The sequence below is a fragment of the Falco biarmicus genome, chromosome 1, assembly GCF_023638135.1.
Source record: "Falco biarmicus isolate bFalBia1 chromosome 1, bFalBia1.pri, whole genome shotgun sequence".
Taxonomy (NCBI): Eukaryota; Metazoa; Chordata; class Aves; order Falconiformes; family Falconidae; genus Falco; species Falco biarmicus.
The window spans coordinates 14,297,111-14,368,543 of NC_079288.1; the positions used below are offsets into that span (position 1 = coordinate 14,297,111).

The 71,433-nt window shown below is 44.8% G+C and overlaps 1 protein-coding gene across 2 annotated transcripts; it reads right to left on the reverse strand.

The window, feature by feature from the left end:
* Positions 1-5,379: 5,379 nt before the first annotated feature.
* WSCD1 (WSC domain containing 1) lies at positions 5,380-38,060 on the reverse strand. 2 transcript variants are annotated; one of them, XM_056326508.1, is made up of 10 exons: positions 38,002-38,060; positions 37,718-37,762; positions 28,049-28,745; positions 23,005-23,119; positions 21,068-21,252; positions 17,761-17,882; positions 11,625-11,790; positions 9,953-10,117; positions 9,046-9,246; positions 5,380-7,120 (listed from the first exon to the last, which is right to left on the reverse strand). In XM_056326508.1, exons 3-10 carry the CDS (start codon positions 28,473-28,475, stop codon positions 6,768-6,770), a joined length of 1,734 nt encoding a protein of 577 aa, XP_056182483.1. In that variant the 5' UTR covers positions 28,476-28,745; positions 37,718-37,762; positions 38,002-38,060; the 3' UTR covers positions 5,380-6,767. The 2 variants fall into 2 exon arrangements, with proteins under 2 accessions (XP_056182483.1, XP_056182484.1); XM_056326509.1 differs by lacking the exon at positions 37,718-37,762 and having other exon boundaries at positions 38,002-38,059.
* Positions 38,061-71,433: the final 33,373 nt, after the last annotated feature.

The window sequence follows — 71,433 nt, forward strand, 5'->3', positions numbered from 1 at the left end:
AGGAACTGCTCCAGCTACGCAGTATTTCTTCTAACCCACCCCACTGATGCAGAACTGACCTTGAAAGATCTCTCCAGTATGGTCCACGTGAAAAAAATATTCTCTTTTTCAGTAATTGTAAGAGCTTGCAATTACATAGCATCTCCTGTCTGCAAACCTCAGTGCTTAACATTTGGCACTGCTGAGGGGCAGCAGCAGCAATAATCAGGTGGGCATCCAGATGTTATTCACTGCACTGGGGCACGACCTAAAGGAGTTCTAGCCAAGGCTTTGGTGAGCCTTGAACCTTAGAAGAATCCTGCCTGGTGTCCCCAAGGTGGGCAGGTTGGTGGCTGTGGACCACCCTCCCCTGAACAAGGAGGGGACGGGGAATGAGCAGGCTCCAAAACCAGAGAAGAGACACAGCTCTGTGGTAAAGGGGGAGGGTGGGGGGGAGGGGAAGTGGGGAAGACCAGTTTGGTGAAATGAGATTGCATTAATTAGAATTGATTTCATTTAAAAACCTTTGGGCCTATCACACCATCTTAACTGTTGCATAAAACATTTCATTTAAAAAATGCACTTTAATCATATCTTTCTTCATTTATGGGAGTGCTTGACACCATTTCATGTGACTAAAAGCAGCCATTGTTCTCTTTGCTGCTCTTTCACATTGCTTGGTCAAAAATATACATCCATTAACCATGACCGTGCCCCATGTGTCGAAGTGGTATACTTTCTGATACATTTCTTGCATTTTCTTGGATATGCATGTGAGTTGCTGTATTTTTAAGAAAAATACCATTATGGTGCCACTTGAGATGCCTGCAGATTGAAACCACTACAGTGTTTGGGTGGTAGGCTGAGTACTGCAACACAAAAAACTGCAGACCTGAGGGCCATGAATTGGAAATAAATAGATGCTGTAAGGAACAAGAACACATGCTGAGAGAGATATGTTTGCTGGTCTGAGTGTGAAGAAGGATTAAAAAATGCCTTCCCATGAGATGTTGTGGTTCAAAGGGGAATTGCTGATTTACAGTCCATTATAATTTGTACATCTGGAAATTTGTTAGAGTAATTAAATGCTAATATAAAAAGGAGATTCAAAGGGATAGCTTCCTTAAAGATTACTCCCAAATACCCAGGGTCAAAAGTAAATTATAAGTAATGCAGATGAGAAGTTGGAGCTTTCTGGCTGAATAAATGTCACAACTGAGAAAAGCAGTAACTCAACTTTCTATATTTGAACATCTCATTACATTCTAGGCCACTGAAAGACACATTAGGTTCCAGAGAGGTGACGCATAAGGTCTCATGCTGATAATCCATCCTTTAATTATTTTATGGAGGTTAATGTTGCTGTAGTAGAGTAGTAGCTTGGTCTTAGCAGTGAAGAATAGGTTTTAGTAGAAATGAGTTTAATGGACAATTAATAAAGCAGTGCGAATGGCTGAATTACATATAAGGCTGGTGATGACGTTCATGCTTTTTTTAGTATTGCTTTAAAGGCTTTATTTTGCACTTGGTTTCCAGGAAGCAAAACCATTTTCTCTCCTATTATGTCCTCTGTTCCTAGTGAGGTTTACCTCTTCCCCCCGGCCTTAACAGTGCCCATGCGCTTGAGGAGTAAGTAGGTCTCTAATTGAGATTACCAACCCAGTCTTTTTCTGTAGAGATGTTGTCTCCCACCTACATGTAGAAGTTTTGCAGGACTTCAACTTTGACAGGGGGAGAGGGGCTAACTGTTCTTGTCTTCAAGCTAAGTCTGGCAAAACTTGGTTTTGGTTTTGTGCCATTACAGCGTGTGTCTGTAGTAAGCATATGTGTGTACAGCAGTTCATGGTTTGTAGAGAGTGTGTCCACCTGCATTGCTGTTGCCTGTTGGCTTCGGGGGTGTTGGCTTGAGCAACCAGGCTTTTTCGTATTGGAGCACCTGGGGAACATTGCTCATTGACACAACGGACCTTGCCTGGGTTGCAGAGTGGTGGGGAGGGTGTCTGCAAATGTTTTAACCTGTAGGTCCTGTCAATGGCTGTTCTGGGAGGAGGGGAGAAATGCAAAGCATTGGCAACCTTTTTCCTTAAGCAGGCTGAACTTGGTAGTGTGGCTGGAGGTTGGCTTTGAGCTCTTGAGTCAGCAGGAGAGCGATCGGGATCGAACAGGAGAGTGGTCAGGGTGACCTGAATTCAGATGTGCAGCAGGGCAAAACATAACTTCAGTTTAATGGAGAATCTTGTTTCCAACTTGTTTATTCTCACAGTTGTTCCCTTTGAAAAATTCAGGCGTTAAACTCTACTTGTTTTTCAAATGTAGCATCTCTTAGTTGCCTGTTTATGACTCATCATAGCCTTAACTTCCTGAAGAAAACTGAAAGCTTGAGGGAACTGCATGCGTGTTTCTATTTCTAATATGCTACTACTGAATACAAAATAAGGAGGAAAATGTACGCGGAGTGAACATCAACATGACTTTTAATGGCATGATAGATTATTTTTTTTGACTAAAACATCCTGGTTAATTAAAGCTCAGTGTGATAAGCAAAGCACTTTTTGCATGTAGGAAAACCTGCCTTGCAGGGAAATCGCTTGGGGTTTCTTTTAGTAGTTTTCTTCATCTACCCCTAGGTTTCATTAAAATGGATGCAGGGGGAGAAATAATTCAATAAAACCTACTATTCACCAATAGCTTCTATGGTGTGGCAGTCCCAAATGCAACTTAATTTGCCCAGTTTTAGTAGATTTATTGCCAGTGTTGCTCCCTGACCTGACATGAAGCAGAGGAGTCCCAGTAAAATGGTCCAGAATCTGTACTGGATAGAGCAATCTGCTTCTTTAGAGCCTTCTGTCCTCTTGATCCTGGTGGCAGGTTTTGGACTCTGACCATTGCTTCACCTGCCCTGGTACATGGAGAGGTTTACCCGGGCAGCTTGCACCATTTGAGGGTCTGAAATGTTATGTTACTGTAGGATATTCTCTAGTTAGAGATAATGCCATGGAGAGCGGGAAGGGTGAGTGATCTCTGAACCAAGTTCTAGGGAAAATGGGACAAATACAGCTACTTGAGTCAAGTTCTGTGGGCCTTAATCTTCCAGAAGTTTTCTGTGGTCAGAGGGAGGTGATCTTCCAGGAGAGGAAACCAGATGGAAGCTTTCCTTTCTGACCTGGACTGCACTAGCCACCTGTGGTGGCTCACTCTTCCTTCTTTTGTGCATCTACCAGAGTGCGTGCACTCAGCAGTGACCTAAGTGGAATCTGCATGCTGTTTTTGAAAGAAATGCATATTTTCATATTCAATGAATGGATGTAATATCTGTGCACAATTCTTATGGTGCAGTGCGGTGTGCCAGCATCAGTGTCTGCTGTGCAAACCTGCTGCAGCGCTTAGGTCAGCTGTGGCAGAGAGCTTTGTCTTTCCAAATGCCATTGAATTGCTGACTTAGGATATAAGGCTAAAGCAACACAGATTATTTGCCTTTGCAAGAGGGAGCTTGAGAGAAGCTATGATCAATGTCTGTGAGCACATCTGGAGGCAAATAAGAAGGGCTTCTTAAGCTAAGAGACAGTGCTGGCAAAGAAAAAAAGCACAAAGGAAGGCAGTGTGAGCTACATGTATGTTCAGGCTGCCTGTTTGGAGGCAGTTACTAATGATTAGAGGAAAAAGATTCTGCGACCTTCTTCCTAGGAGAGCAAGGGGTAAAAATACTGCAACTGTTTTTAAGATAAAGTCCATGTATTTGTGTGAATAACTTGCATGCATGGTGCAGGGATGGTTTGCAGTGGTCTGAGAAGTCCTTGTCTATTCCTATGGTCTTGAATGAGCCCTGGCAGAACGTATAGCAGGCTGATATATACATGTTGTGTTTGTATACATATAGATGTATGATGTATATAAGTGTCTATATATTTTATATACAACAGATGTATAAGTAAAGAGTCAGTCCCATATCTCATATATTAAGAATTAGCTACAATTTTTTTTTTAAATGAGATGATTGGTGGCATACACAGAGCTAATGAATATTCGTAATTTTTGCCAGTTCTAATTGTAGCCACCTAGAGTTTTCATTACAGAACATGCATATAATTAAATAGCCTTCTTGAGAGTTCACAAACTGCCCTTACTCTCACCACTTACAGGTTTGGAATGATAAAATAGTTTTTAAATGATCCTATAAAGGTATACCAGGCTAGAAAGGCAATACAATAAAACATCATCCTCATAATCTTAACATTTTGTGTTGGACCCAAATTCTGGTTTGTCGTTTCATGCGATTCAGTGAGACTGAGAGCAACTTCTTTTTGTGAAATATTTGTGCACCTTGCAGAGGCTCAAATTTTGCAGGACGTGACACACATTCAACAGCAACTGTACCCAAATGGACTATTGAAGCATTTTAATGCCTAATTTCACAAAGAATCTGCTCTTTACTAAGTCACAGGAAGGATGATGATAGCCCTTTTTTGTAGCATCCTAATTTATCCACTTTATGCATCTGTTTCTGTACCTATGTGGTTGTATACATGTGCATTTATATACTATCGGTGGTGTTTGCTACATCTGTCTAGCACAATATTACCTGGTTTTGAGGCTAGTAGGGGACCTGTGGAGAGAGTATTAAAAGCAGACTAATGGGTACTGCAAGGTAGCAGTCCCAGGCAGAACAAGCCTGGGTGTCTGGCTTCTCCCCAGCAGGCGGTCTAATGGCTGTGTCTGCGCCTGTGACTCCTGGATCCCCAGCCCAGGCTGTTGGGAACCCGTGCTCCTGCGGGGACACATGGCCGTGTGTGTGTGAGCTGTGCTTCCGTGTCCCAAGAAGGGCTGTGCAGGCACCACGGAGTCTGTGGCACATGTCCTCATGCACACTGTGATGCCCACACATGCTCCCAGCAAACAGGAAGGCTCCAGCTCATTAAAACTGGGATCTGCTTATTCGAAGGCAAGGTACAGTGTAGTGTGTGTATTGTTTTAGAAATATGACTGGGTTTGTTATTTAAAGCAAGTAGCTTTTTTAAATTCTTCCCACTTAATTTTATCTGGACTTGCAGCATCCTAACTCAGTTGCTTTTCTCCAAGCTGTGCCACTTAATGTAAGCAAAATGAGATTTCAGCTTTCTTTGTGTGCCAGCTCAGTCGACCGCAATCCTGCACCTGTGGCCCCCGGGGCCTTTGCTGCCAGGGAAGGAACTTGGGACTGGAGATGGGTGCATGAGAGGCCCTCACCAGCCAGGTGGTCCTGAGCACAGAGACGAGCCGCGCATGGAGCACAGACAGGGAGAGATTCAGGCCAAAATGTGCTCAATGTCCTGTATTTGTTTTAAAGCACCAATGATACACACGCAGAGGAAGTCCAGCTCCATTTATATAAACTTCTTGTTTTATTAAAACTAGGATTTTCACTCAAGTTTTTAAGGAATCCTTTATTTCTCATGGACAAAAGCATCTGGCAACAGGGCAGCCCCTTTGGCTGTGCAGTTTAACCATCTCTGGCAGCCCCTGCCTGCAGGCAGGACCAGGAGGCCAGCTGCCCCCACCACAGCATGCTCCCTCTGCACCACGCATGTGGGATGAAACAAACCACAGGGAACTGCAGTGAGTTAAAGGTAAAACACGCATCGCTGCTAGGGGTGGCTCCAGAGAGCAGCAATAAGTAACTTTTTTCAGGTTGGATTGCCTCTGTCTTCCTCCAGGGATCGAGGTGAGGTGGGGTCCTGCTTGTGCTGGGGCTTGTGCCCTTTGCCCTTGCTCCCTGGATGGCCTGGGCTCATGCCAGTGCTGCCTGGCCGTGGCCACTTCCAGCACCAAGTGTACCAAGCGCGGTGATGTTTGGCCCCAGTGTCTCTCTGGCCCCATTGTGACTCTCTGGGCACAGAGATGGAGGTGCAGAAACCTGTGCTGAGCCCCTGGCATGGGCAGCAGCCCCTCCTCTTCCACACCCCAACGGCCAGGCCTTGGGTTTGCTTGGTACTGGTGACACCCAGGGACTTCCACCTCTGGCTATGCTGAATTTCTGTTTTCTTCTATGGGTCCCCAGCTGTGCACCTTGCTCTGGGGGGGATGCTATGGCCACCCACCTCCCTGTGAAACTTGTGTTGGCCCCAGGCTGTGCTGTTCCTGCAGGGAAGGCTGGGGTCGGTCCTGAAGTGCCTCTCTGCCTGGTATCCGGGGTGCCTTTGCCCACCGGTGCTTTTCTGCCCTGGCATCTCTGACAGCGCTGTGGCAGGTGGCCTGACTAGCAAACTGGGGAGAAGGAAACTAGTGGGCTATGCTAAGAAGAAAGCAACTGATTTTCGTAAACACTCAGACAAAAATTGATCAGTGTTAAGACCTTTTTTTTTTGTTGTTTTCTTTCCCTCTCCCTTTACGTACATCCATTTACAACACAGCTGCTATGAAAACCAAAGCAACCCCTGCAGGTCTGTGATGGCAGTGGGGGCGAGAAGTCAGGATGCCCGCTGCAGAAGCAGGGGTGCTTCGCTGGGAAGTTCTGAGCCGCTTGTGCAGGGAGGGGTACACACAGGTAGACACTAACAGCTTTTTGCCTTGGTTTATAACCCAATTTCCATCCTTCATTGCTTGCCTTCTGGAGCACTTAGTGCCCTGAAGAACACCCAAGAGTGGAGAGAATTTGCAATGCTCAGCAGACTCCACAAGTGTCTTTGCTTTAACTGCTATAAAGCTCTGGTAAAGCTCTGGTCTGTCTTTTTTTTTATGGTTTGGTTTGTTTTTGTTTTTTTTTAAGAAAAAAAATATTTTATTTTTAAACACAGCAGAGTGCTACCAGGCTATCATCTTGGCACGTACTCTCTGGGCAGCCCTGTGAAATTTCTTCCCCTCAGGGCTTCATCCACTGTCAGGATGTATCTGTTGATAAGATCTTTCATTTCCTGGGTGAATGGCTCAAAATCCTTTTGCTTCGCACCAGATCGCTTGAAATTCCCATCCCTGTTGTTCTCAACGCAGAGCAGTCGGTCCTCTGTCACTGTCATGTTCAGAAACTCCACCATTTCCTTCAGCTTGGGGATGAGGCTCTGCTTCAGGTCCTCGTAGTGGATGATGAGCAGGCGCTTCCCATACTTGAGCCAGTCCAGGACGTGGGAGGCCCACCAGGATGCATAGCTGTTCACGAAATCCGGCCACTCTAGATGACCAGAAAACCAGGAAAATGAGATAATGTTAACCACGCTGCATTTCAACAGTTACCCAAATGTTACCTTGTGCAACAAGACTGGCATGGCTGGTCACAGCCTGATGTTGCTGTGCTCTGGAGAAGTGCAGCATGGCCGGCTGCTGGGGTATGGCAGCTCAGCTTTGCAGCTTCTGCCCTGCAGACAGATGATACTGAACCCCCACTGCCCTCAGCCAGCTGGATGGCACAGGCTTCATGGCCCTTAACAGGGCTGGGAGTGCCACTCTGCTGCCGAGGGAGCCTCGGGGATGGACAGGGCATGGCAGCAGCCAGGTGGGCAGAGCTCCAACTTTGCATCTTTACTGTCCCTTGTTCACAGGAGTTGAGCTCTCTGCATGTGTGCGGCTGGGGCACGATGAAACACCCCAGAGGAAGAGCTTGACTGAAAGCTGGTGGTGGGGCATGAGCAGGGAAGACAGCAGGTCCCGCTCAGATGGTGGCTTAAGCAATGCTTTGCCATGTAACTTCAAGCAGATTCTTTCACTTCCATGGTTTTCCTACCCTATTATAACTCTATTTCAGATATAGACTGAGAAAGATAGGCTTATCTTTTAATATGTATGTAGGCAAATAATATATAATAATTCTATAGTAGTACATTAGATTTTTTGTAAAATGCAGCATCAAGACACTGATCTTGGCTGCAGCCCAAGGTATTCCTGACTTCCAAATCTGTCAAACAACCTATCTTTCTGCATGCTTACAAGTCTGCTTATGGGGAGACTGGATAAGGAAATAAGATTAATAGGGAAGATTCTTCTGTTCCTGGTACATGTAAGGAATTTAAGGTCACCTGCTAGGATAACTGGGACAAAATTTACTGAATTATTTTCCTACCTTTGCCTTGGGCATTAATGACACTTCAATTTGTATTTGCTGTCTGTGACAATTTAATTTTCTGAGGGTCAGGATAGTCCCAGCTAAAGCTTTTGGGCTGGACAAAGAGCATTTGTGGTTGAAAGGTAGCAGTTTGTAGTCTGCAGTACAGGAAAGCCATTCCCTCCAGACTCTTTTTCTTTAAGGGCTATTTTGTCTGTTTTTTGATGAATAGGTCTTGAGTTGTAGCTGTTGAAAGATGATACATGAACTTTGCCAAGAAATGTGCTGTGACAGAGGACAATTCCCCCCAGCCTCCCCCAGCTCTGTGCTGCGTGGTTTGCCAAGCCACAGCAGTAATGCCCAAAACATGCACGTGGAGAAATGCAAGCTGAATCTCTTCTGCTGCAGAGTCTGAATGCAGCAGTGTATTCAGCTGGGAAATTGTAGCCACACCATCCAGCTTGCCAGTCAAATGCATGAAGCGTGGCAGGTATATTTGGAGGCCTTTTCATGTGTTCAAGGAACACTGAATCTCAAGTCCCCTTATTGCTATTATCCTTATTTATCTGCAGTGCAGTAGCACCTGTGCAGGGCTGTAAAATTTCCTTCAGGAAATGTCATGCTCCATTGAATCCTCCAAATCTTAAATTGGATTTCTCACAGTTATTAAATGCTGCAGGGGCAAATTATCTTCACCTCACATAGCTTGGCAAATGAGCTGTACACAGGGGTGTTGTACCTGGACATGTTTTCTCTGCCAAACAGTACAATGGCAGGAATGTTGCTGCGTGTCTGTGGCCACAGCACTGGTGTTGCGCTACCCTCCTTTCCATGGTGGTGGATGTATGGCAGAACCACAACTACTCCCAAAGAGCAGGTCTGAAAGCTTTTGGGACTGACATTGGCTGCAGTGGAACTCGGGTCCCACTGAATTTGTTTGCAGTGCCCACTGGGGTCCCAGTGCATTCCGCCCTTGCCAGCATCCTGAGATGATGAGTTTCAAACACTGTCCAAAGCAGCAGTGAGCACCCCTAGCCCATGCCAGGTTGGCACATTACCTTTGCTCTTCCAGTTGCGGTCAGTGGCGTACCCCAGGTGCCCAGCGTATTTCCTGTTGAACTCCGCCATCAGTGACTTGTACGGGTTTCTTATCAACAGGATCGCCGAGTCAAACATTTCAATCTCTGTCTTGCCGCTTTCATGTGTTTTCACACAGATGGTCCTTCTGCTTCTCCAGTGATCTTTTTCTCCTTTAAAACCTGTTTTACAAGACAGAATTGTTGGCTTTTTTACTTGATTTCATATGTCTGTGCCTTTTCACACTCTCAATAATTCCCTACAGTGGCGTAGAACTGTTGTGAAAGTACCAGTCACTTAAACCCATGACTGGAGTCCCAGCTGCTGAGCTGGGCTTGTGCTGGAACCCAGGCTTTCCTCCACTGGGGAGGACTTTGTCAGCCCATCACTGCAAAAGGGTGTTTTTTCACAGGGCTGATGCTTGGTGCTTGCTAAATATCATAACCCTTCAGGATAATGTCCTCCCAGAATAATTAGTAACACTTAAAAATTTAACCCTAGTGTTTCATGTGCTGAGGCTCAAGGTTTAGTCAACTTTTTTTTAGTCAACTGGTCTTTTGGACCAGTCTTTTAGATGGGACCTGCACATGTGCATGTGAACCGCAGCACCAATGCAGATGACATGCAAATTTTGCAAATGGAGAGCCTGGCTGTTGTCTGCCTGTCAGTAGCTGCCTGACAGTAGCACTGCAGGCTCAGTGCAGCACTGGAGCAGTCCCTACTGCTGTCTGTGCTGCGTGAGACTACTCATTCCAGGCACGTGTTTAAATTTTACCAAAAGTGCTGACAGCGACAGCCTTTGCTGGCTCCAAGCAGAAGGGTGCCAGAGCAAGTAAGGATGCATGCCTCAGAAGGGCTTTGCATGTCCCATCCCTCTGAATACAATACCTTTGTTGTAGAGGGCTCCATCAAAGTAATAGCTTCCCGTGTAGTATCCTGTGGCATGCTCTATCAAATGGCGAGCCCATGTATTCCCAGCCCCAGGAAAGCTCGACAAAGCAACAAACACTTTGGATTTGGTGGTTAAGAATTTCCTGTCTGTGCAGCGGGTGTCTGCGAGTACAGAAGATATTTCATTGTTAGTATCGTGGCTTTTTAATAATTTCACTGACAGCTCTTGATTACGGGGTTTATTGCTTCTTTCTTCTCTCTATTATGAATATAGGATATCAATTTGAGTCCAGTTGTGAGTCAGCTACTTCCAAAAATTAATTCAGCCATAAGGGCCCAGAGACATTATTCTCAGAAGAGGTTTTTGCTGGTTTTGTGTTGGGAAATGCTTTTTTGATAGAGCTACAACAAACTATTGTACTTGCTGGCAAGTTGTGATAATAGCCCTTTGATGTCTGTTTGCTAACGGTTATTTGCCTGGCAGGTTGGCTCTTCAGTGAAACTGTAAAGGTGCCATTGCACCTGGAAATTGCGAGTTTTATAATGCAGGAGAAACCCCTCCTACTGAAAGGAGCTGGTGTTCAGTTAAACCTCTGTGCTGCCATTCCTCTCCAAAGAGCCCAAGGCAGTGATGAGCCTGTATTGCGTTAATCTCCCATGGGGACTAGATACCTGGTTTCCATACATAATTTTGTAAATCCTAACCTTATTTCTTAGTGTGCTAATAAAAGCAACGATAGGATGAGAACTAATCTTGACCCTCTGTGATAATTCAACAAGAAGCCAGGAAATAAATTATCAATTACTCTTCATTCTTCAAAGCAGCCTCTAGCTGAAGCCATGGCTAGGAAGTGCCAGCAGAGCCCAGTGAAGGCTGTCCTCTGCCACTGCTGATCCACACAGGTGTGGGAAGTACTAGCAATTTCATGAAAGCAAGCGTTCTTCTTGTGTGATCTTCTCATGTGCTGGTGTCTGCAGTCTACCTCTGAACTGGGAAATGAAGGGGAGAAAAAAGGGTATGGGGGGTGGGGAAGCCTGGCACCAGTCCAGAAAAAGCACTTAATTTTTTTAATTTTAAGCTTGCGAGAAATTTCGGTGAACTTAGTGCAAATCATTGCATGGATAAAGTTGCCAGTACCACATAAATGGTTTAGTGGATTGGAGCCTTACTCTCTGCTTTATTTTCCGGCTTTGAAACATATATGCAGATGAATATTTTAGAGGAAGATAGGTAGAGCAAAATTAAGAGTCTGCAGAGCTGTCTCGGTGGCTGTGTAACATGGGGGCTGGGTGTGCATTTAATGAGCAGGACTGGAACCAGAGCATGGGGTCCTTGTCCACAGCTGCCCAGGGTGCTGCATGGCTTGGGGTATGCCTTCCCAGGCTCTGCCTTGTTCTCTCAATCTGCAAAATAACTAAGTTTTTCAGGGTAGGGGAAAGCTGTGCTGCTTAAGGAGAGCCTGGAAAAATGAATATTTAAAAGTGAGGTTGCAGGTGGGGGGATTTAGGTAAGAGTGGTTTCCTAAATTCCTGCCTGTATTGTGATACCAGCCATTGTGGCTAAGACTGCTGTAAACTGGAACACCTCTACCCTCTGCAGAAAGGGCACAAGGGCTCTTTCTAGCATTGGTGGCTCTGGCCCTGGCATAATGAGGCCTGGAGCTTGTACCTTGCACTGGTGTCTGGTAAACTAGGCAGTATTTTCCCTCGGCAACACTGCTGGTGTTGTGCATGCCATTGCAGAGCAGCCCGTCTGCGCCGTTGTGCAAGGAGAAGCGCCCAGTGGGGTAGCCGCAGTAGCACTCCCGCCCTCGGATGACTGCCAAGGGGAACTCCTACGAAAGAGAGAAAATAGATCAGTGCGTAAATGCCATGGCATTAACAGCCTGTGGGGAATGCTGCTGCTATACAAAGAAAAATAAATCTTCGCAAGGCCACTGTCAAGATCAAAGCAGTGTTTGATATATCATTGTAAAGCTTATGCTTCTTATACTACTGTCTTTCATATTGCAATTTCTTAAAACTGGTTTTCAGACACAAACCTCGTAAAGCTTGAAAATTCACAATATTCTGTTTTTTTCATTATTCATAAAAAATACTTTTATAATATTCCTGCAGCACCTAGTACAAAATTCCACCTGCAAAATATCAGTGTAGAAAAAGTTGTTCTCATTTGCCCCCAAATAAGGATTTTGAATTGGATCATCTATTAAACTTCCATTTATATTCCCCCAAACTGAGAAGTCAGATCTTAAAATTTGTTAGTTTTTTTTTTTTTATTTTACCAGTTTGTGGAGAGGAAACTTGCTTTTAAACTTAAAAAATTGAAGGGAAGAGGGAAATCTAGGTCTGCTAACTGCTGCAATCATGTCTAAAAATAGAGAGAAAAAATGTCAAGCCATAAAAAAAAAAAGTATGTATCTTATTGTGACTTCTTTACAGTTTGCAAGAAATAAATGTGTAGAAGGACTGATGTAGAATTTGAGAGCTACTGTGTATATCTTTGAAAAAAAAAAAATTTAGAAATATGATATCAAGTAATTTTTGGCACATCTATTCAGAGGGGCTGTGCTGACTGTGAAGGAGGGCTGCTCCAGAAAAGGCAGAGGGGGCCTGCAGTGCCTGAGCACAGCCGTACCTGACGCTGGTGTAAGCAAAGGGCAGGCACAGCTCTGCCTGCATGCAGGGCTAGCTCTGCTGGTGCCTGGGCTCTGTCTTCAGGCACAGACACTTCTTGTTTTATGTAACTTGCTTTGAGATAGGGAAACTTCATCGGGAAATCCAGACTGACCACTGCAAGTGACAGGTATCTCAGCAGAGTGTAAAATGTGCAACTGCAGGAAAGTTATAGGTAGCATTAATTGCAAGGAAGTAACTCCCAAGGAAAATTTTTGGCTGTAAGAAACTTATTTAGAATGGATTTGATGAGAAGTAATTCAGGTTTTGGTGTACCAGTCTTACCCAAACAGGTAACAGGCTGCAAAGCAGCATTGCTGTGTGGCGGCAGAGCAGCGAGGCTGGGCTAATGTTCATGAGAATTAATAGAAGTTTGAGGGAAACGTGTTAATTATTTGCTGAAGAAATTTGCAGTTGCTAATGTGCTCAGAGGAAAAGTGTGCTTGCTACCTTGCTGAAACTGGCTCTAAAATTCAGTTTTTCTTCTTTACCGGGAGAGCTTGGGTTTCTGAAGTATTTGATGCCTCACCCAGTGGCCGGGGTGCGCTGGCATGTAGGGACTGGCTTGATGCAGCTACAGAATGGCTAAAAGCTATTCAGGGGTTATTTGAGCACATAGCATTCAATTCCACCTGTTCTGTAGCAACACTTTTTGCCTTTTGAAAGTCTTTTGGAGTCTGGGAGTGCATGGCAGGACTGCTGAGCAGCTTATCTCTCACTCTTCCCCACGTGTTCATCCTCTGATAAAGAGTCAAATACAACACATGTGCCATCTCTGGCCAAACAGCCAACATTTGCTTAGCAAATGAGATATGACATTGTCAAAAACTATTTACAGATTGGATCCAAGGGTGAAACAGTTCTGGTTTTGCCTGCAAACAGTAATTTTCCCCTTACAATGAAGCAGTGTTTCTCAGTTTAAGAAATTAGTAAGTGTCCCGGTGCTCAAATGCAGCCTAGAATAAAAATTTATGTTGTACCATGCACCAAGCGGCACCTGCAAGCAACGGACTTTTTCTGAAAGGCTGGAGGTTTTGCGAAGAGACCTAAGCAGGCACTTCTCGGTACTTCTGTGTCTGCAGAAGCGCTGGTCGTTGTGGTGCTGTTCTGCAGCCACCCCGCACATGGAGGAGGGTAATGGTGGTGTGCAGTGCCCAGCCTGTCGGTGGCAGGGCACTCGGGCTGACCCTCGCCTCTGCAGCCTTCCTGCTGCTTGGGTAGCCAGGGGCTGGAGGAGCGGGGAAACAGGGAGTGAGCTTCACAAGTGAAAGTTTCAAAGTTTCAGCGATGGCAACACATGCATCCAAAGAAGCATGACAGTAGTTCTGGGAATCACAGCAGGATCCCCAGCGTCAGCAAAGCGCTGTCATCGGTTGGCTGATTATTTGGACTGTCTACCTGATGCAGCGCACAAAGTGATTGCAAAGTAACATCATTCAGTCTTGCCTTCCCATCAGTATTTAATCAAAACTACAAACCATCCACTTTGCTCACCTGGGTATTTATGTATGCCCAAACTATGGTTATGGCTTTAAGCAACCATGTAACTTTTAAGTGCAGGACTAGTCCTCAAGTTCAATGCACATAGATCTGTGATGCTTCAATTAAACACAAGTGTATTGCCAGAGAAGTCTGCGGGTCTGTGAATAAGGATTTTTCTGGATGGAGCTTTAGAGCATGCATTGATAGGTTCAAGTGTCCATCATGCAAGCTGTAACTCAGAGATGATGTCAATGGCACTATTTACATAAGAATTTGTGAGATGGAGTCTCAACAGGTAGTTTAAATGCTGTAAGGAAAACGGACGTTCTCCAGTAGCAGCACAGATGATGTGATGATTCAGTCAGTGATTTTTACCAGATTGTATCCAAATAATTATGAATATGTTAAGAATAATACACTTATCTGGTTCTACTCTGATTACTCTGCTAAGTTCCTTTTCCAACTACCTGTACTAACTCTCCTGGTGCAATTAAACATTTTCTCACAATCTACCAAAAGGAAGAAAAGATGGGGGTTGACCATGGAAGGAAATTTCTCTCTCAAGTAAAAATGGTGAGTTTGGTTTATTTAAAAATGGGCATGTTCATTTTGCAGCAAACCTAGAAGTTGTTCTTCAAGTTTTTGTTGGACCAGATGTGCTGAGAGCAAAGAATAAATACCATAATGCCAATCATGCCTGTGCATAAAAATTGTGACTTGTTTTACACTGTGATCTGTTGAGGCCAGGGGACAGTTTCTCAGTGCACTGTTAAGCCCAGTGTGACCATGATTTGAAATACTGCTGTCTCACTGCTGCAATAAAAGCAGCGAGGCTGTGATTATCTGTGCCAGCTGAGGTTCTGGCCTACTTATCTTTGTTTTATTGTTTAACAAACAAACAAACAAAATATCTAAATGAAGCTGTGGAAAAACACTGTATGAATTCTACAGTGGAATTTGGATCAAAATGTCAGGACTGTCTTGTTTATGGGGAAGTAATAGCATGTAGCTACCTCTGGAATCCAAAATAGCACGTCTGCTTTTGAAGGTAGGAGATTGCTGTATTCTGTATATTGTTTTGTAAAGCAAAGAAAGAGCACCTTAGAGTTGGTAATGTTCAAGTGTGCAAACTTACTGGCGTGGCTTTTGGATGCATTGAGATACTGAGGTTCTCTCCTGAAGTCTTAAGTGTTCTTCCATATTTTATTCCTATCATCATGTATAACTGCATACAGCAGCTGAGTGGTAAAAGGACTGTTTATTAAAAAATATAAATTCAAGTAGAGATGGCTCATTTAGTATGCAGGTTGGCTTACAAAAAGGCATAAATGAAAATTATGGCTACTGGCCAAGGGACCTAGCACAGAAACACATTCATGGATCTATGTTATGGGGTGATAATGGGTTGCTATTAAGCCATGTCATCACCCTGTTAATTAAGAAAGAAATATATAATTAAGGGTATTTAGCAGGTTTCATCTGAAGTTGTTACCTCAATTTCATGTCTCAGATGCTTCTAAGGGCTAGAGCTTCCATTTCAGCTGCACAAATCAATTTGCAAGACTAACAAATAAATATGGTATGCCTCAATTAGCTTTTCTTTTAAGTCCCAAAGAATAAAAGACTTAGTCATGTGTTTAAGCATCCAACTAGCTCCATTTAAAAGCCCACTAGCTTTTTCAGGATACATAGGAATTGGTGGGATAATTCCTTTCAGCACAACAGGCTGGATTAGAACAACAGTGCTTTCCTGATTTCAGGGGGCTGGGTATGTTGCTATCAGCTAGGAAATAGTCCGTCTTTCTTTGAAAGGAAAGGAACCACAGTCAGGATAAACATTTCTGGTGTCATAATAGGACTTGTTTTGGTATCTATAGAGTTCAAGCACAAATCAATGTGTAACAATTTGACTTGTGGATATCCAACTGCTGCTGCTTAAGTGGAGGGAGACCTTGCCAGTCTTTGTAGGTGATACTCTCTAACAGTCACTTTCCAAAGAATACCCTAGTGCCTAGCAGAACTAAAGGCTGGGAGGGGTGATAAACATGGTGAACTGACACAGAAAGATCAAGATCTTTTCTTCCACCGTTAAACAATAGGTTAATGGCAGAGCTTGGAAAGAACTGGTGATGAAGTCCTGCTTTACTGAACATTTATGTGCATAGGGGATTGTGACAGTGTGTTTGTATGCACATTTGTAAAGTACCATATAGGGTATATGGGTGATTCACTGCAATTGGCTGCATAGAGTTAATTCCATGATGCATTCTTAAAACACTGATGAGCTGGTATAGAGGATATGTTGACTGGGAAAAGCTTTCCCACTTTACCTAGTAATTAAGAGGATTTGTTGTTTGTGCCTGAATAGTTTTAATCAATTTTGTGATGCTAGAAGACAAAGTAATTGAATGTTCAGTTTAGTGCATGAGACTGAATGTTGCTGCAGGCTAAATCTGACCAGGCAGTGAACCCTCCTCTGTACAAAAAAATAAGGCCCATTGGGGTGGGGTGGAAGGTAAAGGAATCAACTGCAGCAACAGCCACTGAAGAGTGTGCCCTGGGCCAAACATTCCCTCCCACGAGGATACCCAAGTCCATCAAAGTCAAACTCCTTCAGTTCTTACATCCATAGTCTTACTCTTTGATAAGTGTGGAGAACAAGCAAAGGTGATGCTTCAGGCCAAGAGTGTGCACAAAGGCAGCAAATGTTAGGATGCCCCTTCTTACCTTCTATTCAAAATCCAATAAGCACACAACTGACCATATTCATAGCTTTCTTGTAGTCTTATATATCAATATGAAGTTCTACAATTATTCCATTTTAAATTAAAATTAATTAGATTTAAATTACATAGGCTATAGTGAAAGTGTTATAAATTCTTCTGGTGTGGAAAGAGACACATTTGTATAAAAGTACCAGGAAAGTCTACCTGCTTTCAGTGTACTTATCTGCTAAATTTTTTCTCTGGCAGCTTTTTCTTTTAATCTATTTAAGATTGTATCACGTTCCTAGCCAACACAGTTACACACTGATGTAAAAATTGTGTGCAGATAGCTCAGCATCCTTTTGCTTGCTACGGCAATGCTTGGTGCTGTGCTGTCAAGGAACCCCAGACCAAAAGAACCACCTTGGAGGGGCTGCACAGAGTGGAGGGCACTGGGAATTGCTTCTCCCTACCCTGCCCACACATGGGTCCCCAAGAGCTCACTGGGGACCAGCTCCCCAGAGGGCACTGGAGCTATGTTTTGGGTGCTGTCAGTCTACATCCACCCTTGGCAGTGTGCCTCCCCATGAGCCTCAGCCACCAAGACCTGCCCAGGGTCAGATCTGGCTCTGGTTTGGTTTGAATGTGACATGGAAATGGTATTGGTTTCTTTATGGTCAATACTCGTCACTTAGAATGGTTTGGGGTTTTTTTGTGCATCGTATTTAGTGGCATCACTCTGATGGCTTTCCCTCCCGCCAGCCACATTCCAGAGTGGGGGTTTGGACCAGATGCATCGCTGTGTATTTACTGAGTTTTGTCCTTCAGTAACTCATTTACAAATTCAAAGCTCTGAGGCACTAATCTCTGCTATTCCCTTAGTAGATTAAAATTTAAAATAACAAAAAAGAAGAAAGGATGTGAAATGAGAACTGTTCTTACTTTCTTGGAGCAAAATTCAGAGCACATCTCCACCGTCAAATTGGGCTGTATCAAAGAGGCTGGAAAGGTGTCTGTTAAATTTTCTGGAGCTCTAAAACATCCTCGATAGATAACATTCCTCCCTGCAGGGATATGAAATAGGTTTCTCTTGAGAAAACAATGTCCATAGTATCCTGCCTCTTTCACAAAGAACAATACTAGGTTCAGAAGCTGAAAATAATAGAATAAATTTTATATTCCAAATGCTGTAGAAATAAGAGAAACCATGATATACACTAGAAAAATGTTTTGCAAATCCTGTGGTATTGAGGGGAGCCCATGCCTTTACCTTTGTACAAACCACTGAAAGTAGGGCTGCAGCAAAGAGTTTAGATTAAATTCCACCAGTGGAGGGCATTGCTATTGTTTGCAAGTCCCAGGTTTCTTTTGAAGACACGCTTTCCCCTGAAAGACTTAAAAGCCCCGATAAAAATCTACAAAGCTTCCCATGATCTGCACTGGAAAAGGAAAGGAATTTAAATGAATCCTGAAGGCCCCCACAGGGATCCACCTTCCTGCACATCTGCTGAGTCGCTGAGCTATCCCTCTCCTCTTCCCCTTTGCTTTCTTTTCAGGCCAAGGGAGTTTGCTGCAGCCTTCGAAATCTAAACTAGGCTTTTGTAAGCTGTTCAGGGAGAACAGCTTTCTTCAAGTCTTTAGCATCAGCCTCTGGTCTCACCTGCTCCTGTATAAATGCCACAGAGCTTGGCAGAACTGTTGGGTTTTTTTGCATCACTGTGATTGAAGTCAGGATTTGGCCCGAATACTTGTTGCAAGCAGCAATACAATTTTCCCTCCTGCTTAAGAGAGAAATGTCCCCTGTCAGAGCCAAAAGAAAACCACAAAGCTGTCATGGAAACTCATTAACCCAGGTGAAGCCATGCATTTGCACAGATGAACTAATGGTAATGAAGAAAATAACGGTGTGGCTGGTTAGAAAAGAAAAAGGTCTGCATGTTGTATGACACTTCTGTAATTCTTAGGATTTTGTGGGCTTTACAAAGGTGAAAAACGCCTTTACTTCATTGCTCTGTACTAACTCTCTATTGGCAGATTTTGCCTAGCATGGCTCAATAAGGGAGAAAGGTGGATTTGGGAATGAGTTTGGGTCTTCTGAGTCCTGGTCCATACCCACTGGCTACCTTAAACAATACTCACCGGAGCTGATGTGGGAAATGTGTTGGATGACAGCAGAGATGCAGTGCTGTTTTGAAGGAAAAATTTGGTTCTGCATGAATTTCCTGGCAGGAGGACCCAGATTCTCCAGCATGAACCAAGAGCAATCTAAGGAGAAGCTGCTTAAATGTTTTCTAATAACTGTTTCTAATAACCAGTTACTAGCAACAGTGCTGTGTCTTTGGAATCACTGAGGAGATGTGGAAATAAAATAACTCTATGCAAGTTAGGGGGAAACAGGAGTCTCCCCGGGACCAGATCACTACAAGTGTGGCACCAAAGAACAAAGGAACAGAAGGTTTTTGGCTTCTCAGGATGCTCTTGAAAGACTTCTACTAAATTTCACACTAGTATTTAATACCTGAAACAAAGTGTTTATGAACATGTTTGGAGTTGTCTCAGTGAGTCAGGAAGAAAGCTTGAACTGCCCACACCAGCACTTTGGGAGGGAGGTGCATTCACAGAGAACCCGCTGATCACACTGGAAGTGTGCTGTTTTACAGCATCTACCTGCTCTCTGGGGAAGGATGACTGAATCCTGCCCCAGGGAACACTGCACTCTGTGCTGCAGTGATTCCAGGGCTGCAGTAGCTGCAGGCTTGGAGCTTCATTGTGTTCAAAGTGATGTGGGGACGCGAGTCCCGCAGTACAGGAGCTGCGCAGCTTGTGGTGCCTGGGGAGCCAGGGTGGGAAGGGGGAGGCGAGGGACGGGGAGAGGAGCTAGAAACCCCCATGTCTGGGAAGGATTAAATGAAGATGCCACTGGATCTGCTCTGCCTAAGTAGAAGCCTTATGCAAGATCTGTTCTCTATATTGCATAGAGTAAATCACGGATGCCGTTACAATTTCAGAGTTACTTTCCAATATACTTGTTCATCGTGATTAATACTTGTATTGGCCCTTCAGCTAGTTTGTGTCGGTGGGGTTCTTCAAACAGTCAAATATTAGGTATAACTAAGGGCAAACAAAATACAAATCTAGCTCCAGGCTAGACTAATTTGATTACTAATTCATTAACACTTAAGAAAAAAAATAAGTGCCGCCTTTTCCTGTGAAATATTCATATATATCTTATGCTGAAGATTTGAACAGTGATGCATGTCCTGGGAAACCTGCCAATGTGCCTGTCAGCCTGACACTAGCAATTTGGGTCTATGTACCTTTGATATATAATTTATATGTAGCTGGGTGGATTATTGTACAAACCTTGACTTGTCTTTAAGAAGAAATGAAGTACCGTCAATACTGGCACAACCTAAGGTCTTGGTGCTTCTTCTCATCAAATAACATCCGTAAGGTCTTGTGAGCTTGCCAAAGGGAAAGACTGCTCAGCTGTTTAGATATTTTATGTGCTTGGTGTTGCCCCAAAGCTTTATCTATTGTATCTCCCATGGTAGTTAATTGAATGACAAGTAGAGCAAGTGTTGTCCTCTAAAGCTGAAACAAAAATCCCAACTGCCACTAGAACAGAAGTCCTTGGACGAGCAAAACTCTGTGGTTTCATTTCTCTCACTTAGGAAGGCGATTGGTATGCCTCTCTCTCTCTCTGGTCTCTACTTATTCTTCTGCTGCAGTCACATAGCACTTACTTCGTTTAGGATGATTTCTGAGCTTAGGGTGGCATTGGTATGGGTGTTTTTCTGCCCTTCTGTTATAAGGCACCCACTTCCAGGGTTGTTTCTTAAACACCTGTGGGCTTGTCCCTCTGCAGTGGATGCGAAAGGGAGTAGTTTCTCAGCTGAAACTGTGCTGCTGTTCCAGTTGCTCAGCACTGTGTTCTGTTTCTTCCCCAGTGATGCTAAATTCCCACGTGGCAGCCCAGAGGCAGCCGCGCCAGGCACATCTCGCCACTCCGAGGCAGTGAGCAGAGCTGCTATTTTGGGGAGGGAACCAGGGACCGGACCAGCAGCAAATGGACACAGTGCCCCATGGGCACCTTTGTCCTTTGCTGTTTCAAACTCTGGTGACAAATGGAGCGAGACGAGCAGTGGAGACAGCCCACGTGCTCAGCCCGGCTGTGGCATCAACCCTGTGGGGCGAGTGTTCCTCCTGGGGAGAGCGGCTGCCTCTCTCCGGTCGCACACCCACTTACGTCGTCTTGCTCCTGCACGAAGCTCCTCCACCTTGTAGACAGAGAGCCGGTTCACCCCTCCGCAGACGGAGCCCTTCTCCCCCTTGCACTCGTTGTTGCACTCCTCGGGCTTCGAGGCGGTCACTGGGAGCTTGTTCCCACAGTAGCACTCTGCTCCGTACGCCAGGCCTGCGTAGGTGTAAGCCCTGTGGGGAACAAAACCAGGCACTGTTGGTACAGGCACCCCATCTAATCCTGAGTTTATACCTAATGAGGGCAGGAGCCTGACCTGGCCTATGGTGTACGCTTCTGCTGCCCTGCTGCAGAGAGGCAGCTGGCCGCGGGGACCAGCGCAGCCTCCTTGAGGCAGGCAGCCACCGCATCCCACAGGCAGTGGCAGGGAGCAGTGGTGGTCAGGGTTGGCCTGTCGCAGCCTGCCTGGGCCCAGGGTGCTCGTCGGGAGGGCGAAGCAGGCTTTGTCTCCCGACACAGGTGTCCGAGCGATAGCCCTGTCCCCAGCTGTACGGACGTGCCTGTGCCATCCCGCGGGAGCTGGGCCTGCACCCCCCCGGCACCACGGATTTGCTAGCCTCGCCGCTGGGAGTGACATTGGCTCCCGCCAAAGCTACCACCAGGTTTTGACCAGAAATGTTTAGAGTGACAGAAGAAAAGCCTCTTTCAGAGGTTCTGTCAACTGGCACTTAAAGTTGAGCATTTTGGATCCAGTCAGGCAATTTTTAGATGCTCAGACCAAGGCAAGGCTGTTGCTGGAACAGCAGGCGCAGGGCTCGCTGCCTCTCCCGAGGTGCCCGAGCCAGCGCTTGCTTCCCACCACCGCTCCGGCTCCAGGAGCTGTCACCGCAGGCTGCCAGCGCCTCCTATGCTGTGTGAAAGTGCTGTCTGGTCTGGGTGGGCTTGTGGCACAGGAGACGGCACTTGCAAGGAGGTGGCAGCCTGCCGTCACAGAGGCACAGACTCTTGGGTCCCCTTTGCAGGGTGAAGCACTCCCTTGGGCCTCTCATGTCAAAGGCGACCGCATGTCGTGCCCGTGCACGGCGCATGAGGGTCCCTGTGGCCAGGCCCACAGCTGAGCCTTCTGGCTGCACCAAGCCAGGGCTGGGTCTGTGTCTCCAAAAAGCATCTCATGCAGCCTGACGGTCTCTCCGTCTGAGAGTACTGTTTCCTTCGCCCAAGGGACAGCTTTGTCTGGAGCATCTCTGTGTGGCTGCAGGGGACTGGGCTGGAACAGGGATATAAAAGCCAGCAAGATAGGGTTAAGCTGCAGTTCAGGCACTCCTAAAGTGACGGGCTCCACTTGCACCACATTGCCCTACAGACCAAGGGAAGAAGATTTCACAGGAATAGCTCTAAATTGCATTGTTTCTTATGCTTTCCCTTATGCTTGGGAGCAATGGGAAGTCTTTTTCATAAATATTTTTATATAGTCGTGTCCCAGATACTAACGATTGTCTCTGGTCTGCATCCTGCCTTGGCTGACCAGGCAGGTGGAGCGGTGGCAGGAACTATGCCTGTCTGTTCCCTGATGACTGGCAGCTCCCCAGCCTGTGCTGGGAATGGCTGTGCTCCTTCCCATGCACCTGGTCATCTTGCTCTCTCCTGTTCCTGGGAGTGTTAGTTTGTTCATAGTTTTTCCAGTATTATGAAAGATTTCGGTTACAGGGCAATATATAACAAAGACTATCTAACAAACCAGTAACTTTTGACCAGTACAACAGAAAATATATTGTAAGTAGCCATGCTATAATAAAAGAGAATAGGCAGCAGTGAGATAGTCTACTTTAAGCAAAGTAGCAGAGCTACGCCACGCCTGAAGGTATGAGATAATCACAGTTTTCACAGATGCTATGTGTTTAACATATGCATGTTTTTCCCATTTCAAATTCAGTTCCACATAGTGTCAGAAAAGAGAAAACTTGCAGTGAAAAAATACCACTCACCTCTCAGCACAAGCTTCCTGACAGTGAGATACTGTCATTTTTCTTAAGTCATAAAACACAGCTCCCTTCAGTGTCCTCTCCCTCGAGTCATCACTGAAGCATCCCATGTAGGTGCCTGTGTACATGCAAGACCAGAGTTAGGCAATGTACATGGGATGGAGATGGGGGAGAGGTGGGGGGAAACATTCAGCGGCAATCCAGTGGCAAAAGCGGCACAAGCTGTCTGGAGTCCTGCCTGCTCTGCAGACCTGTCCACTGGTACTGAACCATGGTAGGTGTTATTGAAGGGGGGAGCTCGAATGCCCAATGGAAATGAGCAGAAGGGACTTCTTCCTCGCCTGGGTTACTTTAAGCAGGCTTGCTTTTGCAGATCCAGAGTCTGCAACGGCCCTGGAGCCACAGTTCCTGCAGGCAGCTGCTGCCTGCTCCGCTCCTGCCCTTCGGTGACAAAGCGTGGCGCGTTGCTAAAGTAAAGGAGAAGGTAGTCTTCAAAAAATGTATGAACTTTGAGACAGCTTGTTTTCTTGAAAATCTCTAGTTGATAATAAGATGGTGCAAAAGAAATATTAAGAAAATCAATTTTCTTTGGGTACATAGAGTTATATTAAAGCTATAATGGAAAGATAACTTCAGTCTTAACTAGGCAGCCCTGTCTAGCTATCGGATTGAACGATCTCTTTCTCTGCAGTGCAAATGAGTCTCTTAAAATATGTCTTCCTTTATTTAGCATATGAAAGATAAATATTTCTCTTAGAATGCATCCTATGTTAACCCTCCTTTTTGTTGTCACGAACAGAATACTGCAAAAATCCAGCCCATTTTTTAATATACGATTAGAAGGATGATGTGTAGTCCCACTATTATAAAGTAATTGTGTGTATATAAGTACATTTTATCATTAAAATATGAAGGAAAAAAGGAAATTTGATTTTAGAAGTAGCAGTATTGAGATGATAACACAGGGAAATTAAATAACGTGAGCTGTGGACAGGAAGAGAATATATAATAAAAAATGAAACTGAAAGGCATTATACTAACAGTAAAATAATCCAAAGAAAAAGAAAGTTCAGGCCACTAACAGAGATTCTGCAGATAGGAATAATAAATCAAACATTTAAATATTACAAACACAACAGTAGATCCAAAGACCTGCACACTGGTAATTTTGCAAACATGCAATTAGAAAATTCACAGGCTGTGAATATACACCCACAGCATGCTGTTAACGAGATGGGAGCCACACACCTGCAATAAGGATGTTCTGCATTTTACTGGAGACTTTTGATTTGGGTACTTCGGTTCAAACCAGCAGCAGCAGAAGACTCAGTGTGTGGGGACAAAGAGCCCAAGCTGGGGGGTGCGGGCAGGCCAGCTGACACGGGCAGTATCCCCGCTCCTCCCTGCCTCCCCCGCCACTGCTGCCAGCCGGCAGCAGTAATATCTCATTCACATCCTCCTGTGAATGAGTCATGGAGAGACTCTGTGATCTTAGAGTGGAAAGTCATGTCAGCAAGCCAGTCCCTGCCACCTCTGCATCCTGTGCAATGGCATAACCAGGCCAGGGGAAATGATATGAAACACCCCATCTGCTGAAAGCCTTCATAACAGAAATTTTTCATTTTTTACATAACAAATTCCTGGTTTTATCTGTAGCACTAGAAGTATTTGCCGGTCTTCCTGGCAGGACAAGGTGTGGTCCCTACCCTGAGCCACTTGCCATGTAAGCAGGCAAGATAGCTTGAAGTGGAGCTAAGGAAAAAAAAAAAAAAAAAAAAAAAAAAAAAAGGACAACTTGAATTCTCTTACCCAAGGCTGCGTGATCCTGTGTGGACACAGAGCAAGGCAAGGTGGGGCAGGGGTGGGAGTGGGAGGTGTTCACAGTATGCTGGAGCAGATGCCATCATTTTTGCCTCAGGTTAAGGGTCTGCCCTGGGAAGCCTGGTGACGGCTGGCTCACAATCCCCGTGCCTGAGCAGGGGCAGAGCAGCCGTGCTGTGTCAGGAGGCATGTCGGGCATTATTAGGATGGCACTGGTGAGGAGGGCACAAACACAGCCTCTGTGATAAGGTAATGTACGCTTTACTGAGCGGGAACCACAGGGCAATGCTGAAACTTTAACAAGCATTACAGCAACAGAGGAATTCATTATATCTTGGAAGGGATCCATAATGAGATGACTAGCCTGTAAGTTTACTGGGGGGGGGGGGGGGGGGGGGGGGGGGGGCAGGAAGAAGACATGCTCTACATAGGTAGTGAAATTTTTAATTGATAATTTCCAAAAACATTCCAGTCCAGTGCTTGTTAACAGTACTGTTATTAATAATGTCACTTCATGCTCAGTCAGATATTGAAATGGTGCATATTTCAGTCAGCATAATTCAGTGAGATGCAGCAGTAAATAGTCCTTCTGGCTCCTCTCAGTCAGCAGTCAGAACCTGAACAAGGCACTAGTCTCAACTAACTTTATCAATAAATTTCAAAACTAATCTTTTTGGTTTTAACTGAAGTTTTTAAAGAACAGGTTCAAACTCTGGCTAATATTAGAGTAGCTTATAAAGACTCATCAAGTTTCTCTACTCTTTCTCTATTCTTTTGTTCATTGGGGGGAAAAGAAAGTCACCAAACACAGCAGGGACTAGAGCAGCCCCAGCAGCTACAGTCCACGGACAGAGAATCTGCCATGCTGTCTTTACACGGTCAGGACTGGGGAAGAGGCAAAGCCAGAGGGCTTGTGGGCACTCACCGAGCTCAGCCAGCCAGGTTTTCTTCGTTGAACCCACTGAAACTATCTGTGCTACCAGAGCATGTGCAGCATGGAAGTACAAAATCACAGGGTATCCAGAGCAAGGGAACGTAATGTACCCGGTATTATTTTATCACTTGCTTGTCCTCCCTGGCCCCCTCAAATCTCCCAACATGGAACAGCAGGCTTGCCTAGGTAGCACCCTGCCTGGACCCCTCCTTGTTAAATCATCAGCTGCTACTGCACAGCAGAGACCAGGGTGCCTGCTGCTTGCAAAAGTGTGAAAAAGTAATATTTTGTAAATATTAAATACTTTTTTAATGAGGTACACATACAGAAGTGGTAGCCTGCAGGGTTCATGTTACTCTTTTCTGCAACTATCCATGAAGAGCTTATTTAAAATGGATGGTGACTAAGTCAGCAAAAGATGTATATTTGCTGAAGGTGAAGGCGCATCTTCCTCCCGCAGAGAGCCGATGGTGTCTGCGTCCTGCCCTTCCCAGTGGGGACAGGGATGGGGACAGAGCCCCTCCCCAAAGTTTTCTGCTGCCCTGCACCAGGTTTGGTCACTGATGCATGGGATGGAGCAGTTGTAACCTTATGTTCTGTGCTGTTCCAGGGGCTGTTGTTAGGCTCTGAGGTCCCAGGCTTTGTGCTCGGGGCACATCACAAAGTGCAGTAGGGTTCTCTGGGAGACATCTGCACTTTGCAGCCTCTCCTCTCTGCCACCAAAACCTGCTACAAATGGGATGTTACAAAGCACCGGTGGAGCACTCATGGAAGCTCCAGATCGATGTTTCAGGTAACTCCAGTGGTTACAGTTTGCCTGGCTCACGTTGTGTGACTCATCTCCCATACACCATCACTATCACCTTCTTATTCCCATTTCTGACAAGTCAGTCAGTAGGAGTTATGAGGTGGCACCCATTTTGTGGGGATTTTGCAGAAGGTGCCCCTTTGTTTGGGTAAATTTATTCAACAAACTAAGAAGCAGTTTAGTTATGTGGTGTCTAGTCATCCAGATCCCACTCCTTTTTTATTGTCGGTGAAACATCCCCAAGAACAACTAGTTCTAAAAGGCAAAGGATGAAAGATTGCAAACTCGTGATTTGATGCTGCAGGTTTGAGAGCATGGTCAGTCAGCTAGCTTGAATCCTGATGCTTTCTGTGTTGAGTTCCTCATGGGGGGATTGTCTGCTCCCTGGGGGGATGCTCAGCCGTCAGAGGTGACTGCAGAGCTGGGGCTCCAGCTCCCCGTTGCGTGGTGAGCTGCTCAGCTGTGTAACAGCTCAGAGCTGTGGGCATCCGGCTCTGTGCACCTCTCCGGAGAGCATCGTGGGTCCAGTGAGGGGATGCAGTCCCAAACTTAGCTGGGGTGATGCAGCTCTCTGGAGGGTCATGAGGGTGTAAAGCCATGCAGGAAATGTGAATATCTACAGACTCCTGTTTTGCTGCTTTGCCTGCTCTGAATAATAGTTTATTAAAAGCTTTCCTACTGAACGAACCAAAGCAGTCCATGCATGTATTTATCAGCGGTGCTTGGGGCAGCACAATCAGGCTTACAGTGAAGTGAACTCACTTTTCTGTCAAACCTGAATGGCTTTCCATTTGGATTGGAAAATGTAGAGTTTTGTACCCAGTGCTCTGGCCACTGATGCACTACACCTGTTCAGCGGCGTGAATTCCCCTTGTGTTCCCCTTGGTCTGTTGCAAATTTCCAGCAAATCTGCCAAACACTGGGAGCATGTCTCCAGTTCAGAAGGGTTGTATGGCCCACATCTTGTCCCCCTAAGGACAATGTGTTTGCAGAGGTGGTCACAGGGGGTAGGTCAGGAACAGTGAGTGTGTTTGCAATAACAGAATTTGGTATATGCTAGAAAGCTTTAGCAGTGAAGAGGCACTTCTAGACTTAAGGTGTTGCGTGGTTTTGGGTAGTTAATTTAATGAAATCCACTTTTAAAGTGATTCCCATTCTGAGAAAGAAAATCAGTTAAACAGTGTTCATTTCTGCATGCTTGAAGAGAAAATAATGTAAATTAGGGAAGCATATTTCACTGGGCTTCCGCTCAATCAATAAAAATACTTTTTGGAGGAAGTTACAGCTCAGCATGACCAGGGACACCAGGACCATACTTTGGCCTGTGGATATGCTTAAGAACTGGTTTGAAAGTGGTGATGAGCCAGGAGGAAGGCATTGCTGCAGGGGCACTGTGGTGCTCGCCCATCTCTACCTGGGACAGTCCTAGGGGGACGTGCAGTTTATACACATGCCAGAAGACAGGGCAGGGGTACTTCCCTTACCTTTGTGTTCAGCAGTGTGCTTCATTGCTTTAAATCCTGCTGTTTGCATGGGCTCCTGATCGCTGATGAACCTGTGAAACCACCTTCTTCTCAACTGCCTGAGCTCCGAGTTGCGGGTCACGAGCCACCGTGGGCTGTGCTGCTGGTCCAGGGCTGGCTCCTGCAAAGCGTCCATGCCCACCAGCAGCCTGGGACCGGGGCGGGGGTTTTGCAGCATCCTGGGGTCTACAATCCCTACCCCAGCCATCCCATCCAGCACTGGCAGGGCCTGGTTAGTGGAGGTCCCACGCGAACCTTGCTGGATAACCAAATGGGTCCTCTGTAGCAGCAGGAGGCTGCCAGCCATCAGGTAAGCTGCTGTGAGGAAGAAGAGCAAAAACTGGGTCCGACGGAGAAACTTCTGTAGCCTGAAGAAAGCTTTGGCCATGCCCTTTTTGAAACTGGGCCCTTCACGCCTCCTGACAGGCCCCTGAATCTCCGTCTGGCTGGACACTGGTTCCTCCCATAAGTTCAGCCCATCACTTCGGTGCCTTCTCCTGCTGAAAAGCCTTCTTGCCGGATGGCCGTGGCAGACAGAGCAGCCTGGCGCGGCACTGCTGCCGGCCTCAGGCGCCTGCCTGGCCGAGGGGCCCCACACGCACCCAGGGTGATGCCATTGTTGTGCTCTGCTGAGCTGCTTGACAGACGATGCTGAAACCTGAAATACCAAGGGGCAAGGTTGGTTCACATCCAAATAGAAAATACCCATCATCAGGGTGACTATTTCCCACCCCCCTCCTTCTTTTTAGCTCAGCTTTTCTCCATCTGTTGTTTATAATTACGCACTTCAAAAACTAGAATCCAATGAGAATGATCGATTAAGCAGAAGCTAGTTTCAGATCTTCAGCCTTACTTTTTTTTTTTTTTTTTTTTCCCTTCTCTCTTTTAACTTGGAGTGAAAAAGAAATACCTTTATGATGAGGTTATTTCTCTTGGGATGTTTGGGAAAAAAGTTCTTTGTTTTCTTTTGTCAATAGCTGACATCTCCATTCTTTGTCACTGCCTGGAACAGACAGCCACAGTATAGGCATCTTTTTAGGAAGGTATTATCAGATTCCTTCCTTTCAACTAGACAGTAGCTAAGCTACAAATGCAGATCAGAAGGAAACAGCAGTGTGGGTGTGTGTGGGAAAAAAAAGATTGCATCAACTCACAATAGATAAGATTATTAATCTCTTTGCAGCGCAATAAAGCCAGGCTTTATGCTGGAAGGATATTTGACGATTGTGTACTTACAGAGCTTTGTGAGTTGCTGTGCATGTTGCTTTAAAAGAAACTAGAGATCCTGCTATTTTTTTAGTAGATTTCTGTTGCCAAATATTGAGGTGTGGATGCCATGGATAAAAACTAGTGAATGTTTGGAAAAAAATAATTTCAGGTTTCACCAGATATCTCTTGACTGCTTCTGAGCTTTGCAGGCTTTAGTTGTGCTGGTGTATACCATGATGGGGTTGTCTGGGCAAGAAAAGCTCCTTTGTGCTCTAGGGAACCTTTAACCTCCCGCAGCAAATAAAAGCTGGCATCTCCCCATAAGTTCCTGTTTTCCCAGTCAATCACTTCTCTGTGGAGCCAGGCAAGTGTTGAGAAAAGATGCAGTGTTTTCCAGAAAAGAAAATATTATGGCTTTTGCTTAACTTGTAATTGGGGCACACTGCTGAAATCCACAGTCCTGGCACAGAAACGTCCCTTCACTGTACTTCTTGTTTTGGTATCTGATTTAAAGTATTGTGGATGTTCACTTATGCCTCTTTCTTAAATAGATGTTGCCAATTAAGTCTCCATCCATTCCCTTTGTCATTTAGTTGTGGAACTTCTTTCTATCTTAAGCAGAAATCAAAAACAAAGCTCAAAAACTTGCAGACCAAAAATATATTAAAGCTCAGCTGCATCTTTTGTCAATGGAGCCTGAATTCCTTTTGTGTGACCTTTCAGCCTCCGTTGCTAAATGGGGTTGGCTCAAGGCAGGAGTCCCCGTTTTCTAATCTTACAAGATGGGTGGTCTGGAGGACCTGATTTAGGTGGCTTTTAGAATGTTTTTTTGTTAAAGTTCATGTGTCATGGTCTCAATTGTATAGGGCTGAGTAATATCCAGAAATATTCTATGTGTTTATTGCTACGCTTTCTCCAAGAACTCGGGAGAGTGAGCAGGTGCAAAGGGCTTCAAGGCCATAGCATGTTGTAGTAAATTAAGACCACTTTCTCTACTGTGGAAGTTGACACCCACCCCCCGCTTCTGATCAGCTCTAAAGCCAAAGAAAATGCATTGATTTACAGTAGCTAAAGAGCTGACCCTTAAAGTTAAATTACTGAAAATCTCTGATCAACGTTGTGAGTGCTCAAGAATTACAGTAAAGGGTCAGAAGTACCTAGGCAGATGAACAGGAAATTAGCCATAATTAGATACTGCTGATTGTTACTGTGCTAATTTATCTGAAGAAATACTGTCTGTCAGCATAGGTATGATTTGATACACTAGTTGTTCCTAACGTGGGGCTACTGAAAACTTGAGCTATTCCCAAAAGAGGCTGTCTAATTGAAAAGAAAGATGTGTGCATGTATTAGCCATTTGAGATTCTAACTGGGAAATTACTGTGCTCCTTACAGCATACAGTATTTTGAGGAAGGCTTGGCCAACGGAGGAGGCAGCTGCATGCTTTGGCACCTGAGCAGACAGCACACTGTTTGAGCTGTCATCTATAATGCAAAGGTATGGCTCTTAATAAAATGCTGCCACAAACCCTCGTAGGTGCGATGATAGTGGCAGCAATCACATAGGTTTTCAAAAGGTTTAAGATTTTTTTTTTTCTTTCCCGCCTAGTAGCAAGATGAGGCTAGATAAATTTGTAAGACTTGCAGTCATCTTTATCCAACTGTAATTCCGGGTTTCGTAGCTGTTTTGATTTGCTCACAAAGTGAGCAAAGCTCTCAAGTGCTCCCCAGTCATTTGCATTGGAAGGTGCTGCGGTGGCTGGGACCCTTCAGGCATTGCCAATCCACAGTGCCGAGAGTGGCAGCTTGGCTGGAGAAGGAGCATCGAAGCCGTGTAGCCATGGTCGGGCACATTATACTTGAAACTGCATCACCGGCCCAGTTTAGTCCCTTTTAGTGCTACTGCATGCATCTTTCAGCAAATTTCAGAAAAGTTCCTTCATGTTTGCTGTGAGGTAGTGGGGAGCAGCTGGAAGTGGTGTCATCCCCAGACAAGAGGCTCTGCCACTTTTCTGGGCAGTGCACGGCAATGCCTCCTGGTGCCAGGGGAGGTGGATCTGGCCACCATCTGCCCAAGCAATGGCTATGCAGGGTGCGATGTGCTGCCTCCCACATTAGCAGGATGGAAAACCTGCCATGCATCAGCAGAACTGGAGTTACTACCCAAGATAGCAAACCTAATTTAAATATGCAGCAAGCTCTGCAGCCAAACATCAAGAAACATTTGGCATTGCTCCTGTTGCTCTGCCTAGTTTGTTTATTTATTTACTTACTAAGGAAAAGCTGCTTCTGGGTCTCAAAAGGCTAACTTTTCCCTTGCCCAGTGGTTGAAAAAGTTTAAATGATACAAGCCAATTTTACTGCAGTCAATATGACATATATCAATTACCTCCAGATGCATTCGCCCTCAGTACAGTTACCATGACAGTACGTTGTAGTAAAAACCAACCAAATAAATAAGCAGACTCTCCGCCCACAGCAACTGCTGCAAATGTGCAACTCAAAAATTAAACGTTGCTTTTTACTGGGGAAATAGCAGAGAATGCTGCTGACATAAAAAAAAGTCATTTGTTTTTTCCATAAATGGCATATTGCAATATCATCAAAGTATGCCTAAAAGAATTGAAATGCATCACTTTTGATGATGATATTAAAAAGGAAAGAGTGAGGAAGATATGAACTACTATCTGGTAATAGAAAATGTATCATTTATCTGTTTCATACATGTTTCACTTAAAAAAAATAAAGGAAAATGGAAGAAAAGTAGAGTCTTCTGTTCCTATTTATCAGTTCTCAAGCCAAAGGGGTTTTAGGACCATATTAGTTGAGAGTTGAGTTAGTGAAATCATAAAATAATAATTGAAAGGACTTCGAGATGGGCAATGAGAACTGTTAAACAGCAGAGAAGACCTCTAGGTGAAGAGAACAATGAAAGGGTTAACGCTGCAACGAGGAAAAAAAGGAAAATAATAAGTAGTGGTGAGGCTCAGCTGTGGAGATGGTGAGCAGTAGTACAGAAGATCAGCTGGGTACTGTGCCTTCAGCAGGGAAAGGATCACTTGCACCACTAAAATGGTGGTGCATCTGGTGGCAATGTTTTTATGAAATAGATAATTATCTGGTTATTGAGGGCAAGAATTTTATGTGGCTCAGAAAAACACTGAGTGATTTTATTTTATGAAATAAGGATTTTTTTCACTTTACTAGTCACAGGTAAATTTTTAGCTATTGGGAACTCATAACCATTCAGTTGTTTGAATGGCATTTTTAGCTGTTTGTGCCTGAAATTTTTTGACTGGAAACGTCATTAGAAAAAATAGTTTGAGGGTTTTTTTTTTCTGTAAGATCTCTATATATGCCAGCAGGATTGAATGTAGAGCTGAAAAATGCATCTTACCTGACATCCCAGTATCTCAATATAGGAATCTGTTCCAATCAGTTTCCTAAAATGGATAACGCTGTGATTCTTCTTGCTATCTCTGGGAAAGCCAACATCTTAAAAGAAAGATCCCTCTAAATCTGCTGTGACTTGATCACCAGTGGATTTGCTGGCTGGTAGCCAAGATTTCAGAGCGCTGTCCCCGTGCTGGGGAATGCTCCCGAAAACTGTTGCAGGTGGGTTATTTGTTTATTCAGGTGCTGTCAGGCTTTGGAGCGCATGGTGCTGGGTGCCAGCTGTAAGAGATGCTTTCCCAAAGGCTTTCCACAAAGCTGCAATGCTCAAACAAGGCATGGTCCTACCAGCATCCACAGAAAAGCTGTTTTGCTTTTCTGAAGCTTTCCTGCAGGCCACGCTGCTCAGAGCCTGCTCCTGTGGGATCTTGTCATTGCCCAGGAGAGTGGGGTGGCAGAGGCAGCAATCCTTGAGGGAACTTTAGTGTTATCCTCTGAATTAGTGGTATCATCTGAAACAAGCTCTGGCAGCCATGTAGTGCCTAGCTCTGAGTACGTCTCTCAGCAGGCAGCTGGCCATTTTCAAGAGGATGCAAGGTCCCTGGTTGAACATGCTCTAGACACTGGGAACAGCCACTGTGCCTGGTAAAGGATAAAGTATCTTTCTAGAGCTCTGTCAATATCTCATAAAAACAATGTGGTTAACAGGTAGGGGAACACCTGCACCACTGATGTGTCTGTGGGGAGCTCTTTTGGGAAGGATGCAGAGAAGGGAGTTGTCTGTGTGTGCTAATCATTTCAGGCCATGCTGGAAATACGCCTTTCCCTTGGTGTCTTTATAATGCTATGAGGTTATACACAGCCTTGAGACATCCCAAAGCACAGGCTGTGAACTTGGTACGTTGCATCTCAAAGTGCGCTGACAGGACTAAACACCAGACCTGAGGTGTTTCCAATTTGAAGTGCTGGTTTTCTTTTAATCCTTATTTTTCATTTGTTACATATATAATACCAGATGTATAAATACCACTAAAAAATTGCTATAATGAAAAGCAGGTCAGTGCCATGCTTCCAAAATGATCTCGTAGAGTGTGACAGAAGATGTCACACTAGGCAGCTGCATTAATATATTTGTAAAGAGAAATAGAAGAAAAATTGTAAAGTTCTTGAAAATTCTACTCCCCTAGCTAAAGGAATAGTTACAGCATTTTTAAGAGAAGACTGAATACTTCCAGTGGTGCTGTGAAAGCTGGTAAAAGCTGAAGACACTGAAGAACAGCCCTAGACTTGCAGATGAAGAGTTGCTCTGTTGAGGACTGTCACTTAATAGGTTACTCAGTGCAGAAACTTAGGTCAATGCTGCATTGACAGCTGCAGCTCATCAATAGCTGATTTGTCTAAAGACCAGCAGGATTTTGCAAATTCAGAGTTCTTGGCATGGAAGCAAGACTGTGTTTTCTATTGTAAACTGAAGGGAACTGGACTCATGAACACTATTTTTAGAAAAATCCATCCCTCTTCCACTTTTCTGCTTTCTTTTGGCAGCTTTCTTTGAGGACAAACGTAGTGGGTTAGGATCTAGCTGGAGGATTGTGTCTTGCAGCCGTTCTTTTGGATACACAGTGCTATTTTCTTGAGGCTGTTTGGAAAGTCAAGGCCGACGTCATACTGTGTGAATGTGTGTAGGAAGAAAAACTCTTGGGAAGCCCCAAAATTAATGTCAGGATCCTATCAAATATTTGCGGTTCCTTTATTCAAATAGCTAAAAGCATCCTGAGTAACCCTGAGTATCTGCCTCTGTTGGTCCTGAGATGGCCAACAGCAAGTGCTTCTCACAGCCATACTTTCATATGTGGCCAGAGCCATTGCTTGAGTTTTGGGAAAGGGGTTAAAAAAAGACTACAAAGGTGGGCTGTCTGAGCTCTCCCCTCATACCTTGAATGGAGTCGACAGAGGAATTCCACATTATCCCAGTTTCCAAACCATGCAAAAAGAGAGAAAAATGAAAATGTGGATCCACATTTGTGTGGAAATCAGACATGCTAAAAGAAAAGTTTAGAAGATACGTCCTGGTACTCTTACTGTCTTAAGCCCAAATCCACTCAGATCAAGATACAGGTTGATGCTGATGAATTTTGGCTCAGGTCCATTTTTAGTTTTTCTGGCTCTTAAGAAAACATCATGCAGAATTGTCTCACTAACTTAACAGTGTAATTTAGGAATTCATGCAAAGGAAAGAAGAAGAGGTGATTTTGTAATTCTGTCACCTTTCCTAGGATGTTCTTTCACCAAAAAGAGAGGAAATTTTCAATGAAGGGTTAGTATAATATTAATTTCCTTAACCAACTTAAATGTGTACTTTTCTATGAGAAAGGGTCTATGGAATATAACCTGATCATTGACCTTTCTGGCAGTTACAATGCAATGCTCAAATGAGACCCATCTAGAGTCCAACAACCTGGCCTTCCCAGAGCATTTGGCTGCAGATGGAGAGGCAGAAACACCCTCCAATTCTGGCCCTGGGCAGACATTCGCCCCGCGCTCTTCCGATAAACCCGCAGACGAAGCTTTTATCACAGGCCCTGGAAGAACCACAGCCACCGTCCCAGCAGTGCATAGCCGTCCTGCACGGGCAGGACCAGGAGACAGCCCTGGCACAACTCAAGCCGCACACAGCAGCATGCCACAGAGCTCCACCAGCTGCCACAGCTCACACCAGTTCTATTGCTCTCCAGTTTTCTCACCCCTGCCCTTCCTGCAAGGCAAGTGGAAAACTCAGGTTGCTTTTCTTCATTGTTCCAAGGCAGGAATGTCTAGCTCAGGCATGCAAAGCTGGCTATGAGTTAGTGCCCATGATTTGCTCATGGATATTCTGCATCAAGCTCCATGTGAAACACACCACGTCAGTCAGTTCTGCTGCTGCAGAACTTGCTGAGGGTTTGTATTTAAATACAGTAAAAGGGTTTCTTCCTCATCTCTTCCCAAGTCACCTCCGATAGTTTGATTTGGAGAATAATTTCACTTTCAAATATTTCTAGAAACTGACTTTTCCACCCCCTTCCCATCAAAATGAAGCTTATAATCTAGGAATTTTCAGTAATGAGGTGGCCAATGAGACATAAGTGAAGGGACCTTCAGCCTGCCCTGACCACTGAAGCTCCGGTGTGTCATGCCAGCTTCCCTACCAAGAGATCTGGCCTTGCTGTCTGGGCTTTCAGAAACAATAAGCACTTCTTCCAGCTTACGAAGTTTTACCTGCTGGAGGATTGATCTGTGCTGACTCCACGCACATCCCCCCTCATGAGCAACAATTTCCTGAAACAGTGCTGCTTTGAATATTACTTGAAGCACAACATAAGGTCTGCCAACAAACTAGAAATGAGGTAGAAGCACCACAGTTTCTCCACATGCTGTAGTGGAAACATTGCAAGCTGAGAGGGCTTTCTGTCAAGTTTACTACTGCTTGCTACAAGTGCTCTTGCTACAAGATGTAATTAGATTGCAAAGTTATCTTTGGTGCTGATACCATGTTAAAACTGTTAAATAATGATGCATTGTGATAAATACAGCAGAAAAAAAATCTTCATGCAGAGATAGCAGAAAGATGGAGAAAAAACTCTATAGTCCATAAACTAGTCAAATCAAGTTGAAAATACACAAGTTAAAAATATACATGATACTCACTGCATATTGTACATGGGAGGTGTTTTACAGTTGATGGATAATTCAGCTTTGGAAGTGAAAGGCAATGCCACAGAACAGAGCTGCAGCCTGAGGCTGGAGAGTCAGTGCTGACTTGTTCAAATTTGGTTGACGGCAGCTCTTTCACTAGATATTCCACTTTTTTGAGACCAATTTTCTAGCACAAGTAGGTGTGAATCTAGGCAGTGATTTTGGTGGTGAACACAGTCGCCTGTGGTGAGGGATGCAGAAGAGCCCGCGGGAGGCAGCTGGGCCGGGAAGGCGTGTTGTGAGGCAGAGTGCTGACTTGGAAAGTGTTCCACTGACAGCTTGTCACAGAAAGCACACCATGGAGATATGGTATTTGTTCCATTAATCCAATACTTTCTACTTAGCTCAGTGAGAAAGTAATAATCAGGAGGTCTTATTCCATGCCAGTGTGGAAAAGATGCAGACATGTACATACCTACACTCTATATGTGTGCTTGCACACACATGTATATGTATGTGTGTATGCATTCGGTACACAGAGGGATGTGTACTCAAAAGATAACGTGCAGTCTGCTGTCACCATTCACCGATAAACTGAGACCTATCAGCAAACAGTATTCTTGAACCTAGAAAGTATTTTGATCAGTAATAAACCATTCATGCATAATGTACGTCCCTTTGATATTTAAGAACTCAAGCACCCAGCGAATGATGCTTTATCTGCAATTTCCAAAAAACTCCAACATGGTGCTGTAGCTGTAGGCTGAAGTTTTCCAAGGTACTGTTGTAAAATAGGTACCATATATTGATTTTTGTCTCAGCCCACAGTAGCTAGGGATGAGATCTTTTCCTGTGTGCAAGGAATTCTACTAGAATTATAATAACATGCAGATCTTTAACTAAATCATAGGTATTTAAGTGTCTTTCATAAACCCCTCGACATCCAAATTCCTGTGGCATCCACCTACTAAAAATTTTTACTCTATTTATTTAGCACAGTGATGCTTCAGAAATTGTTTAGAAAAGCCGAGCATTCTAGTCTGCCTCACCAGGCTATGTGACACAAACACACACTCACATTATCCATTCTTACTTTTCCAGTATAATGTTTCGTGGATGCCCAGAGAAGGGCATCTTGAGAGCAAACTGCAATTTATAAATAATGCAGCTAAGCCTCGTGTACTTAGATGCCATGGATAAATTTAATAAATCAAACAGCCATTCAGACTGTGATGAATGTTAATACCTCAGCCTCTGCAAAAAGTTGTCTGGTTATTACTTGTGTCAAGGCCAGCTGACAAGCAGCTTGCAGACACAGATAATGCAACTGTGTAAGAAAAAGAGGAAAAAACTCACGTTTCTTTTATGATCGAGGAACTCCGGTTGTAGCCAGGCAAAGTCCTAGACAATCCAGTGAAATATTATAAAAAGCTGTAATGCATATCTGGAAAGCTGATAAATCCTGTTCCCGCTGCCCTTCCCCACTAATCCTCCTCCTGCCTCCCGCGCCCAGCGCGCAGAGCCGTAATCCCCGAGCACCCCTCCGTGCTCTGCCTGGCTGCGTGGCACTCTGCTCCTCCAGCTGTTAATACCGGTAACTAACCCAGCCAACACGCAGCCCGCACATGCTCCCTGCTCACCACCGCCTGTCACGGTCCCTCGCCGGGATCCCTCGCCGGGGTCCCTCGCCGGGGTCCCTCGCCGGGGTCCCTCGCCGGGGTCCCTCGCCGGGGTCCCTCGCCGGGGTCCCTGCGGCTCACTGGGCCAGGGTGCCGGGGTCCTGCGCCGTGCCGGGGCTGGTGGGAGAGAAATGCTCCATGGCCTCCTGCGCCAACAGGCACGATTGGAGCAGCCTCAGTGCTGCACTGCCAGAATCCTCAGCCACAGTCGGTACACTCGTGTTTCATAACACTCCCCCTGGTCGGGGAAGCAGAGCCGCTCCTTTACGTCTGCTTCACGGAAGAGCTCTGCAGCCTTCCGCAGCTACAGACGTTTCCAGACCTATCCATACACTCTGTCTATATATTTGTCTAAACGCATGGATGGCTGCATAGGCAGATACCTAAGCAGCAGCAGCATGAAGACCTAATGTGATCAGCTGAACGGATGCTCCTGCGTTTGTTTCTCCATGCCTCTTCCCACTAGGGGCAGATCCCTCTGGAGCTGCTCCTCCGGAGACCCAGACCCCTCCCCAACAGGTGCAGAGGGTCCCAGGAAAGCGAGTCCCCAGCAGCCTTCCGGCACCAGCTCGGAGATTTCAGGCAGCAAATTGTTATTCTGGGCACAGGTGGATAGAAGTAAATTATTTATAAATGTGCAAGCTGAAAGGCAGTTTGCTTAGTGTCCTTAGGACTGCCTGCCCTGCTCTGCTGTCTTCGCTGCACATATGGACTCCTTTCTGCTACTGGTTCACATGGAGATTGATCAATTTATAATTATTCTTAAAGCATCTGCATTTAAATGGGAGTAGGCTGCACGCTTGTAACTGCATGTGGTTTTGCAGCACCCCATAGTCTCTGCATGTTTAAACAAAAGCTGTGGAGATTTGTCTCTTGGTGCCAAAAACGGATGCAGTTGTAGGGAGTGTGGGTCAGTAATGTCAGACCAAACACCTGCCAGGCTGTGAGAAAGCAGCACCCGGGGGGGTTCCTGGATCTGAAAGAGGGAATTTGGATGCCACTTGGGAACTGATCCTGTTTCCCTTCTGTATGCTGCACGGTACTTCATGCTCTGACCAGTTCTGTGGGTTTCAGTGATGCTGTGTGCATGGATCTCTCTCCACACAGCAAGCTCCGTGAGTGGGATCTGAACCCACCAACACAATGCTAACGCTGCTTAAATTACACTCAGCTTTCCCATCTCTGTGCAGTTTAGGCAAAGAGGGACCTGGTTGTTCGTTTCAGATCTCTGCATACGTGCTAGCTAATTTCAAAATCTTCTAGCTGCGAAGCGGAACTGGATTAGAAATGCTCCCAAAGACGGGAGCTATAGATTGATCTCGCTTGTTCGCCACCTTGCAACAAATAGCGCAGTGGTGCTGGAAAGGTTCAATCTTTAATTGGTGCCAGCATCAAGGGAGTAATTTTACCACATTTGTGTTTGCATTGCTTTAGTTCCACCTGTGTTTCTTGTCTTAGTAAGTAAACTGTGCTGTGCCTGGCTACTGAAGTTTCTCAGTTTACTTTTCCTTTCCTTTTTTGAAGGATGTTTTGTCTTGTTGTGTTTTGCTTTAAAAAGTCTGTTTCTAGCTACAGAACATGGGGAATAATTTTCAGTCATGGTAGACGAAAAAGAAGGACTTTGCATTTCTGCTCACTGCCAGATCCTTGACCCCCCCGCATCCCCTTTGCAAGCAGTTTTGGCTGGGTGCCGGGCAGGAAGCCTGGCTGGGTGGGCAGCAGAGCCCCCTCGCCTAAGCACTGAGCCCATGCAGGCGCTGTGCAGCAGGAGCAGAGCCCAGGGTGCTGCCGCCAGCACCCTGCACTCAGCGGCGCCTCTTCAAACAGCAACCGTAGTGCTCTGTGTGTTTCCAAGGGGCGAGGGGAGCGGGTGAGGCAGGCACCAGCGCCATGGGGGACAGCTGGGACATGGGGGTCTCCTTCCAGCCCTGCCCCCAAGGTCCCAGCGATCGTGGGCAAGCTGTGCATCCCCCAGCACTGTGCACCTTGTCCTGCTCTTCGCATCCCTTGCTGTGTCTGACTACATGCTGCGATGCTGTGAGCATGGTCTTTGGGGCTCGTGATAGAATTTGAAAAGATTGTATCATAATGACAATTGCAAATCCATTTAGTCACAAGATATGCCTGTTGTTGTTGATGAGAAAAAAATGGCAGCTGCTGACGGGAGAACCTGCTATGAACAAATTTGCAATAGTTGCAATTAGTTTTCATATACAGAAATCCAGGAAGGATTTCAGGCTGTTACAACATTTGTACAAATCTGAAGATCCTTCAGACCTGGTAAAATGTGGAAATGAACAGTTAAAATGCTTTTGCTCTTAACAAATGTTTTCTGGGACCGAATGTATTGATAGGGCTGCAATTGTACAGTGATCTTGTGGATTTTGATTAGTGGAGGACTGCAAGACTTAACAATGTAACATTCAGATTTTAAAATAGTGATGGCTGGAGAAGTATTCTCTCCCTGAAAAGTTGTGCGTCTGTTAGATTGCAACCTATCCAACCTTTATGTGTGCATACAGCTTTAAGGCTGCAAAAGTCTGAAATTAATTTAATTTTACTGAAATTAAATTAATCAAATGTTTAATGTAATGACATTTTTAAATGTTATGCTGGGTTGGGGCCTAAATCAATAGAATTACAGGAATCTGCCCAGGTAAAGCAGTGGCAGGAAATGAAGTTCAGTGTTATCAGCAAGAAAAACGATGCTGAAAATGTACCAAACTCCTGCTTTGCACTGCAGCGTACCAGCGGTGCGACACTTGCACCAGTGCGGCTGCATCATTCAGCGCTGCAGCCATGAAAGCAAACCTCTCCTCCCGGACACCCGTGCCAGCACAGGAGCCCTTCCCTGGTGCAGTGGGTAGGAATGGAACGGGTGGCTGAGCTCTGCCAGGAGTGTTCTGGTGCTGGTGGGAGCAGGCACGCCGGTGGTGTGGGCAGCGTGGTCTCTGAAGGTGCGTGCGGGCAGGAACAGCCAGCTGGGACCTTTGCTACCAGAGCGAGTGCCAGCTCAGGTCTGCAACCGTCTGGCATGCTTCTGAAGGCGTTGCTGAGACCTGCTCGGCACGATGAGTGTGGCCTGGGGACACGCTATCGCTTTGACATACCATCTATTGTCAAAGATTTGATGTGAACACAACCACTATTGTTTGGGGGTCTTGTAGCTGCTCTGCCTTGATTTCTGAATTCAGGAAAAGCCCAGACAAACTGCTAGGTTTTATAAAACATCAGCCCTGCAGCACTGAGCCCTCTTTAGTGCCAGCTTGTTTCCAGGATTTTGTGTACAAAATACCATGCGCAGGCTTGCAAGTCCTGGTGCAGCCATGGGCAAGACCCCTGCTACCACAGGGTGACCCAGCCGAGGGGGCTATGGGCTGCAAGCAGCAGTGTCATGTCACTGCTCAAGATTCAAACCGGCACCACGTTGATGAGATCAGCAAGGAAAATAAAGGGACGGTAGGGTTTTATCCCCAGGGGAGATGGCAACACTCCTCTCTCCTGAAATTAGTGCAGTGGAGTATTTCGGGGTAGGGTAGGAGGTGCTCCGTGTCCCCTGCTGATGCTGCATTGCACTATGTAGCAGTCATGGGAGTGCGCTGTTGTGGGGGCATGGCTGCTCTGGCCCCTTGGAGCAGGCACGGGCAGCGGCAGCATGCGTGGTGCTCTGCACAAAGTTTCACTGGTTTGATTAACTTAGTTAAAGCAAGCAAAAGACTGTTTTCAAGCTTGCTTGATTATTTCAGTTTAGCTTGTCTAGAGAGACTGGCTAAGAAGTCAGTAAGCCCTTTGGACAGGATGATGTTAATAATCACAGGGAGCCGTGAAATCTCTGTTCTGTGAAGATGGGAATTATAACGTAGTTTCAGTAAACAAACCAAGGCATTCATAAATTGAAGTAAGGTTGTCCACATAAGGTTTGCAAAGGCTTAATTAAGTCAGCTGAATGAAATCAATATATACTTTTATTTATTTTATTTATACTATACGGATTAGATGCCATAGTATGATAGATATATCATATATATAGCATAGATAGGATGCTTTGCTGTCACTGTACTCAGCACTGATAAGACCTGCATCACATTGGACAGTCTCTTTTTATTTTTTTTAAAGAATTACTATTCTGTGATTAGATGATTAACAAATCTCTATTAGTACTGTCTGGCAAGTGACATTAAGTTTGCTCTCTTCTTACCCAAGTGTAACCAATAGGGATTAAATCCATGGTAACTTTGGGGAGGCCATTTTAGCAAGTATGCTTTGCATCTTGTATGAAGTATCTATATATTGAATCTGCAAGGTCTCCCCTACCCTTTGATGTGCTGGTACTTCATTTTTTCTGTACATTGCAATTATCTTTCATTCCACAGCGCTCATGTCAGCTCCGTTTTGTTACTAAAATGATATTACATGGATAAAATAATAATCAATACAGTGTTCCAGTTGAGAAAATAGGAGGCCAAACTCTGCTTTTTCTGTGCCCTGATGCAAATCTGAAGTGATTCCCAGAAAGGCCGTGGGAACCACTCCAGATCTGCACCTCTGTTGATGGGAGGCAGGACCCTGTCTGGTGAGCCTGGGAACGTGGAGGTGGATGACAAAAAACATGATGCTGTTAAAAAAAATAATCAGAAAGTTAAATGTAATGAGAGCTTCTGTGGAAATGCCACATTTTTTTGGTAAATGGGAAGGCAGCTGAGATAATTGACCTCTATGTGGAAACGGTGATGTGAAATCTAGGGGTGGTCATAGGAATCTGGAGGTCTTTTGCAAATGCTCATCAACAGGACTTTGGTTTTTCTAAATATGCAGGATACGGAATTCACCAACATCTGGATTTCCATTAAATCCTAAGAGGCAGTACTGTTTTTAGAATCTTATCCTGCCTGCTTATCTAGCTTAATGCTTTATTTTACATGGCTTCAATAAAAAGTAAGAGAGGACTTTCTAGGACTGGGAATAGAGCTCTGACCAGAGAAAAAGAACCGTAGAAAACCTGACCCAGGAAAAGCATTTGAATTTCGACAAGGTGGCTGGCTGAGGGGGGCTCATTTCTGTCGTTGGTTATGCCAGGTTCTGCTCTCAACATGGATAAAAAAGAAAATGATGACATTTTGTCTAAGACAGTGGCCAGTGACTTGAGGGACCTGGGCTCAGTTCCTACCTTTGGCACACACTCACCATATGATCTTAAGATGGGGTGGGGGTGTCTGAAAGCCTTGACAAGGAGAGTTCTGGTGCCTTTTTCAGATTTCAAAGAGAGATGGAAGCTTAACTATCCTTCAGAGTCCTGGCCATAATCTCTCCACTCCCTAATTTCCTGTCTGGTTAATAATACTATTTTTCTCCCATTCCCCGGGGAATTTTTCTGTCCCTCACAGGGAGCAGGGGTCGATCTTGTGATGCGTGCTCTGCCTCCAAGCTATGCGATGATCAGCTCTGTTTAATCCAGGCTGACTGAAGCGGCTGCTTGTTTTAATATTTTGTTCACAGTTGCAGTTTAAATGCCTTAAAGAGAAATACCTGTTCTGTGTTTGAAGTGCTAATGCAGTCTCAAGCATGGCAAAGCAAAGTCATCGCTCTAAAGGGTGAGCACTGAAAAGCCCACCTGAAGAGCTTTAAGGTGAGTGTGAATAATGGGCCTTTAGCATCCGTCTGCATTAGCTGGTGTGCCGTCACCTTCCTCTCCCTCAAATGGGACTGCTGAGAATACCTGCAGGTCGGAAGGAGAAGTTAAAAATATGTGCTGTATGGGATGAGGCATGAGTGGTGTTGATTATGAAGAATGATGTGTGAGGTTGTTTCACCTGTATTCAGACTCAGAGCTACAGGACACTACTCTTGTTTTAACTCACAGTATTTTTCATCTGTGTCGTCCCATTGTCTACAGAGAAGTTGTACCTTGACAAGACCCATGAAGGTGCCTGTTGCAGCTACTGTTAAATTAAGAGGAAAATAGATCAGATTTTAAATTCAAATGAGGATCTGATGTTTTACATGGTAGAAATAGTGTAAGAATGAGCAAAGAAAAGGAAAACGAGATACAGAGCTGAGCAGGATGCAGACGTGGAAAAGGATATCTAGTAACACTAAGAGAAAAGGGGCAAAACTAGGAAAATAAAGCATGTGTGCATTATGGTCATGTTGTAAAATTAGTCATTTGATGGAATGAACGGCAGCTGGAGGCATTCTGCATCTGAGTAAAATTCAAAGCACTTTCTCTGCTTGATGGTTCTGCTTGGTTGTTGCACAAAATACAGCACAGAAATTGCAAAATGAGTGGCATTACTTTTAGAATCCTGTTGTGGGAGCAGTTCTCGTGCTAAATGACTCAAAGTTTCAGTCACTTCAGAAAATAGGCTCAATTGTAAAAGTACGGATCCGTTCAGATAAGTGACAGTTTTTGCTAATGTGGTTTCAAGAAGAAACATCTAAAAGACTGTGTGGTTTCATAAATCAATGTAAGGTAGCAAATAGTTTTCTTGTCCTTTTTATTTAATAATTCAAAATTCTCAGGGATTAGGCATTCTGTGTAATGCCTACCAACAATTTTGAGTTATTTCGTGAAATGACCGAGGAAAACAGCTGTTTAGTGCAGTGGTTGACAACGTTGTTCTTTTTTTCAGAATGACTAGTTTTATAACAGGAATGCCATATTATGCGTAACACAGGGAAAACTATCAGGTTTAATACAATTATTGGCAAAATTCTCCATGATTTCAGAGCACCCAGTATGTCAAATGCCAGACATAGAGCATTTGTTGAAGATTGTGCAGATAAGTGAAAAATCTTACATTCCTAAGACATCTATCAGAAATTGCTTTAGCTGTGAAAATAAAGGCAGATGCTAAAATGATGCTAGTCTGTATAGCAGTACCGTGCTTAATAGCAAGTGCCACTGTAGCACCGGGCAGTAAGCTGTTGCACCTGATTCAGGTAATGATGGAGTGTGGTTCCAAATGGTGGGAAGAGGTGCTGGAAGGTGCAGCACAGACCCTGCCTAGGACTGGGGCCTCCAACTCCAGAGTTTCCCCTTTCCTGCTATCATTGCTGCTAAGGTAGGTCATGGGTTTGGAAGCAGCTGATACCACTTTTTACTTTTGGGGGGTCTGAAAGGACAGAAGCTGTTGCAATAATGAGTGCGTGAAGAAACAACCACTTAAAAGATAAATGAAGAAAGAGGATAACATAGATGAGGGTCTTGAACACATTTGTAGTGTCTAGGTGGAGGTGAAATAACATTCAAAAATATAAGATATAATAAAGGAAAGCCAAGTTAATTTCCAAATTCAGGAGAGATTTGAAAAGTGAAGGTAAAAGTTCAGCATAAGTAAGATTTGCTATAACTATAGCTGTTGCTGTTGCTCAGCTTCCAATTTATTAAAGACTGAAGTACACTGTGGAAAAGGAGCAGGTAAATATGAGTTTTGGTCAGGATGTTGCTGGTCTAAAAGTTGTTAAGATTTTGTTTCTCACCTTTAACATAGCATCGCATGAAATGCTGAGGGGAAGCTTCAAAATAAACAAAAAGTGGCAGTGGTGCTTTGTACTGTGTGTAATCAAGCTGCGCAGCTCCTTGCTGCTCTAGTAATCATCACCTAGCACTGGCACAGAAATGTGGGACTGGTTTGATTCAACTGAAAATGGAATAGGTTTCCAGAAAGCAGCTACTGTGTGCACATTTTGGGAACAGGATTGCTTTGAAGCGAATGGGTATGGAGGAAGTTCTGGCAAACTGGTGGGAGGGGGGGATTGTGTAGCACTTGTGCAGCATTTTTTTCCCCTCATTTCAAACACTGTGAACTTGTTGATGTTCCCTTACTTCAGGCACGCATTATGTCGTGTTATGGTTTTTGTCATGTTTCATTTACACTCTTATAAGTTCCACAGATATTTAAATATTTTTTTGAAGAAGTGCCAACTATACAGATGGCAATTGCATGTACTGCTGCACAAGAAAGTATTGGTGGTGTGGTTAGCATCCCTGGGAAAAGAAATGCAACTGGTGGAACAAAAATCCGATGACAACCCTGTTTTTCTGTACCATTGATGAGAAACAAGACAGCTAGGTGTTGTCAGTGGACAGGATAGGATTCAAGGGAATCGGCTGCAGGCACTGAGCAGAGTAGACAGGTATGTGAACATGGGTTCCGGGGTAGAATTTATTGTTAGTTTTGCAGTAAAAAGCAACATTTTGCTGATCTCTTCTGGTGTTTGTGCTTGCAACTTCATGCAAAAGCAACTAAATTGAGGGTATCGTTTGACCTGACTGGTAAGAGATGATGGTGATACAGCGGAATTGTTTCTAAGTGGCTGCGAAAGGTAAATTTGCTAAAAGCACCACTCAAAGATTTGGACCCAAAGAACATAGTAGAGCTTCTGGTCGGTAATGTACGGAGCACATTGCAATGTGTGTGCAGAAATGGGTTTTATATACCTGTAATCTTTGAGGAAATTTGATTATGATTTGGGCAGTGACAACCTTAGTCATAAGAGATGATATCTGATATAGCACAACAACAGGACACAGCTATGATGCAAGCTACTGGGCATTTAATGGTCTGTGTTCTGTAGGAAGCTGGACAAAATGGTCTTCATTTGCTGTGGCCTCAAAATGTGTTCAACACTTGTGGTCACATCGCCTGTAGTCGTCTCTGTTCTGCCCACATGTTTCTGTTTGTTCATGATGTCCATCTTCCTTTGCCTCAGTAGAAGTATTTCAACCTACTGGGGTGGCCAGATGTTGGGGGAGCTGGGGGTACAGATGCGGTGCAACCCTCCCACCCCCCTGCTGCCCATTTTGTTCTGTGGTGTCTCTCCAGCGAGGCCAGCAGCGCCGGCTGTGCCCGAGCCTGGTGGCACCCACTGCTGCTCTTGGCATGTATCTGGGCCCCAGTCATGCCACGTCTCCGCACTTGGCCCACTGGTCTTGCCATGGCCCAAGGAAAGGAGCCGGGGAGCGATGGCAACGTGCAGAGTGTCCTAGTCTTGAGTAAGTAAATACTAAGGTTTGTGAAGGTCCACGGACTGAAAGAAAATGGCGTGTTTGAAATCTGGCCCCATGAAGCGGAGCGCTTCCTGCTATTCAAGGGCCTTCAAATGTAACTTTGAATGTATATTCCTTCCTGATATTGTGTCTCTAACTGTGGGATTCCTTTGAGCTGAGCTCAGGGGAGATGGACAGTCCTTGGCCAAATCAGCTTACTATCTTTGTTCTTCCTATTCAAGTGTTTTTCAGCCTCAGAAAACACATTTAGCTTTAAGTACTGGTATTCTTCTGAGTAGTGCCTTTTGATGTTCTTGACTGGTATTATCTTTTAAATGCAGCTGTTTGTTGAAGAAAGGCCAATTTTTTTGAAACTGAAACTTGCAGTTTCACCAGCAGCTTGCGTCACTGCTGTGTTAGGTATGCAGTGGGTCCTGCACCACACCAAGCTCTAGAGATGTTGCCTCCCCCTCTCCCATTCAGACTCTGGGCTGGATTTCAAGGGAAGCTTTATTGGAGCTGCTCAGCCAGACTGTGTGAAGGAATAGTGTGGATGATAAGACCTTACTCTGTGGTAATCACAAAGCAACAACAGCTAAAGTCTTCAATCAAATACGTCTGCTTTTGTTTTCTGCTTGAAGGCTTGGTCTTTTGACAAGTGCAGGTAATGTCTTGCTCTTTATTTTTAGTGGACTATAATAAATGTGAGTAGGTAGAAAGTCACCAGAGCCATAAACATTTGAATGTCCCCAATGTCTTCCCATTTCATAAAATAGCAGCACCAGGACCTTTCAGAAACCTTCGTAGCCTCCCTTTCAGATTCTGTAGAGAAAAGTGAGGTTGTTATAGCATTAGGTTAGGGGAGTTTTCCCAAGCTGGCTCAATCATTCCTTATCAGGAGCTGACAGCAACAATTAGGGAGCCCTGAACACCCAGCACAACAGAGATCACACCGATTCAGTGTTTAAATAACAGCCAGGATGTCATGCAGTGCTCTTTGCAACCTGGCCTTGCAGTTAACACTTGCCACCTTTTCCCAGCTTTGAAAGGAGAAATAGCAGAGTCATGGCAGTTAGTTTGCGGTCTTCAGTGCCCATGAATTAGGTCGCTGTCTGGCAGCACTACTGAGTTGGCCAGTTAGTTTTTCTATGGCAAAAACTTCCCCCTCCCTCCAGTTTTAAGTGCATCACAAACAACATACATGGCAGACTGTCAAAGGTGAATCCAGAGTCAGGGATCACAAAGGAAGGACAAGGACAGCATCACAGAGAAATGTAGGAGAATGAATGGTAGAGAAATAGTGAACTGGAGGTACTAAGTTCATTTCTCTTGTAACATTGGAACAAGCAGGTGTTCAGCAATGCTCAAAGTGAGTTTCAAGACTTGAAAAACTGTCTGCACAGTTGCCTGGTGGCACGCAAAGAGTGAAACATGTCTGCTTAAGGAAGTCATAACAGTCCCATTAGTGATAGTTAAAAGAATGAAATGGAGGTGTACAGTAAAACTTTCTTTTCTCAGTTATTCACCACACAGTTTTCCCGTGCACTCACAAAGCCTGTGCAAGTAGTCAGCATCAGGGACAGGATGCTGAGTTGTGTGGACAACTGGTCTGTGTCCTCAGTTCTATTTTTTTATGTGATCAACAGAGCAGACGTAGGTGGGCAGTTTTGGTATTGGCATCCTCAGCAGTCTCATAAGCCATTTAATCACTGTCTTTCTGCTAACGCTTCAAGCCGAGGCATTTGAACCCAGTCTCAGATCCAGACAGCTCAGGGCATTTGGGGATGCATGCTGCCAGGGAGATGTTTGGGGCAGTGTGAGGCTGTCAAGTTTTGGGGCCAGTTCTATTCACCAAACGCATGGAAAGAAAACTCCTCAGCTCTTTGTACGGCTTGGATATAAGCACAGATATTTGCCAGCTCAACTCATAGCCTAAATTAAGCACATGTTGTGCCTAATTCTCATTTAGAACAGTAATGGAGGTAACAAAACAGCTCATGGATTAGATAAGTGTAATGATATCCTTGTCTGGAGTTACCGGGATGAAACACCATGGAGCTCTGGACCCAGCCGGAGTTTGTGGGTTTTCAGCTGCTCACAGAACCAGCCTGGAAACATGAGGTCCCAGGAGGGTTTATTTCTCTCTTTCCATTGTTAGATCCCTGAGCTGTAGAAAAGGCTGCAAAACACTGCGGTGTGTCCAATGCATATGAGAACTGTTAACTTTAATTTAGGGGTTTGTTTGCCATTTCCCTTACTTTTAGTAATAGACATCAAATTATGCTCATAGTTTTGCCCACATAAAACTAGAGGTCTTCTGCTGCAGTTACTGGGTTTATTTCATATTTTCCTCTTCTCCCCATTCCTCCATCAGGCTCTGTCAAGTGAAATGGATCAGTCGGTTTTCCATCCTCGTTATTTTCAAAGCTGCAGTTTGTTTTGGGAGCAGGGGCTGGCTGTGGCCGCTCCCTGTGGAGGATGCTCAGCTCCGTACGCCACAGGCTGTGCCTGCGCTCGGGGCTGCCGGCTGCGTGAGCCCTGCCGGGGCCGTTCCCAGCACTGGGGGTACAGCTGCAGGGTTTGCCCCCCCGCCTTTCTCCCTCCCAGTTCGGATGCTGCTGGCAGTGGAGCAGGGGCTCAGCCGTTGCTTGGTAACCGCAGCCACATTTCAGAAATGTACCCTTTTACAGCCAGCTTCCCAAACTAATGGCTTTGAAAGGAACAGTTGTTCTTTCAGGATTGCTTTCATTTTGTTCTTTCTTAAAAAAAAAGGGGGGGGGGGGGGGGGGGAGGGGAGAAAAAAAGTCTTTCAGCTCCAGCTTTGTTTTTCTTCTCCCCTCTGTTTCCTCCCATCTGTCCCACAAAGGGGAGTAGTGTTACATGCCTGGGAGCAAAGCTCTTTCATCCTCTTCTCCTTAGGGTTTAGCCATTGTAATTTCTGAATTTCAGTCTGAGCGGAAGGAAACTCTGAGCACTTCCCATAACATCTGCATTTGTCTTTACTCTTTGCTGAGCGTAGTTTTGTTCTTCTAAGAGCTACATGTTTTACCCTCTTCAGGGAGGACAGGTCAGTGTTGTAGGTAGGACCAGTGCCGTAGAAGCGTTCACTGTCTGTTCTCAGCTTTCATGGTGGTTTGCCAGATGTCCCCCTTGGACAAGTCACTTGCTCCTTCATGCCTTGCTCTCCCTGTCTGCAGACCAGATGTGGTGATCCTCGCTCTAGAGGATGTGGTGACCCTGTGCTCTAGAGGTGGCTGAGCAACTGGCAGCTCAGCCATGGCATTTCCTTCATGAACGTGGGGTGAGGTTGTCAATAGCCCATGGGGCTGTATCTGGAAGAGTTGCATCAGTTGTAGACCGCAGGCAAACAAAAAGCTTAACTGCCCTGAAACCAAACTGCTGCTGTTCACCTAATGACAGCCTTCTGTTCCTCTTTAGCCTAATGGACAGCCATCGCAGCCCTGCAGGATGTGTCTGTGTAAGTCACCGCAGCATTGACTGAGCTCAGCAGAATTCCATGTAAACCTCCATAGGCATGATCAGTTGGCTTGGCTTTAATCTTCATGGTCCTGCCCATGTAGCACCTCAGTCATGGATGATGCAAGGGCTTTGATCTAGTGGGGAGCTGAACAGCCATTGTATGTCGCTCACATCTCAGTTATTCCCAAAGACACAGTACAGAACTGTTAATAATTACTTTTCTATCCAGTCTTAAGGTTTTGTGCGGCATCAATATCGGGACATCTTCCCCATAATTACTTTTACAATGCTGGTAATAAATACCAGAAGAACGATCACTGTATCCTGATCCCTTGATTAGCAAATCAGAAACTTTCCAAATTGTACAAGCAAGGAAAAAAATTCTCACACCCATTAAATTGCTGGGGATGGAGATGTGGCTTTGCAAAATAATCAGAGTTCAGTGGTGTAATGAAATATAAACCTTCATCTTCAGAGCAGTGAGAAGGCCTGTTTGGTATTTTGATGCCAAGGCAGGTTTTTCAGGTTTTATTGATAGTTCCACAAGCCGTAATGTTCCCTGGCTGTCCAAATGGCACTCTTCCTACCTCTGAGAACATCAAAGGCTGTTGCTGTTGTGTTGAATTTCAGTGCAGCCTTTAGAACAGGATGTCACAGAGCAGCAGATGAGAAGGCCAGCCACATAACCAGCAAAAGGACGTAGTAGTGAGGTATCTTTCAGTGCTGCTAGCAGAGTAACGTCTAATTGCCTTGGCCAAATTCAGAGAGAGACAAAGCAGGTTGTATCCTGATGGCCTGCAAGTTGCTGCAGTACTTTGTGATGAAGGTGTTAGCCGTGTAATCATATGGAATAGGATACCAAGACAATTTTATCTTGGTCCGTGTTGTTTCTCAAACATCAGTGGATGACCCCATGTAGGGATGGGGATGGGTCAGGTTCTTCATGCAGACTCAGGGCTGGGTGACCAGTGGTCTGAGGAGGCTGGTGGAAGAGCCCAAGGTAATTCCTTGTGTACAGGACCATGCAACTTGCCAGGATGTACAAGTAGCAGCGGTTCCAGTGTCAGTGCTGTGCATCTGAGAGGGCTCCTGAGCGCAGATGCACAGCGCCTTTCCAGCAGTACCCAGATCACTGACTGACTGGCAGTGTCAGTGGTATGAAACATTAGGTCATCCCTGATGTTTTGAACAATGGTACTACATCTTGGGCTCAGAGGTCAGTTCCACCAATCATGCTAAAGCCGTTTAGTGCTTCTCAAGAGCTGTGTTCAATTTGTACCAACTCCATCTGTTTAAAAATTGAAATGACAGCATCCTAACAACACTTGATGTGGACTGTCACTTTTTATTTCACCACTGCTCTCCCATCACCTAGAAGCACACACAGCTGCAAAAGAAGAAATGGCTAATAGTACAGAGAACACGTCTCTGAGCCATATCCCAAATTTGTAGTGTCATAGCAAACGCAGCTAACCAGGGACCCAGATTAATTTGGTGCAGGAGCCAGGGATGCCTACTTTCATGACTTCAGCCCACTGCTGGAACTGGAGATAAGGCTGACTTCAGATGGCTTGGTGCCTTCTGAATCTGGGGACCAAGGCAGGTTCTGAAGGGTATTCATCACAGCTCAGGACAGCCTGTGAGCTGTTTCAACTGCCCAGAGCTGTTTTGGCTCTCTGGGAACCATTTCAGAGATGGGATGTGAGAGAGCATGTCATGCCCCAGCTGTCCAGCAGCGTGGTGGCCTCCCTTTGGAAATGCTGGGGTCCATGCTCTGATGTTTGGCTGAGTCCTGGTGGATCAGGTTTCTGTAGTTTTAGTGGGCAGTGGTTTATTTTCAGTTTGTTGCCTTTCCTTTGCCTTGTTCCCCTCTTAGGAGATACTCTGCTAATGACTTTGCTTGTGAAATCTGCCTCGGACTCTCAAATAAGGTAAAGTGGGATGAGGGAAAACAGGTTTTCTAGAAGAAATTGTAGGAGGAGAAACATTTCCATGGTAGTTTCCTTTCTTTTTTTTTTCTTTTTTTTTTTTTTGACTCACTGTGATGAACAACAAATCTATAAAAAGTCTCTATGCATCAAACAAATGCCAATATATAAAACAGGAACACAGTTCCATAACACAATTAAAAACAGGTATAATTTGAGCAACATCAATATTCTTTGGGAAGGTAGTGCTGCATTACAAGAGTAAGCACTACTCACACATTTATAAACATCTGTCAGAATTATTTCCTGAGGCAAGGGAAAGTGACATCCAGCACTATGTCTTCACTGAGTTTACCCTAATTTTCAGAGCTGTGTGTGTAAAAACCAAACCCGCTTACAGCAACTACCGTCTTATGCAGTAATGCTTTGATGGGAATTGGGCTGGAGGAAGGAGTACTCACTTTTTCTTCACTCGTGCCAGGAGCTGTGGTCAACACCTTGTAGATCACCAGCCAAATATGTCTTTCTTCATCCATGTCTGTTTTCTTGTGTCCCCTTCAGCTTCCACTGAAGTCCCCAAACCCCTTCTGCTCTGACCCTCAGTGGTTCTCCCTCAGACCTGGCCGGGTGTTATTCCTGAGGCAGAGGCGGTCTTTACTTATGCCTCAAGCAGCACCACATCCACCCCGACAAAAGAATTGAAGATCTCTGTGCCCTTGGCACCATTAGTGAGTCGTATTTCCACCCCAGTTAACATCTCTTCCAGAGCAGGCACCTGCTCATAGTCCACACTACCTTTTGTTCACATAAATATTAACCAGTTGGATGTGAAATGAAAAATCGTAGTCCATGTTAGTCATGACTGTTGCTGAGGTCCCCAGTCAAGCCAATCAAATATTCAGAGTGTCCTTGGAATGTTTTAAGAAGAACGAGAGAAGAAATTGCCCATGTTATTTTTACAATGGCAATTAAAAACATCCAGAGAAACAGGCTGTTTACACAATAGGAGCACATGACATGCAAGAAAGCTAGCTGGAGAAGCTGGGCAAAACAGGGGCATATTTTATGTGATAGCTGGGTACGGAAACTGAAAAGCTGTGATGATGAACATGGTGTGAAAACAGAGCTGGTGGAAATGTCAAGGAGAGGAGTCACTGCTAATAAATATTGCATTAATAACAAAAAAGGATCACTCATATCTCAAGCTGAATGTACGCTCACGTCATCTTTTAATGGCAAGTTCAGAACCAAGCGTTTGTTACCGGGTTTTGCTCTGCCTATTTGCCTTTAATTTCTGTTTCCGTGTTCTGGATGGTTGCAGCCATCTGAACCTTTGGATGCATTAATATTTTAGCAAGATGGGCAACAGGAGGCTGTGAAACATCAGTCATCTTTAAAAGGCAAAAAGGATTTGGAAGTAGATGATGGGTAGGTGGTAGTCTTAATTCAGCATTATAACAGCAGAGAGAACATTCACTCCCTCCTCTGTCTCCTACCCCTCCCACAGGCACTCACACAGAAAGAAAACTAAAAGACATTTGTTTTCATTGGCAAGGTGGTGATGTGCTCAAAGGGATCTTTATCCAGCCTGTAAACAGAGTTGTGATTCCCTTCTCTCCCCTTCCCCAAATTCCAGGTTGATGACTAGTTTCCCTTTGCTTCTCAGATGGATAAGGCTCTTCAAAACATAACCATTGATGTAATAAATCAGAGAAAGAAAAAAAAAAGGTACACACTCATGTATCTCAGAGGGCTTGCTCAAGACAAGCAAAAATGAAGTCAAATGGCACACTACTCAAAGCTGGCATTTTCAGAAAACTGGAGTCAGACCTTCCAAGTCCACACTTAGTGTCCTTTTAAGAATTATTCATTCATCAGAGTATTTCATATAATCTGACAGGAAATTATATTTACGATGCTTTTAGCTCCATTTGGGACATTTTTTTAATACTACTTCTGGGATGTAAATTATTTAAAAATCATCAATATAGTTCTTTACATGAAGAGATGAAAGCTTAACCAAAAAGCTTTCCTGTTCATGGCAGTCCTAAATTCTGCGGGAGATCCATGTATTTTTGCTTAATTGAACACCTAAAGAAAAAAAAGAGCTTGGCCTCATAACATTTTTAGTAGAAGTAAATGTTAGATTTATTTAGCCCCATTGACTTTTGAAATACAACCACTAACAGCATCTGTTTAAATATTGTCCTCCAGAATGGATAAAACGTTTTATCACTAGGCATTAAATTCACTAACGGAGCATTTTATGTACCTCTCTGGCCCTCGTATGGCTTTTCCGGCAGCTCCAACCAAGTGTTCCCCAGCGAAGAGCAACATCAGGCTCCCGGTGGGAGAGGCGTTGGCGTGGGGAGGCAGCCCTGGGACCCCCTTCCCACGGCCGGGTGGGAGCAGGCGAGGGTCCCTCCACCCGGGTGGCCAGCGGGCGGCTGGGGCTGCGGACAGAGCCCGGGGGTCTCGGGCTCTGCCTTGCCCACCCGCAGGCGGGGTGTGCCCGTGGCTTGCTCCAGCCTAGCGGGCGATACTGTGGCCCTCACTGCTGGCAGAGCAGTGGCTCCAGCTCGCCGGGGTGGGGGACAGGCTCCCAGCCCCTCGTTAGCCAGCTGCGCACGCCTAACCTTGCATGTCTGTGTTGTACCGTTAGCCGTGGCGCAAGGCAGTGCTTTGTGCTGGCTCGTGTCTGCTGCTTCCTGACGCCAGCCTGGCCTGGATGCCAGCAGGGCTTGTCCTGCGGTGTAACCTCCTGGTCACCGAAACCAGTACTTTTCTTCCTTAGGTGATATTTTTGGTTGCATATGATTTTTTCGTCTTGGTAATTCTGTTGGAGAAGTAATGGGAGCAGTGTCTAAGAAATACTGGCACTCGTGGAAGATATATAACAGATGTGAACAACCTCAAAGACCAAAGACAAATGTAATTGAAAAGTCTCCAAATAAAAGACGTCTGTATGGATACCGTTTTCCTCTCTGAACAGTTCCAACCCCCACCTAACTAACCCTCAGGAAGTAGGTATGGGATGGAGCCACGACACTGACTGCTCCTAGAAAAGGGGCTGCTCTAATTGCACAAGAGAATTGCAGTGGATGATTTTGACATTCTTTTAAAACCAAAATACATCTGTCATGAATAAGAGTGCGAGACTTGCTAAATATTCATGAATCTGGGTTTTCTTTTGTTCTAGTTACACATGGGGAGTATGAGATGTTCCCCCCTGCCAATTATTGGCTGTCTGATCCATGTCAGTGCAAATCTGAGGGCAGAAGGACACATTTCACATCAAGGTGCTGTGCCTGATACTAACCTTAAAATCAATATGTGAAAAGTTGGTGGTTGCAGGTGAGTGTCACTACAGATGCACTAGAGACACTGGGATTCCCCATCGTAATTAGCATTGATTCCTCTTTCATTTGGGGGCTTTGTTGCCTGTGAACTCATTAAATTGTGACCTGCATGTAAGACTTGCATTTATGCTCTGGAAAAGTCAGCGTATTTGCTATAGGTTATTATACTCCTGAGGCTGGAGTTGTTTAAATGCATGTGATGAGAGGACTGTTTAGAAATATTTCAAGTAAGAACTATAAAAGCAGGTTCCCAGGGTACTTTTTTACAGCCAGAATCTGTTCTCTTGCCTAAATGTGACATACTAAAAAGGCAGCACTCTGTTTATAAAACCAGCGTGGAATCTCAATGCCTGCACTCATTGTTCCTGATGAATAGGGGGTGGCAACAGCACTGATGGAGCTTACTTGGAGGCTGATTTGGCTCAGTTATTGCTTTCTTTAGGAGGACTTGAGTCTTTTTTGTGCTGCATTGACTTCCAAGTGATGCTGGGAAACCCAGATCCAGCACAAGGAATAATACATCCAGCGGGCTCTGCAGAAACCATAGGAGTCTCTGAGCGCCTCCAGTGAGTACTTCTCCTTGGCCTAGGCTCTCCTCAGACCGAGCTCCTATAACCAGGTAGCTGGAAAGAAGCACTGCTTGAATATGGCTTGATGTAAATAGACGCCTTTGTCCAAAAGGAGTAAGAAAAACATAATTTTCGTCCAAGAACGGAGGCAAACTTAGTTCTAAGACAAGAATCAACACACAACAAATCAACAAATCTTTGGTTTCAATGTATGTTTAGATTGATCTATGATACAAAATTAGTGTGCACTCTGTAATGTGAAAGTCCCAAGTCACAAGCTATATCTGGCAAATGCTTTTCATACAACTCATCTTTGGGGTTGGACCCCTGTATGGCTGTGAGACCTCTCTCAGCTGTTGATTTCCTGCAAGGCTGAAGATGACTTGAATTTAATTTGGTTTGATGTGTTTCAAGTATTTAGCAGGGCAGTGAGAACCAATGAGCTATTTTCCCTTCTTGCCAGAATAAAAGAATACTGGTGTACCAGCTAACAGAAACTCATGAGAAGTAACTCATGCTGCAAAGGGAAAGAGCTGCTCCATGTGCGGTTGGCAACTTTGACCTGTAAACTGCTCTCTCAAGAAAGAAGGCTGCAACTTAGGACTAATCCTAAAAAGCGATGCATTGTTTGGAGACTGTAAGCTTGGTTTTGCAAGGCAGAATTCCCCAGGGCATGGGGATATGGAATAATTCCATAAGGCCATGTATATACCTGAAACCCTCTGTTTAGGGATGCCAGGGGTGATGGGATCTTCTGTTGGCCCTCTGCAAAGAGGTAAATGTCTCCCCTAAGTACCACCCAAAATTCAGAAGTGCTTCTGTCCTGTAAGAGACCAGGTGAAATATGTTTATTTTTAGACCACACTCTGCCTGGAAAGATGTCCTCAGGTGTATGCTGTAAATAAATACACAAACTGAAAACATGCCTGAATACATCTAGAGATAGAATAGCACATATCATCTTTGTGACATGAAATTTAAAGTCTACTCTGAGTATTTTAAATGATGCAATGGACAGTGATAACCCTGAGAGTAGCTATGATAACACACAGCTTCCTATGTAGACAAAAACATTTCTGCATTTTTATTGCCATCAGACCACTAATTAAAAGAAGGGATCATAACAGAGAGGTCATGAGAATTTAACACAGTTTTCAGATCTGGGTGAAGTTTGTTTTCCAATTTGAAATGTGAAGAATTTGTGCAGTGGCTATAGGACCAGTACTGTACAATAGGTGGAAATGTTGCGATAGAAAGCATCTCCCCTCTCTGCCCGTGGAGTGGCATGGGGCAGGTCACTTCACCTGTTTGCTCTGCTCCATCAAGCTTTCATGTTTGCCTGCTGGTTCTTCCCCTGGAGCTCTGATCCTGATGAGGGACAGCTAGGGTGGTAGCAGAAGTTTGCAGTTCATCATTCTGGAGAGTGGTTTGCAGGGCAGGTGTGGGGGTACATGTAGTCAAACACATAACAGGTGTTAGCCTGAAAGACCATGAGGTATGACTGTAATCTGCCTCAGGAAAAGAGACGTGGGAGATGCCACCCACAAGCATCTCCTGGAGCCCCTGAGGCAGCAGGCTAGTACCAACACAGGTGGGAATCCCTGAGGAGGAGGGGGATGTCCCACCCCATTCCCTGCAGCTGAGATTAGCACCTGATGTCGGGGAACCACTTGTTGCAAAACAAAACAGAACAAAACAGAGGGTGAGCCTGTGTATTCACACTGCTCTGGCCGCTTTGGGAGCCAAGTAACTTTTAGTGTGGTCAGTGCCTGGAAGGAAGGTTGACCTGAGATTCTGTGGCGGTGAGGCATGAGCACGTGTGTGGTGACCCCTGAGGCTGTGCCTGTCTCGGTGGGCATCTCTCCAGAGCATCTCTCCAAGTTGTGAGATGCAAGCGCTGAGCATAGTAATGCAGGCATTAAGTAAATATATAGAACATATATTAAGTAAATATATAGAACTAAATAGAACAGTGCTGGATGGAACAAACATGCAAGTGTCCTTGTAGTTTAAGAAAAAAATTATTTCAGAATTCAGGGGATTTTATTCCCTGTGTTTAAGGAGCACAGGGAATAAAAAAATAATTAAAATGAGGAAAAAGATAGAAAGCACAACAGGATCATCTTAGAGCAGCAAGGTGATGATTAGGCAGTTGGAAAGTCTCCCCCTGAAAATTAATATGTTGTGAAAGTAAAAATGACTTATGCAGAAACATTTCCTAATCCAAAATAAACAAAGCCCTTATTAAGAAATGCATCTTGTTGTCCTTACATGTGTTAGGCTCCTGGGATGTGACTGTCCTGTGTTTTCATTACCCTCCTGAACATCATCATGTATATTCTTAACTTTATCAACAGATGCAGTTCCTCTGGGACCGCAATTGCACTGCGCTGTTATTCTACCCTATTCTCCTTTATCCTTTTTTGCCTTCTCCTCACTTTTAACCCTGGGTATTACATTATTCTAGACTACTTTTTTTTTCTTCAGAAGTCCTCCAATTTGTTTCAGTTGATGAATCAAGGACTCAAGCTTCCTTCCAGGCACTAATTGGGAATGTGCTTTGTCCTTAAAATGAAAAATGCACTGAACATCCTTGTGCTGCTGACTGGGCCGAGGATATTTGCATAACTTATGGTTCTGTTTCTTTATTGAGCTGCAGCACAAGTTTTGACCCTGTTGTCAGGGAGAGAAGGAAACAGTTATTATACAACACAGTGTACTTTTAAATTAACCAGGTTCAGTTCAGTTTTGGTGCAATTATGAAGCCAGTTCATTTGCTGATGTCAGCAAGCACTGCTTCATTGACTGGCTGGGGTGGACCTTTGTTGGTTTGTGCTAGCCATGAATCCCATCCAGCACGCAGTCCTTGCAGTGGCCTGGTGCTTTCCTGCAGGGTGCTCTCACTCTGCCTCCAGCAAAGGAACAGCCTTTGTAGATGCTAAAGTAATATGGTTTCCAAGAATCACTGATATACAAACACTGGACTATTTTAGTCTTGAGCTCAAATACTTGATCACTATTCCTTTTTTTTGACTGCTGGGGCCACTTGAGGTTGCCAGCTCATCACTGTGTGGCAGTTACCAGTGCTATCTAGACACACAGTTGACTTCAAAGTGCAGATCCCATTTCCCCTGTACCTCTGTTAAATATTCTGTGTTGCAGAGCTTATGCAGATTTACCTGGCAGATCTAGGGTATCTCTCCTTAGCGCTCCTCAGAGGGACTTGAGTTCTGTCTCACATCACAGGAATGAAATTGCAGAGAAAATATAACCCTGCAGTAAGTGCATGAGTGTTGCAAAAGGTGTAAGAAAAACAGGAAACTCTTAATGTGCCTGCATATGAAAAGGAAGACTATATCTGTGTCTGTGACCAGAGTCACTCTCTACCAGAGCACCCATTCTGGAGTACACAGAACTGTCAGGCAGCTTCACCTCCATCGGCAAGGCTGGGAAGCACATGGCAGCGCAACAGGGATTGTTATATCTCAGGGGGTTGATCTCACCATGGATGTTTTTCTGCCATACAGGAGGCACGTGTACTGTGCCTGTTCTCAAACACTGACATGGGTAAAGAGGACAGGGCTTCTACAGCTCAATGGATGCAGCTCCAGAAGTAAAACTACGAGGAAGATCTAGAACTGGGCTCTTGTAAAATTAAAACCACCCCAAAATCTTACAGAGATCAAAAATAATAAAATGTCATAATCATATTGTAACTCTTAATGAGGAGCTGCCCTACAGATAGTGATTGTTGTAGCACAAATTGAGTCATTGCTGCATTGCTGTGCAGACTGATCCATCATCCGTGGCATTAACACAGAAACGTCGTCGGCAGATGGTGGTTTTTGGTATAGATTAAGCGCCTTTGATGGAATTATGCCATTATCGCAATATCATGCATTTTGATGATATTCACTTCCACTAGTACCTCAAACTCATAGGTTAGTAGTGCTAGAATGCAGTGGCTGCTGAATAGAGCATGGCTTTGCAACTATGCGAACCACCATAGGAAAGTAAATAATTGAGCAGCATTTCTTTTCCTACAGTTTTTACACTCTAACGGCAATTAGCTTAGGTTCTGCTGGGATTTATCTGCTTACAAGATGCCCATGAACTTTGATCTAGATGCATTTCAATCTTCTTTGAAACAATTTTTTCTTAAGTGCAGTTTCTTGGGTGAGCAAAGCACTGAGTACAGAATGCAGATCCACCCTAAGGCCAGGTGCTGCAAGTGCAGTTAAATGGGACACCAAAGAGGACGGCGGTTTTAAATGACACTCGGGCTAATGCTACACTGTGCCGGTTACTATCCAGCATTGATCTGAGCACTTCTGTGAGCAATTTTAGCATGAGCAAGGCATAACTGCAGGGATGTGGTAACAGCAAGGCAGAGTTACTACTGCTGTCTGCATGGAAAACTCACACTATGGTATGAATGATTTCATACAAAAAATTGGTTTTGGTTGATGTGCCTGGGTCTTGGTGCAGCACCAGGGAACACCCTTGAATGTCAGTTCCTGCTAGAGAAAGAGACTGAAGGCTTAAAAATAAATATAAGGGCAATTCAAAGTTGCCTGCATGAGGCCATGCATTTCAAACAGCCATCAAGATTCTCAAACAATCCCTAACCAGAGTGTTAATGGCTTGTATGTAAAGCTGAGCTTTCATTCAGGTGCAGAAATATGAGTTAGTGTACGTTGCAGATCAAGGCCGGAATAAGAATATTTGGGATCAACTGTAAAAAGTCTTTTTCCCCTGTTTTCTAACCTAATCGGGAAACTGAACCAAACCTGATTCAGTCTCCTTTCAGCCTGAAACTCAACTTTATCAAACCTAACCTAGTGATTTCAGACTCTGACTCAATAATAGTATCTCTTTGTCCTGAGTCAGTCCCAGCTACCCGCTGCACCCAGGGGTATTTGACTGTACCGCTACTGATAGCATTTTTGCCATCAAGATCCTCTGATGTTAAAATCTCCTGGAATTATACAATTTCCAATAGCATCCCCCCTTGCACCCCCCTTAATAGTATTGTGGCTCTTCCTCTCCCTGCCTTCCAGTACAACTCTTATTGGCTACAGTGGACTCCCAGTATCACTGCATTCACACATCTGTCAGCAACGTAGACCCTAATAATTTTGGTAGTTTCTTCTGTTGCTAATTTTCTTTATCCACAGATTGCAGAAATCATTTTGCCAAACCAGTGGCCTCGGTGCCTGACCTGGATTTACCCCACGGTATACTGGAAGCCACCCCAATACGCTCCTCTCCCTCTCTTCCCTGTCCCTTCACACCTGAGGACCATCCTGGCAAACAACCTTTTTCTCTGTCTTGCAAGACTTGCTTGGCTAAAATGAGTGTGATTTCCATGCAGAATGTGGATCACCCCGGGATGTCTTGGAGCTCAGCCTCTGCTCCACAAGTGTTGGGGTGCCTGAGGATGACAGGCATCCACGGCTGGCATGGATAAACCCCCTTTTGCTCACCCAGGCTAGAAAAAAACATTGCTTCTTTGGTGGCACAGAAGTTAGGCAGCAATGGAATTTTTTTATTTTGTTTTGTTTTGGGTTTCTTTAGTGAAATTTGAAGCTGAACATCTTCATCTAAACTGGAGCTCTCAGAAACACTTGAATTAATTACACCTTGCTCATCAAGCTCTTCCTTTCAAGCAGAAAATAGTGAATGACTTCATTTCACTGTGAGCTGTGAGGGCTGCTGGAGTTTGACATCAGTGTAGCTGGCAGGCGTCTGAAGAGCTCTTGACAGACCCAATACTGCTGGCTTTCCCTGTGTGCTCTGACAGAATGTTATGGACTTCGGTGTTCTTTGTGGGTTTGGGGGACTTTTTTTACTGTTGGATTCAAAACAGAAATTTCACACAGGAAGGTAATTCGTTGTCCCCGCTCTTAGGCCAGTATTCATCAGGGGGCCAATTAAAATATTGCAGTGCTCATTAATAATAATTCAAAGTAACTTTTCAGTTCAGTTTTGGTTTATTTAGTGATGCACGCTAGGACTTACCCAGCATGTTTCAAAGGACCAAGTGCATTGCATGGACCAGAGGTAGCTCAGGTTCTCTGCTCTTTTAGCTATGACTTACCAGGGCAGCTGAAGAGCAATTTTACGGGTTTTCAGTGGAAATATTGATAAGTTAAGGAGAAATTAGCACAAGGTTTATATATTGTGTATGTCTCACTCTAACTCCTGGGTGCTGAAGTGAAATTTTGGTTAAAATGATGTTCTAGTTCTTTGCAACCCTGATAGACAGTTCTCTACATTATATATACTACATAATAAAACAATGGCATGATTTACATACTTTTACAGTGAGTAAATGGACACACATCCATAGGCCTCATAAACTAGTGAAGCTCTGGTGATTACACTCTTGCAGTTAATGAGTTGCTGGAATTAATTACAAATTTGGTTGATGATATTCACCTATATATAGCTCTGTTTAAACCTCTCCCCTCCAAAAAGTGTCTTGTCCTCAAGAAAACTCTGACCTGTATCCTAATTTATAGTACACGACTTAATCTTACTAATCTCAGTGGGGTCCTTTATTGCAAAGAGCTATTGTCTTTAGATATGATTTAAGGTCTATTTTTTAACGTGGATGTCTATGTATGGCAATACTTTTGAAGTATCTGTGTAAGATCAGAAATTATGAACATTTTGAAGGGGGAAACAATTCTTTTTCAGGCCTACTGATACAGCTGGAAAGTGCAGATAGTTTTGGGGTGCTGTGGGCCCTCCTGACTCAGAGCAGGAGCCCAGGCTCTGCTGAGGCTTCCTAGCAAATTGCATTTGTCTGCAGGGCCAGGGCTCAAGCATCCTCTCCAAAGCCCTTTTGCCAAGCCTCTCCCAGGTTGTTGGTTGCCCAGGTGGGAGCACCTGGAGCCTGGGAGGGACACCCTGCCCCGGGCCAGCTGAAGAGGGGCGGAGGTGGCTGTGCCTGGCCCCTCTGTGGTCAGTGGGAGTGTGGGGCAGTGGGGCATCATGTGCAGGAGGCTCCAAGCTCACCTGAGCAGCTGCAAAGCTCCTGCTTCTGGGTTGGGAGGCTCGTTTTGCATTATTCCTTGGTCTCCCAGGTGGCGATTTGTTTTTCTCGAGGGTGGAGCAGTGATGGAGGTGAGCTGCATCTTCCTGCTGATCCTTTGCATGGAAATTCCTCATGGTCTCTGGTGCAGGGCCATGTCCCTGCTCCTGGCTGATGGCACCGGGGCATCCCATGGGAAGCAGTTACAGCTTGTAACTTCTGGTTTATCCTTTCTGCTGGCTATTGTTCATGCACATGCAGTACCTCTGGCCTGGGGATGTGGGGAATTCCTTGAGAACCCCTCAGGGTAATGGCATGTGCAAAGTCAGAGCTTGATTTCCTCTTGATCTGATAATGCATCAACCTACGGGGGCTTCCTGGCTTGGTGTGTTCTGATAAAGGAGTTGTACAGATCAGGTCCTGTGGTTCAGTTAACGATTAGTGTAAGTATTTCCTCTGACATTTTCTTTTCCCAATACAGAGATGAAATAAGTTTAGGATTATCATTGTTTGATTAAAAGGAAGCCTGGTAACCAACAGGGTAGAATTAGTGTGCATGTGGGTGGTACAGCATGGTGTTTTTGTGCAAACTGTATTTGTTGGCTGTCAGCTCACGAGTCGGAGAGGCAAAATGGGATGTACAAGGGAGGGCAGGCTGGGCTTGGCTGTGGCTGAAGTAGCAGCAGAGAAGGGACAGCGAGAGAACAAACCCCCTTGTTCTCTGAAAACCCGGCTTAGGACTTGGAGGTAGTCAGACCTTTGGGTGGTGGCAGATGCTGTTTCCCAAAGGGACTCGGGGTATGACAGTGAGTGCTGCTGGCTGGGGACAGTTAGCCTCTGGAGCGGGACCCCCAGTCCTGGAGCAGGACCCTCAGGTCAGGGCTCCGAGCTCTCCTGTGGTGCTTGGGCAGAGCTCTGCATCCTACTGCACAAGGTTACTGCGATTCCCATCCATGGGACCAGGGCAAGGAGGGCCAGCAGGGTCTGGGGGACAGTAACATGATGAAAAGGCAGAGGCAAGGAGAGCTGGGCACTGAGGGGCCTTGACTGATGAAGCTGGGGGGCTGATGGGCTTCACCTGCCTGAAAAATGTGCTGTGCAGCGGAAATTGCACTGCAGGTTAGGTCTGGGATTCAGCCGAAAGCTGTGCCTTCCTTGTGCAGAGTCATGCTTATCATGCTGTTGTGCAGGGAAAATATTTGCAGTAGAGGAGTTTTGCTGAGATGGCCACTCCTTCCTAGTGCTTGGGCTGTAGGATTAAGATATGCAATAATTGGGTTCTGTATTTATGAAATGTTGTGAGAAAATCGAACTGAATATGTACAATACATTGAAGTATAATAAAGCCAGCTTGAATGGGTACGTTATGGCAAAGAAGACTGTTTAAATGCATAACATTTGTGCATTGCCTGACAGTAGGGTCCTCTGAGAAATACAAGAATCCTAGTCAAATATGACTTGCAAAAAACGTGAATGAATTCCACTACCCCCGGTCTGGAACGTGTAATGACTTGAAAAGCCTCCCTTTGTGCGTGAAAGCCTTGTGGAAGCAGCAGGTCTCTCCTTGACCAGCCCTGTGTGGGTCACCTGTGCTGTGCCGTGGAGTTTTGGAGTTGGGTGGCCGTGGGGAAAGCAGGTGGCCAGTGCCTGGCTGGTGCGTGGCTCTGCGAGGCAGTTTCCCTGCCATGGCAGGGAACAGCATGTTTCCAAAGCTAGAGGTTGTAACGTGTTTGGATGAAATGTCAACTTTTTGCTTTCCTGGAAAAAATGTTGGACGCTTTCTTTCTTCTGCTAAAGTCCTCTGTTGTCCCGCAGATGAGAGAAGGTTCATCCTGGGAGCAGTCTGCTCAGCCTTGGTCAGTTCCTGTGATTTTCTTCCTCCCAGGACCAAGAAATGCAGAAACACAAAGATAATTGCAATGGTTCTTTTTAGCCCTTCTGGTCCCACAGAAGCAGTTCACTGTGAGAGAAGAGCCAGCTAACTCCTGAGCACTGAGTAAACCCGTACTTAACTGCACGCTGCGCTTGGGCCGCGGAGTGCTCTGAAATAGCATGAGCTGTGTGTTGCAAGGGATAGTCTTTGTGTGCTTGTTTTGCTGTATGACTGTTGAGAAAATACTTCCATCTTCACCTCTTGGGCTAAAAATATTTGCTGCCTGCACTGTGGATTTGTGAGTACTTCAGCTTTTCTTGAAACTCCTTTTCAGGTAGTTTATATTTGTCAAAATACCAGTTTTGCTCATCCCTGTAGACCAGCCTCCCATCAATGATGTGATCCAAACCTTTTAGAAGCCTGTATTCGTAAGGCTCATACTGCATTTTTCTCTGTGGGCTTGTGTTTAGTTAACTCCATAAGGACTTCTCATAAGCTCTACCATTTCGGTAGGATGATAATTTTCTTTAAAAAGTAGCTGTAAGTGTGAATCTAGTCTACTTATTTTGATGTCCAGTGAAGCTTTAGACAGCAATTTAATCATTATTATTGCTATTGTACAGCTGCTCTCTGGAGGAGCTTAAACCATGTCAAAAAGGGAACCAACATAATGAGTCTGACAGAACTTCAGAGGGAGCGATTAAATTTAGGATAATGAGTTCTGCTGAATTTTTAATGTTATTGTAACAATTCACGCCACAGCAGCCTGTTCATCTAAGGACTCAAACCTGAAATGTGCAATTGGGAATTGGGCTGTGCAGATATGTCCTTCTCCAAGTCTGTTCCCCTTAAGAAAAAAAGAAAAACCAAGACAAAAGGAGCCCTACAAGTTCTCTCTCTACCCCGCCACCCCTTCAGTTTTCTCAGATCTTCAGGCTGCATTGCTCTTAGCCATCCTTCTCAAATTCAGTGCTTGTGACATGCAAACCTGCAGCCCCAGCGAAGGGTATGGGTATCTCTGTCCCATCTCTTTCCCATGGCTGCAGAGAGGGTCCCAGACTTGTTTTCAGTTGTGATGATTATACTGGCCTCAATATGTGGGGACCAAATTAGTAGAGGTATATCAAACTTCCTTAAATTGGCTATTTTTCACTTATCCTTTAGAAATGGGAACTGAAATGTGATTAGTTGCATTGAGAAGAGGACAGCACTGTTTTGTTTATTTTTTATTTTGCTCCGGTGCATGCTGGGGTTGCTCACATTCCACGGCAAGTGCTGGAGCTTGCAGATTTGCAGGGAGAAGCTCTGATATCGCAGTACTTATGACATGGAGTGTTGTCCAAGTCTTGTTGCTTTTGCTATGCTAGCTGTAGTCTGAAGATTACAGCCAGGGTGAGCTGTGCAGGAGCTGTGCAGGAGTCTTACTACGCTGAGGCACAATCGTTGGTAAGAGGGATTTTGTTCTGGAGGTCAACAGATATTAAAAGATGTACTGATTTTTGTATGCTGAAGAGCTGCAAATTAGAGATGTTTTGTGCTGTTTCTGGCTGGTGCTATAAAAAAGGAAGAAAATGTCTGTCCAATACATGAACGAGCACTTGGATTCGAGGCTACGATGTTCCACTCTGAGCTCTGCTGCAGGCTTTAGAAAAGCTGCTGAAGCTGCTCACCCTCACAGACTGCTCCAACTTGCCGTGATAAGATGAGCTTCACCCAGTGTGTGCCCGTGGCACCAGGTGTTTGCTGCCAGAGCCGGGACCCCTCTGGAGTGAGGCAGGCCGATGCCCACCCTCAGCCTCGGCCCCCTGCGCTGTGCCACAGCCTTGGCAGGCCTGGAAGCCATCTCCTGCTCTTCCAGATGTGCTCTGGGTCCTTTCTGCCTCTTTGACACTGAATCTTTTTTTCAGGTATATTCCAGTTTCTCTGTCTTCTTAGCAGCCTTTTAACAAAACCTGATCTATCCCTAGCTGGGTTTGAATAAATCCTACCTGTGCATGAGCTGAAGCAGCCCCTTCTTGCTTTCCTGAACCAGACACCAACATACGGGTTAACCTCAGCTTTGTGAACGCAGATCTGTGAAGTTTTAGGAGTCCATGGTGACTTCAGAGCCAGGTAAGCAGTACCATGTATGCTGATGTTGCAGTGATAACCGTGTGCACTTACACACCACGGGGAAACGTCAGGACAGGAGTGGTCCCTGGGGAGGCAGCTTGCTTCCTCTGGTAGGAGTGCGTTATTTTATTGCCAAGCAGAGTTCAGAGCTCAAAAGTGCTGATAAAAGGCATCTTTCACTGGTGAAGCGTTACTTCTGGACTTGTTTATCTGTTCCTCTTGGCCCATCTCTCCTGACAGGAACAGCATCTCTGTTTGGTATTGAGAACAGTAATCCCCTTATCTTGGGTGTTGAACAACGTGATATAATTAATAAAAGTAATGACAATTTATTCACTGAATACCAATTAGTGTTCAGCTTTCTAAGGGAACGAAGAATGGGAACAGAAAGCAGATTGGATGATTCCACATAAAGAAATTATTTCTTTGATGAAAAGCCATTAAAAAAGTGTTTCATCCATGACAGGATGAAAAATGAAGCAAGCTTTATGGAAACCATAAATATTTTCACCTGTCAGTGGTTCATTCCTCAATGGAGACATGAGGGAGCATAGTTCAACACAAGCACCCTAGTGCTTATGGCCTTAAATGTGACTGTTTCACTCATGAGTTAGCTCCGTTCTGGGGATGCAGTCACTGTAACAGGATTTCTTCCATCTGAAAAGACGCTCTGGTGACAGAAAGGAGAAGGTACAAACCAGCTCAAACTTAATGCAATAAAACAGAAGCAGCAGCCCCAAATTATGTTGTTACTGTGGTTTAATCAGCCCACCCTGCTGCTCCTGCCTGCACAGAACATCAATTGCTAAACCCATCTGTGAAATGCGGTATTTGAGTTGCATTGGCTGAGAATGAACAATGTATCTAATGGTTGCTTAATCTGTTGTGTTTTGGGTTTGGTTTAGGTTTTTTGTGGTGTGCAAAAATGCCAGAGTGAAATCTGAAATGCCTCATTTATTAGGTCAGTATTAGGAAGACTAAGGATGCAATTAGGATTTGGAAAAATTAGGTTAAATACCCATTTCCTGATACAGAGATATTAAGGCTCCTCCTGTTTCACATTAAGCTCCAAACTGGAGGGCAGGCTGGATGGCAGCCCTGTAATTGGTGCAAATGACAGAGGACACGCTTGGAAGCACCTCGAGTTTAAGTTCGGCTAGTCTAATTCATGAAGAACTGCAGGAGAGTCTCACATCCTCATGCTTTTACTACAGGCAAAATTGCCTTTGCCCTTGCTGCTTCTTGTTTAGCCAAGTCCCATTTCCAGTTCAACTCTCACTAGCTTCTTGAAAAAATGGATGATCTTTGTTGCTGCCTGTCCTGCCCTCACTCCTCTGATTCTTCTCCGTACCCTTTCTCAGTCTCTCACTTCTCCCTCAAAACTGCTTCTTTGTTCTCTGATGCTCAGGCACATAAAAAGAACTTGACGCTGTTATGAGAGGTGGCATACTGCCGAGAGCTCGTGGCCATCCAAAGCATACCCTTCTCCCAGTGCCGGGCCAGTTAAACCTCTTTCTTTCGGGATGCTTGTGTTAACTTTCCTGAAGGGTTTTTGGAGATGCCGTAAACTCTCTAGGCAAAGAATGGCATTGCTGGAGTCTTAATCTTTGAGCCAGCTTGGGAACACATGCTCCTGGGATAAACAGATACATACAGGGAAAAGTTCTTAAGCTGGTAGTACTAATTGTACATTGCTTATTTTGAAGTGCTGGGATGAAATGAAGCAAACCCTCCTAAATCCCGCCATACCTGTATTTCTGCCTCCCTGCAGAGCCATGAAACAACTTTCAATGTGGAGTCAGGACCCATCGGTTTGCAGCAAAGTATCATCCTCTGTTAATATATCCATGGCATTTCCTTTGAGATACTGATGAATTGGCACAGCGTTGTCTCGCTGATGAAATTCAGCAGCTTATTGGTCCCCAGATAAATGGCCTTCCCAATAAGCCAAAGCCTTTGTCTTAGACACACTCCTAGAAAAACTTTTTTTCTTGAAAAAAATTATTTAAAAAATACACCTACTTTCCACTGTGCAACCCCCTAGCAAATGGAGCGTGATGTTGTTTAAATGCTTGTTGAAAAGCATTCTTGAGATAAGATCATTAGTATATAAAAATGGTTTCTTAAGTGGCAGCTTTTGTTGGAAAACCTTCCTTGGTGGTAGATTGGGAGTAATTAAGTGCAATGTAATTTAATGACTCAAAACAACAAACAAGCTTTGGCATAGCTATTTATGAACACACAGTTCTCCTGGGGAAACCTCCTACTTTGAAATGAGTGCAAAACATGGATTGTTTTCAGGGGTTGCCTTTCTGCCACAACAGGCAGGCAGGAGGTGCGTTTGGGAAGCACAGAGCTGCTGCAGTCCCCTGCGGAGCTGGTTCCCTCCCCTGAAGCAGACCCAGCAGTGCTGCGCTCATGTGATGGGTTTGGTTGTCCCAGCCGCGGCTGGCGTGACCCTGACCGTGCGGTTCCCCTTTGTTCCTCCTGGTCTGTGAGCTGCCGGGGCCGGTGATCTTTGGGCAGCTCTGGTTTTGCGTGTGGCTGTTGGTCTTAGTTGTTAACCTGAGATCCTGTTGTCACTAACATTACTGTATATCCCCTTGGTGCACCTCCTAATCCTCTGTGTGCTGCTGAATGCAGGTGGTGGTCTTTCCACACCAAAGTGGGAAAAACAAATGGAAGTGAGAAACAGTCTTTACAGTGATCTATACGGACAGTGAATGTCCGCTCTGTGTGTTTTACTTCAGCTAAGTGATGTACAGTACTGTCCCAGAGGACAGTCAGTCCTGTGGTGCTTTTTAGTGCCTCTTAGAGACACATGAAGATCAGGAGTTAATTTTCATGTCTCTTCTATAGTGGCTTTATAATTAATTTCTCTGAACCAGTTGTTTTTCTGCTGCCAAACACTTCAACGCTTATATGTAAATTATCAACATCTGAAGGCTTCTTTCTTTAGAAAAGGATACAGGGCAATCATCAGATAAAAGTCATTACATATTCAGAGCTATTCTTCTCCACTGATAATAAAACATTCTTAGGGGAAGGTGACCTTTTTACAATACACTTATTAATGTCAGGACTTCAGAATTGTCTTTTCTCATTACAAGTCTTACCAAAAACATTTAAAAGAGTGAAGTTTATGATCTTAAAGATGTGTCAAAGCACAACCGTTAAAGACATTTTCACAGAATGTTATTTATATAACCCATTTTTTGTGTTTTATGTGACAAGTATTGAGAGTCTTAACAGAACTCTATGTTCATGCCTACTTTCTATTTCTGACCTTATTCTAGAAATTCCAGATAAAATTTGCAACGCTGATGTTTATAGCCTTGGAAATCTCCCTGGCCACCCATGTGGTGCGGTTGAGTTGGCCTGCAGATGAGCTGGACTCACCCAAACTGCTATGCTCCTTTGAGGAGCAAGGCTGAGGGACAATTTTTAGGTGAGGACATAGAGAATTCTGCCAAGGGAAAAAATGAAAACTATTGTGTAATAATAAATAAAAAAAAAGCTGCTAGTACCAACTGTAAATGTGGAAGAGGATGTTGACTTCCCTGGGGAAGGGTTGGGCAGCTTTTTAAGAGGTATCCCGTAAGAGTACCCATTACATTAAATATATGCATGTGGGGTGACAGCCCTAAAGAAGCGTAACTTGAAGGGCACAAGCTAGTATGAGAAACAGAAAGCTGTAGAATATAAAGCTGCAAGGTTAGGAAAAGTTTTGGAAAACTATGTATTACCAGTATGCCCCTAAGGTAATGAGGAGCTAGGTGGGAAGTGTATGGGGAGGAAGGGAGGATGCCCATCTTGAGGTTTAATGGTATGTGCTGCACAAGAACTGACGGCTTACTTGTCACAAACGTAGGAAAGCTAGCTAGGCAGGAGCCTGGGAGTGAAGATGCTGTGGGGGCTGGGCATGGGGTCAGAAGTTTTATTCCAAAGAGAATTCACTGTTTCTAAATGTGGAAAGGGATAGATACCCTAGCTGCTGACCGTGCTGAGCCCCTGTAGACCCATCTGACTTCATCTGAGAGTGTT

Bases quoted from the DNA above. Each gene is read 5' to 3' on its own strand.
- WSCD1 (XM_056326508.1), bottom strand. From the start codon at position 28,475: ATGGCCAAAGCTTTCTTCAGGCTACAGAAGTTTCTCCGTCGGACCCAG. The intron at 23,120-28,048 runs GTAAGGGAAGTA...GCATGTACACAG, and splicing joins GCACACTGCTGAACACAAAG to GCACCTACATGGGATGCTTC. The intron at 9,247-9,952 runs GTATTGTATTCA...CTTGTAAAACAG, and splicing joins TGGAGCCCTCTACAACAAAG to GTTTTAAAGGAGAAAAAGAT.